The sequence below is a fragment of the Mus caroli genome, unplaced genomic scaffold, assembly GCF_978045245.1.
Source record: "Mus caroli unplaced genomic scaffold, Mus_caroli_1 scaffold_3, whole genome shotgun sequence".
Lineage (NCBI taxonomy): Eukaryota > Metazoa > Chordata > Mammalia > Rodentia > Muridae > Mus > Mus caroli.
In genome coordinates, this window is record NW_028227258.1 from 52,637,414 (window position 1) to 52,707,500 (window position 70,087).

A 70,087-nucleotide genomic window follows, 5' to 3' on the forward strand; every position below is an offset into this window, starting at 1 on the left:
ACTGTTCAATAAATCCTTTGTTAGAGACAGACACACAAGGACAGACAAAACCTTTAGGCAGGCACAGGTTCAGACACATACAACAGGCAGACAGAGGATGGAAGATACAGGGAACGTGAAGCAGTGAGTTCAAATCTGGACTCACTCTTGGTTGGACTACTCTAAGAGGAAGGGCTTTTCTTTCTTTCCTTGATGCAACACTGAAGTATTATTGATGTCTCAGAGTTAAGTGCATCGTAATCGGCACAAATGTCTACCATCTCATACATATTCTCCATAGTGTGAACTGGCTGGGTCCCATCAAGAAGTGGAGTTTCATTCCCTACCCTGCTAGATATGGACAGGACTATGACTGCTTCCCCCAAGGGAGTGCACAGAAGAGACATTGTGTGATTTCTGGGTCAAGGCCAGAAAAGCTGGGCAGCTTCTGCCTTGTGCCCTTGGAATGAGGCCAGAGGCCATGTAAGAAGTCTCAGTATCCTCAAATGACTGTGCTGAAGAGGTTCTGCACATACGATGACAGCTGGCACCAACTGACGACCATGAGTGAATATTCCACCCAGAAGAGATAACTAAAGCCCAGCCAACATCTGGCCTCAATGACACAGAAGAACTCATGTGAAGTGCCTAATAGTGTCCTTCCCAAACTCCTACTCTGCAGATAGGAAAGTTTGTTGTGTAGTAAGGGGAACAGGGTCATAAACAGGAAAGAGTAGGACCTTGCCACTGCCCTGCACAGTGACCTCCTATCCTCCATCTTCTCTAGCCCCACTCCCCCACCCCCGAGCTCCCCATCTGTCCTACCCCATTGGCTCCTACCTCCCACTTAGCTGCCAGGGGCTGTTCTTAAGCAGTTCCCAGCTAGTGTGATTCCATCACTCCCTTCTTGAAAATCTGGCTTTAAGTGGCCTTCAGAGGGCCTCAAGTTTCAGTATGTGTTATACTGTGGATGGTTTATTTTATGAGTCAACTTTACAGGACCAGAGGATATCTAGCCACCGGTCAAACTGTATTCTGGATGTAGCTGTGAAGATTTTTAAAAAGATGACATTAGCATTTGAACTAATTACCAAGTAAAACAACTGAGCATATGTAGGGGTAGGGAGGGGTCGAATGGACAACAGACCTGAGTGGAATAAAAAGGCTAAGAGGTGGGTACTCCTGCCTAAGGGCATTGGATAGGCATGAGCTTTTCCCTGCCTTCAGACTCAAGACAAAAGCATTCATTTTTGTTGGGTCTCAAGTCTAACAGCATGAACATCCTTGGCTTCTTGTGCCTCAAGCTTGCTGACTAGGTCTTGGGACCCCTCAACTACCATAACTGTGCCATCCAGGCTTTTGTTTGTTCATTTGTTTTGATTTGTTTTAGATGGAATTTGGTTACGGAGCCCAGACGGGCAGAAGTTTAACTCTTGCCTCACTCTTCTCTGTAAATGAGATTACAAGTATGTTTTACCAAATTTGCTCTGAATAAATTCCTTATAAGTAACACATATATACCACATATAATAAAAACATATATGTCATGGATATGCCATATGCATGGTATAACTAACCATATACCATGTTTTTTCATATATATATACATGGTATTTCTTTTTTAAAAAAACATTTATTTATTTATTTATTATATGTAAGTATGCCACAGACCCTCTGGGTCCCTTGTCTGCATGGAACGAGTCTCTGGAGCAGGTGGGGAAGGTGTCGGCGGGAATTGACAGACAGACTCGACACAAGGGAGTGTGGATCTGAATGCAATTTGTCAAATTGAGCATCAAACTTTTTATACAGAAGAAAATAGGGAAGATGGGTGACACACTGGCAAGGTACAAAGAGGTTACTGGATTCTTTTTTTTTTTTTTTTTTTTTCCAGACAGGGTTTCTCTGTATAGCCCCGGCTGTCCTGGAACTCACTCTGTAGACCAGGCTGGCCTCGAACTCAGAAATCCGCCTGCCTCTGCCTCCCAAGTGCTGGGATTAAAGGCATGCGCCACCAAGCCCGGCTGGTTACTGGATTCTTACACAAAACAAAGGAATACAAATATGGAAGAACTGGCAGGAACCAACTGGGGTAAAACTCAATGTTAACAACTGGGATAAAAAACAGCTCCATCTAAGGTCCACTTAATCTTAGAAGCCAGGGGCAAGGGCTTCATGCCCTTGCCATAGTTACTACTCTAGTCTATTGTATAGTGGACCTTCCCCCTAGGCCATTGTAAATACTTGTGTATGGGTGTAACTCAGCTACTCAGTTCTAAGATCTACTCTGGTTCCTCTTTAGGTCACAAACTTTTCCTTCCTAGATAATGGTGAATTCCTGTATAGGGCGGTGACTTAGCTATCCATGCCCAAGGTCAGATCAAGGACTGCCTAGAAACTAACTTAGCTATATGTCAAAATATCAATCCTTAGGAGCACTTGTAATAAAGCAATATTAAGGGAAAGCACACAGATCCATTTACCAACTAAAGCAAGGACATTGGAACATTCTTTATACAGGATGCCACGATTCCAGGAGACTAAGTTTCCGTGAACTTTTTGCCTCAGGACAGTGCCCAGGTTTTCGGTCGTGCTTGTCACTACTGGAGTGGATGTATCATAAGTACACTGTAGCTGTCTTCAGACACCAAAAGAGGGCACCTGATCTCATTACAGATGGCTGTGAGCCACCGTGTGCTTGTTGGGATTTGAACTCAGGACCTCCAGAAGAGCAGTAGGTGCTCTTAGACGCTGAGCCATCTCTCCAGCCCTACATGATATTTCTTATTGATTCTAATTTCTCTGAATCCCTGTGATTATAGGGGCCAAGGCTTAGGAATTTCTTTTTAAAAACAAGGTCCTGCTGGGCAGTGGTGGCTCACACCCAGGCACTTGTGAGGCAGAGGCAGGTGGATTTCTGAGTTTGAGGAGAGCCTGGTCTACAGAGTGAGATCCAGGACAGCCAGGGCTACACAGAGAAACCCTGTCTTGAAAAACAAAAAACAAAACAAACAAACAAACAAACAAACCAAGGTCCTAAATGATTTTGATTCTAGCACAGGTGCCAAACTTTAGTCTACCAAATCCATTATTTTATAACCCAGCAATTCATTTCCAGTTTTGTTAAATGTAAAAAACAAAAAACAAAAAACCTCACCATCAGCTTTAAGAAGACCATTGACTCTGTAATGTATATATTTATATATCAGCTTTCCTAGTTAAGTTTCTGTATCTTGTATCATGAAAATAATAATTTTATTATCATTAATTTATAAATGTATTAAATTGGATTTATAAATCGATATTGTATGTAATACAGCTTTAATATGTATTTGCACAAAACTCACAAGTGTTAGTAACAGAGTAATGCAATTTTCTGATAAACATTATCTTCGTCACCGTCCCCTTCCACTCCCAATACTTTGCCCATTGAGTTGGAAGTTGCTACTTACCCAGCAAGGTTTCCCTGATGACCCTGTTTGTGCTATTCTCTTTGCCTTGAAGGATTTGTTTCTGTAATAAATATTTATTGAAAGTTTGGCACATGCCAAGCATAATGCTTAGAATCATGTCCCCTGTAGACAAGAAATTGCTTCCTTTTCAGAGGGCCCCAGACACTGAGTTCCACCCTCTCATCACCTCACAACCCCATGATACAGTTAGCATTTCTCCCTCACCAGGAGGGGCAGTTTCTTATGCCAGAGGCTACAGCTCATTCATTTCTGTATCCTGGTCTCTGGCACGCTGCCCAAAAGCCAGTAGGAACTCAATTAATGTTGAAGAATGAGTTAATATACGAATAGTGATAGCCTGGTGTCTGGTACATCAGAGGTGGCCAATAAATACTGGTTGAAATGAAATTAAGTTCAAAGTACAGGTCAAGAAACAAGGACAAAGAGAAGCTAGGAAGAGGGTTTGTTGAAGACTGTCAAAAGACACCAAGATCAAAGGAAGTGAGCACTGGGGCGGGGCATTGGATCTGATAAAAAAGGAAGTTAATGGGGTCTGGAGAACCAGCTTAGTCATTAAGAGCACTTGTTGCTCCTGCAGAGGACCTGGATTTGTTTCTTAGTACTCACATGGTGTTCATGACCATCTACAACTCCAGTTACAAGGGCCCTGCCACCCTCCTCTGATAATATAAGTGAATCTTTTTAAAAAGGAAATTAATCTTAAAACCTAGAATGGCCATTGAAAAGTTTATCACATTTTAGTAACTATTGAAGTGTTCATGACAACTCTTAATTTTTTTAAGACTTCTTTATTTCATTTTATGTGCCTACATGTATCTACGTGCACATCTAGATATAAGTGTATTATCTGGTGCCTACAGAGGTCAGAGAGGACATTAGGTGCCTGGAAATGGAGTTACCAACAGCTGTGAGCTGCCATGTGGGTGTCAGGAACCAAATCTGGGTCCTCTGCAAAAGCATCAAGTGCCCTTAACCACTGAGTCATCCCTCCAGCCCATAAGTGTTGAAGTCTAGTTACTGGGTAGGTACTGGATGGGTGGGGGGGGGGGGGGCGCGGTGGCAAGATGGTTTATTTGGTAAATGTGTTTGCTGCTTTCCTGAAAACCTGAGTTGATCTGCAAACCTCACAGGGTAGAAGAGAACAGAATCTACAAGTTGTCCCCTCCCCTCTCCCATCCCCCAACAACACACACACTTTTTTAAAAAATGCAATAAAATCTAGTTACTAGGTAAATGCCTTTGAACGCTGTATGTGTGCTACGCTACAGTCTTTATTACCTAGTTAAAAGTGCCCATACACCAACTACTAAAGCTTAAAGGGATTAGAGACCTCATTCACACCAGGATATTAGGCTTAGCTGCACGATTTTCTTCCTATGAAAGACTTGAGACCTTTGCTACCAGCTCCTTCTGTTCATTCACTGAGCAATTATTTACTGTGCTGCCTATTCTTCAGTCGGTGCTTCAGCAACCATTTAGAAAGTTTGCTTTTAAAACTTGTTTTCTTTTGTTTTGAAGCAGATCCCTGGTTGTCCTGAAACTCACTTTGTAGGTCAGGCTAGCCTTGAATTCACAGGTATCTGCCTGTCTCTGCTTCTATTCTTTCAAGACTTTTTTTTTTTTTTTTTTGTCACAGGGCAACTTTATTGAGTGGTAGCATGGTCACACCCAGCAAACGTGTTCCCTCTCATCCTCTCTCTCTCTCTCTCTCTCTCTCTCTCTCTCTCTCTCTCTCTCTCTCTCTCTCTCACACACACACACACACACACACACACACACACACACACACAGCCCTTGCCACAGCCCAGTTCTCAGCCACAGGGAGGCTCAGGGGGAGGAAGTGGAGAGGGGGTGCAGAGAGCAGGGGTGGGATGGGTTGGGAACACCCATCAGACAGCTAATAAGAGTGAGATTCCCCGCCCTGGTGGCTTCAGCTTGGCTGCGCCCCCTTCGAAGGAGCCTTCCAAGGTGTGGCTGAACATTCAGGGGTTGGGAAGGGCAGAGTCCCACTCCGTTTTAGTCCTCTCTGCAGACTGGGGACTGGAGGGCAAGGCGGGCCGGGGCGGTTTTGGCTGCTTCAGCTCTGGGGCTCCTCCGGAGCCTCACCACCCTCTTCCCCAGCACTGTGGGCTGTCCACAGCGTCAGGTTGTCTCTCAGGAGCTGCATGATGAGGGTGCTGTCCTTGTAGGAATCCTCACTGAGGGTGTGCAGGTCGGCCATGGCCTCGTCGAAGGTGGTCTTGGCCAGTGAGATGGCCTCCTCCGGGCTGTTGGCTATCTCGTAGTAGAAGACTGAAAAGTTCAGGGCCAGGCCCAGGCGGATTGGGTTGGTGGGCGGCATCTCCTCCTTGCTGATGTCCATGGCCTCCTGGTAGGCTGACCGGGCAGAATCGATGATGCGCTTCTTATCATCACCAGTAGCCACCTTGGCTAGGTAGCGGTAGTAGTCATCCTTCATCTTCAGGTAGAAGACACGGCTCTCTGCATCTCCAGCCCCTTTGATGAGGTGCGAATCCAGCAGGCCGAGCACGGTGTCGCACACACTTCTGAGCTTGGTCTCTACCTTCTCCCGGTACTCTTTTACCTCAGGCCCTTCCCTTCTGACCCCTCCTCGTTGCTCTTCTGCTCGATGTTGGGCAGGACCCTCCATGGCCGCCCACCGCGTTCTTGTAGGCCACGGAGAGCAGGTTCCGCTCCTCGCGGGAGAGCTCCTTGCACTTTTCCACGCCGCTCTTCATGAAAGCTGCCATGTCCTCATAGCGTTCAGCCTGTTCGGCCAATTTAGCCTTCTGGATCAGACTGACTCTCTCCATGACTGCGAGGATGGACAGACAGGCGGGCGAACTGGCTGCCTTGAGAGTAACACTGGGATCTGCCCTTTCAAGACTCTTAAATCCTCTGGATTATAGTGACAAATGCCTTTAATCCCAGTCCTAGGGAGGCAGAGGCAGGAGGCCAGCCTGGTCTACAGAGTGAGATCCAGGACGACTAGGGCTACACAGAGAAACCCTGTCTCAAAAACCCAGAAGACTCTTAATCCTATATTTCCCAGGGCAGCTGAATTGGGAACCTCCTTCTAAGAGGCATTTAGAACCCTCACCACCAGTTGCTGCTTCCAGACACGCCACGCATGCAGGCATCCAGGTTATCTCCTGGGAACAGAACTGCTGCCCAGCACATGCTCCAGGGAATTCAGGTTTACACCCTGCAGCCAAATGAGCTCAGGGTTTCCTTAGTGCAGACTTTTCTGGGTTTTATATGCAAAACTGCATGGGGGGAGGGTAGATATTTGAGTGACATGGTATAAAATGCTTTCTAAACTCATTTAACTTTTTCTTGGGTTTAACTTGTGTGTGTGTGTGTGTGTATCTATATATCCTATATCATACATGTATGCATGACATACACCTGGGGGAGGGGACCTGAAGTATGAATAGGAGTTTACCTTCTGGTGAGGGTGACTGACACATGCCCTGAAATGGGAGCACTACGTAAGCCAGGAAGCAGGTCAGTGGGGTAGATGGAGAGCATTGTGAGGCTAGAGTGGTTACAGAGATCACACTACATGGGGGCTTGTGGGAAAGAGTCTTACATTGAAAATTCATGTCTTTATCTGAAGATGTATACAAGCCACTAGATTTGTGTTTAGAAAGATCATTTAAACTGCTAAATCAAGAACAGATTAGCAGAGTGCCTTAGGGCCAAATGAGCTGTTTGGAAGATTGTAGAAGTGATTCATTGAACAAAAAAAAAGGACTGTACTAGGAGAGATGCTAAAAAGAACTCTTTCGTGTGTCTAGATGAAGTCCTTTGTTGAAAAAGCAGCCAAGTCCACACAGAACTAATAGCTATGTGTTAATTCACAGATACCCACCTACTTTCCCAGAAAGCTCCCTCTGTTCCTGAAAGACTGGATAGAAAGGAAGTGATCTGCTCCCCTGTCAGTTCATCTAAACAAAGTACTGTGCAGAAACACTTGCTCCAGACCCTAGAATATCTGCCATTTTGATCCAAAGAGAGCTCAAGAACTTTCTAGCCTAATACCCCTGATTAACCATGTTTTCTGGGGCCCAGCCTTTACCCATGTGACTGCATGTTCATTTCCTGGATCTGGGAATTTCCAAGCTGGGAGGAACCATAGAGGTACTACTAACTTCATCTATATGGAAGAATTCCTTCTACTAACTTCAACTACATGGAAGAATTCCTTCTCTATACCTAAAGAGATTTGAAATAAGAGTCAACTCTATCCACAATCACAGTGATGATTAGGCCCCTGGGTATTATGTTTTCATCCTGCTCCTGAGCCTCTGAGATCTTCCAACACATCTTACAATTCACCCCTAACAATTGCTCACATTCTTATTGTGTACATACCCACACAAAAGCTTTAATTCCAGAGTTACACAGTGAAAAACTTAAGGCTAGCACCTTAAAAACAACAACAACAACAAAACCAGCATTACTTACTCAGAATTCTATTTGGTGCATTCTGCATAGACTGAACTGTTAGAATAAATATATGTAAGTCTCCTGGCTATCTAATTTGTTATGACGTTTTAATTCTCTGATCATTTACAGTGAGCTTGTTTAAATTTGTATTATTTCTAATATTTTAGAATGGGCTTAAACTTGTATATTTTAGAACCAGGTGTATTAAAATATAGTATAGTTCTATATTCTCAGCACTAGGGAGATGCTGGTAAGGTGATCATAAATCAGTGACCAGCCTAGACTAAAAAGTAAGAGATTGTCTTTTTCCAAAAAAAAAAAAAAGTTTATTTATTTAATGAGTATGAGTATATGTCATATGGTTACAGATGGTAGTGAGCCACCATGTAGCTGCTGGGAATTGAACTCGGGAACTCTGGAAGAGCAGTCAGTGCTCTTAACCACTGAGCCATCTTTCCAACCCAAGAGATTGTCTTAAGACAAACAGCAACAAAGAATTAAACTCTCAGTAATTTTAAGTATACCTGGGTTTGACCTACCAGATCAAATTCTGGATGGAGATCATGTCATATAATTTTCTCCCTATATTTTCATTGGAATAGCACATAGAACATATTAATGATTGGTTGTCTGAGATGCAAGGCTCTCTTAGCTGAAGCCTAAGCTTTTCGTAGTTTTGTTTTCCTTTTCCAGAATGTCAATGAACTTTAACTTTAATACTAACAATGATGAAAAACACATAAGAATATTTGTAAGATAAAAAATTTGATGAAGAAAATGAAATAAGCGTACAAAAAGATAGTTAGACCTATGTGCTGAAATGAAGAAAGCTTTTTAAAATGTATTATATTTTTCTAAATTAGTTCATAGAGTTAATGAAACAGCAATTATAGACAGCTGTTCATAACATTTAATGAATTCATTATAAAATTTATAGGAAAGAACAGAACTTAAGCAAATACCAGTGACAGTACTGGGGAAGTGATGAGGATTTTTAAAATAAGATATAAACTGTGGTAATTATAAAAGGTTGATACACTCAATCATGAATTAATTTATTAAATATAAATTTAATAGCCTGGGGGTGGTGGTGGCACACATCTTTAATACCAACATTCAAGAAGTAGAGGCAGGAGAATCTCTGAGTTTGAGGCCAGCCAGGTTTACAGAGTGAGTTCCAGGATAGCCAGAGCTACACAAAGAAACCCAGTCTCAAAAACAAACAAACAAACAAACAAACAATAAATAAATAAAAGTAAGCTTAAGCTAAATGAAAAGATAAGGCGGGTTGGTGAGATGGCTCAGTGGGTAAGAGCACCCGACTGCTCTTCCAAAGGTCCGAAGTTCAAATCCCAGCAACCACATGGTGGCTCACAACCATCTGTAATGAGATCTGACTCCCTCTTCTAGAGTGTCTGAAGACAGCTACAGTGTACTGTCTACACTTCAGTACTGTACAGTGTACTGTATTATATGTATTTATTACATATAATAAAAATAAATAAATCTTAAAAAAAGATAAGGCATAAATATAAAAATATATTTGCTTCACATATACCCAGCAAAGAATTAGAATCAAGAATATAGCCGGGCGTGGTGGCGCATGCCTTTAATCCCAGCACTCGGGAGGCAGAGGCAGGCGGATTTCTGAGTTCGAGGCCAGCCTGGGCTACAGAGTGAGTGCCAGGACAGCCAGGGCTACACAGAGAAACCCTGTCTCGAAAAACCAAAAAAAAAAAAAAAAAAAAGAATATATGAAAACTTCAATACATGTAAGATATAATTTAACAGATGAGCAAAAGATATGAAATGCATGAAGATGAAGAAATATATGTAGGTAAACTGAACACAGTTAAGTGAGAATAGACTGAATATCTAGTAGTAGTTAAGGAAATAAAACACCAAAACCACTGAGAGGAATAATTTTATATTCATTTGTTTGGTTAAAGCCAGAAGACCTGGGTTCAGTTCCTACACCCACATAACAGTTCACAAGTGAGAGTACCTTTTTCTGGCTACCATGGACACTGCATGCATTTGTTGCATGGGCATACATGCAGATAAAACAGCCATACACATAAAATAAAAATAAAAATTTTAAGTTATAATGCCAGTAGTGTGGAGCAATAAGATTGAGATCATTTTAAAAATCAATTCGACAGGGCTAGAGAGATGGCTCAAGGGTTAAGAGTACTGGCTGCTCTTCCAGAGGGCCTGGGTTCAATTCCCAGCACCTACATGGCAGTTCACGACAGTCTGCAACTCCTGTTCCAGGGGATCTGACACCCTCACACAGACATACATGCAGTCAAATCACCAATGAATATAGAAATACAATTTTAAAAAATCAATTTGATATTGTGTTGTGAAACTTAACATTCAGTATTCTCTATCTGACTCTTCATTCCCTCCCCTCCACACACACACACACTCCTTTTAGGCTGGAACCCCTGCACATGCCCTGAACATCCCCTGTACAAGCTGGGAAACCCCATCTGCCCTCCGGACCCAACCCCACCCACACAGAGAAAACCTCAGGCTAAATCTCATCACTCCTCATCTGAACATTTCCTGCAGCCCACCCAGGGGCTCAGTTTTTGACCATGTATAGACACAATCTTCGCCTAGTGTTGTAAAACCTCCCCCCTTTAGCCTAGGCTTGTGACTTCACTGACCTTCACCTGAGAGATTGATGAACCCACTGTAGAGCTGTTTTCTAATAAACCTGCCTTATCTACTTTTAATCTGGTCTAATCTGGCCTATATCTGCCAGAGGGAGGGGAAAAGCCTATTGCCTCAGACTCCAAGGTTTTATTATGTAGCCCAGACTAGCCTGTAACTTACTATGTAGACCAGGCTAGACTTGAACTCATATAGGTCTGCCTGATTCTCCTTAGTGAGTGCTGGGATTACAGTCATGTGCCATCACACTTGATTCAACATACCCTTTAACCCAGTAATTCCACCATGTATTCCCCATCCTTCATCTACCCAGCTCACTCTAGAGAATAAGATTATCTTCATCATTTCACTACTCATAATAGAAACCAAAACAAGATGTTTGGAAGAAGAAACCAGCTGAGCTGCCTAAAAGCTTAAGCTAACCTAGCTACCCGGAAAGAATATTCTCCAATTATTGTGTAGTGTACTGGGCTGGGCTTTTATCAGTTATCTTTGAGTCATTTCTCTTCCTATGGTTAACTCTCCACCCATTTTTTGTAAGGAATTCCAATAAAACTCACTGATTCACCAAATTAGATTTGGGTGGTATCTGTACTTTGCTTTGTAATTGGTTCCCTATCCAAGGTAAGTAGACATTTGTTCATGTCGTCCCAGTAAGTGTCACACAACATATTCATATAGCACTTACCATGTGCCAAATACTGTTTATAAGCTCTTTACATGTTCTAACCTATTTAACCTCAGTGAGAAGATTCCATTTAGATTTTTCGATAATCCCTAATTGATAGATAGTAAAGCCAAAGTCCAGAGGGATTGATAGTAACTCTGAGGCCCACAGCATAGCTGGCATTAATCCAAATTGGCTGGATGCTCTTCATCATTACCTTAGTAAGTATTTATATATAAAGGATATAATTGCAATAGAGTTTAATCATGAAAAAGTTACAGCAGTTTTTTTTTTACAACAGTAGTAAAAGAATATATATGCAAAGCTTTGTAAGTATACTAAGACTCACCGACGTTTAGATCTTATATGGGTAAGCTGTATGCCATCAATTACACATATATTTTGAGACAAGGTTTTTCTCCGTAGCCCAGCCTGAGGTGGAACTCAATATATAACCTAGGCTAGCTTCAAATTTTAACCATCCTTCTGCCCCAGCCTGCCATATAAAAATCTGTCTCTAAAACTTTCCACAAACCACAAGTAAGTTCATCACTTTATAATGAAAACTAGATCCCAACATGATTGATTGCTCAGAGATAAAATACGTACTTTTCCTGGTATCTGAGAAAACAAACCTTGCTCCCAAGAGACCACTCATTTTACTTCAGGAGATGAGACAGAAAATTTTAATCTACTATTATGGAAGGGAAAAATGTTCAGTCTCGAGTTTTAGGCCTGTTTGCATATACCAGGAAATTGAACAAAACTCAATGTCTACAATAAATTCATATTGCAACTATAATTGTGAGGGTATATACACAATAAAACCCAGGAAGAATAAAGAGGGAAAGAACATTGAAATTATAGTGATATTTTTAAAGTTGTGCATATACTTTTGCTTTTTCTTTCATAAACACTATGATTCTCCTCTCTGAGGACAGTTGCCCTCCTGGGTATGACCACTGGTCACTTGGAGACAAGAGGAAAGCTTAGATTGCTTCTCAACAATTTTATGGACAACACCCAAAGAAGAGTTTCAGGTCTTTGCCCTTTAAGCCATGGGTCACTTTTATCTTTTCTCAGCCCTCTTCAAGGAACATGTGTAAATACAAGTTGCTAAAACCTCACTTACACAGCTTAGTGCTTCAAAGAACACAAAGGAAATGAAAACAAAATAAATCACTTAATCACAGCAAGTCTTCTCAATGCTTGCTTTCTATTTCAATGAGCATTTGTTTGAAGTCAAATACAAGCAGAATATATAAATGATTATACTTTTAATGCTTAGGACCTCATTCTGTTGTCATGGACAAACATAATGTAACAAGCTTATTTTTGACCCTTGCTGTCAAAAGGTGATGGCCTTTACTGTTAGCATTAAACTTATCAGTCCTCTTGGCTCCAGGAAGCACACCAGTTCCCTTGGAAGCCTTCCTCACACTGTCTGAAGTGGCAAAAGCAGCTTCTATGAAGCTCCCCGATGCTCCCAAAAGGACAAGCCACTAAGCTGTTTGTCCTTTTTCATCTCCTTCAGTTCTTTTTTTCTCGGTTCTAGTTTCTAGTTTTCAGTTTGCTTCCCTCAAGCTCCTGCCATTAGGTCTGAGAAACTACACTGACTGGTCCTTATCTTGCCTTTGTATCAGTGAATCACCTGCGTTAATCAATTTAGGCTGAAAACAGTCACTCCAAGTTTTTCTGGATTGACTATTCCACTGAGTAATCAGGTTAAGGTTTAACTTCAATTCCTTTTTTGTAGTATTCATATAATCTTAAAATAGATGAACACACCTCTGAAAAGTTCTTTATGCTTTTTTTTAGAGATTGTGTGTACAACTATTTTATCTCCCAATATCCAAATTTTTATTTTTCAGTATCATTTTCCACTAAAGAGAACAGGAATGTTCTTGTAGGAATGATAGATTCCACATCTGAGGCAAAAATGTATCAGACATGCCTGGAACAGAATAATGGAGCATGGGAGAATGTGAATAGGATTATAGACTTAAAGAAAAATAAGACTGACATGATCTTATAATTGCTGAGACTCTGTGTTCAGGACATGAGGTGGTCTTCAGGAAATATTCTACTATGGTACATTTTTAAACTAAAATCCTACAAGGAAAATGTCTCTTGCTAATTTCTGCCCCTAAGAGCAATCTCTGTAACAATTTCAATAAAAGTGTAAGCATATATATGCAATCCACAATTTTTAAAACCACAACTGGTAGTTTATTATACACATTTTTCTCTGACTGATGGCATTTTACAGTCTTTTAAACATTATTTTTGCAGGCCTGGAGAGATGGCTCTGGCATTGAAGAGTACTTGCTGCTCTTACAGAGGCCCAGGGGCCCAGATTGGTGACTCACAACCCTGTAACTCCAGCTTCAGGGGCTCTATCACCCTCTCTGGCTTCTCTGGACATTAGAACACTAACATACATGCAGACATTCACATAAATATTTTTATGACAAAGTCTCATTATACAGTCTTGGCTGGCCTAGTATTCACTATATAGATAACTCTGGTCTTGAATTCACAGAGATCTGCCTGCTTCTGACTTTCAAGTGGTAGGATTAAAGGGGTATACCATCATGCCTTGCTAAATAAATCTTTAAAAGAAATGTTTTTTCCAGTACTAGGAATTGAACCTAGAGCTTCACATAGGTGTCCAAGAGTCCTGAGCTGTGTCTCCAGACTTTTGTGTAGGGGTGGTTTTAAGACAGCATCTCACCAAGTTATCAAGTTACTCCAGTTAATTAAGAAAGAAATTGTGATCCTAACCTCAAGAGCAGCTGGGATACAGGTGTTTCAAAAGCCACATAATAGCTACTTTTAATATACAAGTATGTCTATGCTTTATAGTATTTTGGAGTTTATAACTTACATATTGAGCTTCTTTCAAATCTTTTTGCTGTGACCAAGAGATTTTGGCCCAACTGTTCACCAATTTCAGGGTTATACACCAACAAAACAAAACGGTTGAAATAGGGCTAATCAGGTTGCTGTATCTAATCTTCAAGTAGCTTATAAATTTAGAATTCAAGTTTTGGGGAAGGGCGTTCTTATCACCTTGTAAAATGTCTTGTTTTAAAACACATTCTCTACTCAGTCTTAGAAGATGTAAATACCAAAATGTTTCTCATCTCCCCAGGTACATTTTTGGGAAGACTGCAAAAAGCCTCTTTCTCCTCACCCAGGAGGTAAACGCCAGTGGAATAGGCTACCCATCTAATCTTATGATCACCAGTATTACATAAGCTTAAGAGATTCAGATGCATGGGGTCGTCGGGGTGGGGGACGGGAGGCGTTTAGACGGGAATCACGGTTAAAGGAGTCAAAGGAAGTGGATATAGGAGGGGGCAAGGTGGCCATGTTCCTGGGCCCTAATATGGATTAATCGGAGTGCTGAGGTCCAAGAAACGAGGTAAATGTAGTGTCCGCAAAGTGAGAAGTGTGACACATTAAAGCAAAGCACAGCTATATTATATCTCACACATCTTTTATAAATGCAAACCTAACACGGATTCACAACATAAAGCAGGAAGCAAAAAAAGGTCTGCAAGTGGTCCTGCAGGTCGGACCAATAAGTGGGCTTGCAGGTCACTGCGGGCCCTAAGGCGGCCACTGAGACTGGCCAGGACTCCGTGGCGCTGTTCCCTATGTCCGCGGGCGGGCAGTGACTCGGTACCGCCCAGGGCGTCAGCGTGACCCGAGGCTCTGTGAACCCTGAACTCACCGCCCCAGCGGGCCGCACAGACCGGGGCAGGCGTTTTCTCGCGCACGGGGGTGGGGCTTTTTCAGGCTGCTAACTAAGATGGTGTCGGCTGGACTGCCCGGGACAGCTGCCTAGGCGGATCGAGCGAGGGCCAGCAGCCGGAAGGACCACCGAGCCCATTGTCCCGCCCAGACAGGACAGTGCGGAGCCCGCAAGTTCCAGACTCGAAGGACCGAAGCACAGGCAAGTACGCCGTAAGGACCTAACAAATGTTTAAGAGAACGCCGAAAGCGCGGGGAGGCGGGCCTGACTCACTGTCACCATCTCGCGACAGCAAAGTGACGTCGCACAGCAAGCGCGTGGTCTTAGTCTTTCACCTTCAGACTCCTCAGTTTATGGGCCTACTCCTTTAAGTGAGTGATGGACAGCGCTTTTATCCAATCATGTTCCTGGTCAACATCCAATCAGATTTAAACTTTCTTCAGCCGCCGGAGAAGTTGGAAGACTGGGGTCGAAAGAGAGCGAGCGAGTGAGCGAGCGAGCTCTTTGTCTCTCGCGAGATCGGAGAGAGCCAAATTCTCAGGAAAAAACGCCTGAACTGATGTCCAGACTTCCCGAGTAGTGATTTAAAAGACATGGCCACAAACCAATGAAAGGGAAGAGAAGGTGGGATCGCTGCGTTCGCCGTGCGAGAAGTACCGTTACAGGGCAGAGTTTTTGTCCAATCAACGCTTCTAGGCTTTGGGTCAGGTGACCATGAAGTGCGAGGGGCGGAGCTACAGCCTGGCGCGAGGAACCGTTAAGATAGACAACGAATATAACCAATGAGGTACTGGGATTAGGGCGTTGGGAACCCAATAACAGCGTCGGGGCGGGCGCCTTCCCGGAGCGCGGGGAGATGTAAAGACGGACAAATAGTTTTTCCAATGAGAAGGCTGAAGAGTGAATTAATTGACCAATGAGGTCTGCGGGGCGGGAGCCTTTGCCGCGGCGGAGTCCAAGATGGCGGCGTGCGAGTCCGCTGTGTGAAACGAGCGCGGGGTGGCGGGTTAGTCAGCTCCGCAGAGACGACCTCCGGCGACCCTCAACAATGAAAGGAAAGGAGCGCTCGCCGGTCAAGCCCAAGCGCTCCCGTGGCGGTGAGGACTCCAGTTCTCGTGGGGAGCGGAGCAAGAAGTTAGGGGGCTCCGGCGGCAGCAATGGGAGCAGCAGCGGGAAGACGGACAGCGGCGGGTCGCGGCGGAGCCTTCATCTGGACAAGTCCAGCAGCCGGGGCGGCAGCCGCGAGTACGAGACCGGCGGGGGCAGCTCCAGTAGCCGCTTGCACAGTTACAGCTCCCCGAGCACCAAAAATTCCTCAGGCGGGGGCGAGTCGCGCAGCAGCTCCCGGGGTGGAGGCGGGGAGTCACGTTCCTCCGGGGCCGCCTCCTCCGCGCCCGGCGGCGGGGACGGCGTGGAGTACAAGACCCTGAAGATCAGCGAGCTGGGGTCCCAGCTGAGCGACGAGGCGGTGGAGGACGGGCTGTTTCACGAGTTCAAACGCTTCGGTGATGTAAGTGTCAAAATCAGCCACCTCTCAGGTTCTGGCAGCGGGGATGAGCGGGTAGCCTTTGTGAACTTCCGGAGGCCAGAGGACGCGAGGGCGGCCAAGCATGCCAGAGGCCGCCTGGTGCTCTATGACCGGCCTCTGAAGATAGAAGCCGTGTACGTGAGCCGGCGCCGCAGCCGCTCCCCGTTAGACAAAGATGCTTACGCCCCGTCGTCCAGCGTGGTCGGGACCTCAGTCGGTAGCCACCGGCACGCCCCTGGAGGAGGGGGAGGTCAGAGGTCGCTTTCCCCTGGCGGTGCCGCTCTGGGATACAGAGACTACCGGTTGCAGCAGTTGGCCCTGGGCCGCCTGCCTCCTCCACCCCCGCCACCATTGCCCCGAGAGCTGGAAAGAGAACGAGACTATCCGTTCTACGACCGGGTGCGCCCGGCCTACAGCCTGGAGCCGAGGGTGGGAGCTGGAGCAGGTGCGGCTCCTTTCCGAGAAGTGGATGAGATATCACCTGAGGATGATCAGCGTGCCAACCGGACACTTTTCTTGGGCAACTTAGATATCACTGTGACGGAAAATGATCTCAGAAGGGCTTTTGATCGTTTTGGAGTCATCACAGAAGTGGACATTAAGAGGCCTTCTCGAGGCCAGACCAGTACCTATGGCTTTCTCAAATTTGAGAATCTAGACATGTCTCACAGGGCCAAACTTGCAATGTCTGGCAAAATTATAATTCGGAATCCAATCAAGATTGGTTATGGTAAAGCCACGCCCACTACCCGACTTTGGGTGGGTGGTCTGGGACCTTGGGTGCCTCTTGCTGCCCTGGCACGAGAATTTGACCGATTTGGCACCATTCGAACCATAGACTACCGTAAAGGTGACAGTTGGGCATATATACAGTATGAAAGTTTGGATGCCGCTCATGCTGCCTGGACCCATATGCGTGGATTCCCACTTGGTGGCCCAGATCGTCGCCTCAGGGTAGACTTTGCAGACACAGAACATCGTTACCAGCAGCAATATCTTCAACCTCTGCCCTTGACCCATTATGAACTAGTGACAGATAGTTTTGGACATCGAGCACCTGACCCTTTGAGGAGTGCTCGGGACAGGACACCACCCTTACTATACAGAGATCGCGATAGGGACCTTTATACTGATTCTGACTGGGTGCCACCCCCACCACCGGTTCGAGAACGCAGTACTCGGGCTGCAACTAGTGCTGTCACTGCTTATGAGCCACTGGATAGCTTGGATCGAAGGAGGGATGGCTGGTCACTGGACAGGGACAGAGGTGATCGGGACTTGCCCAGCAGCAGGGACCAGCCAAGGAAGCGAAGGCTGCCTGAGGAAAGTGGAGGACGGCATCTTGATAGATCACCTGAGAGTGAACGGCCTCGAAAACAGCGTCACTGCACTCCTTCTCCTGACCGAAGTCCAGAACTGAGCAGTAACAGAGATCGCTACAACAGTGACAATGATCGATCATCTCGTCTTCTACTCTTGGAAAGGTCTTCCCCAGTCAGAGATAGACGGGGCAGTTTGGAGAAGAGCCAGAGCGACAAGCGAGACCGTAAAAACTCTGCATCAGCTGAACGGGATAGGAAGCACCGGACAGCTGCTCCCACAGAGGGAAAAAACCCTCTGAAAAAGGAAGACCGATCTGATGGCAATGCACCCAGTGCCAGCACTTCTTCATCAAAGCAGAAGCCACCTTCCCAGAAACAGGATGGAGGGACAGCTCCTGTGGCAGCATCCTCTCCCAAACTCTGTTTGGCTTGGCAGGGCATGCTTCTACTGAAGAACAGCAACTTCCCTTCCAACATGCATCTATTGCAGGGTGACCTCCAAGTTGCTAGCAGTCTACTTGTGGAGGGCTCAACTGGAGGCAAAGTAGCCCAACTCAAGATCACTCAGCGGCTCCGTTTGGACCAACCCAAGTTGGATGAAGTAACTCGACGCATCAAAGTGGCAGGGCCTAATGGTTATGCCATTCTCCTGGCTGTACCTGGAAGTTCTGACAGCCGATCTTCCTCTTCCTCAGCCACATCAGACACTGCCGCCTCTACTCAGAGGCCACTTAGGAACCTTGTGTCCTATTTAAAGCAAAAGCAGGCAGCTGGGGTGATCAGCCTCCCTGTGGGAGGCAATAAAGACAAGGAAAACACCGGGGTTCTTCATGCCTTCCCACCTTGTGAGTTCTCTCAGCAGTTCCTGGATTCCCCTGCCAAGGCACTGGCCAAATCTGAAGAAGATTACCTGGTCATGATCATTGTCCGTGGTGCGTCCTAAAGTCCATGTGTAACTTGTATTTACTACTTGACATGGTTCCTTGTTTTGTGATGTGTAATGGGATATAGCATCAGATGAAAATTTCTTTCAATTAGTTTAGTTGATTTTTTTTTATATATATATTTTTGTAAACCTCCTTAAAATAGATATGGGGCAGTTTAGTTACTAAGTGAAAGGGATGCCCTGAGGTAGTGGGAAGATAGGTTGCTTTAATTAGGAGTTCTTACCCTCATAATTTTTCTTTTTCTTTAGGTTTTTTTTTTTTCTTTTTCAATTTTGAGGGTTTTTTCTTTCTTTTTAAAAAATCCTCAAAATGATAAAACCCATGATTTTTAAAATCATAATTTGGAGAAAAGTACCTTCTGATAATATTTACTCTGTACTGAAAATGATTTGATTGGTGCATAGAAAATTTAAACTAGAAGCATTGTGTGACGAAAATTTGATCAGGTGTTGCAAAGTCCAATTATTTTAATCAGGTGTTTGAGTATTTTTTTAAATATACAGTTTATTCCCAGAAAGTTTGCTTTAACATATTAGTTTTTGAGTTTTGTATCCCATGTTTGTAGCAGTAACTGGTAAAAGTTGAGGCTTGTGTTATAAACCATTTACATCTTAAACTGGTATGCAAGAAATGAGTAAATGCTTTTAAAATGAGAATTTGTTGGTAAGTTAGGTGCACAATAGTGTTCTTACTGACTGAGAGGTGTAGCTAATACAGTTCTAGTGTGCATACTTCAAAACCAAAAATGAAGTTTTCTGTATCTACTTAAGAAATTTCTGGTTTCAGTAAGAGTTGTCTGCAGGCTTATAAGTAACCCTTTTATTTCCCCTAGTAGACATTAATCAGACATCTGAATTACAGAAGTTTTTAAACGGTGATTGTAAAATGCTCTCAGTATATTTGAAGAAAATGCCTTCAGGGTTTTTTTGTTTTTGTTTTTTATGTTTAAACAAGAGTAGTGGCATTACATTGGTGACAGTGTTTTGAATATCTTTGAAATTTAATGTTTGATATTTTTGACTGTTGCCTGGATGTAGAGGTTTGAGATTTCAGTGTTAGAAAACTTTTTTAATTTTGATTTTTCATGTATCTGTAATTAATTTACCTGCACAGGTCCACTCCCCGCCCCCCAAGCCCTCTCCCCACAAAATAAAGAGCTGAGGATTTGGCATCTGGTTTTTAATAAGGGCTTTTGTTATTTTATAATAACGGGTTTTTTTTTTGTTTTGTTTTGTTTTATGTGCTCTTCTGCTACCACTTGTGATTTCTAAGGCCTTTATTAAATATGATTTTCTTCCTCAATTTAAGTACTGAGGACTTCAACAGGGCCCAATATTTAGTTACCTTTAGGAACTTGAGTTTTTGGATCATGGTCATTTTTCTATTCTGTGAATGTGACTTACTCAAAGCCTTGCAGAGCCCAACTGTTTTCTGTTATCAAAGCTCGTTTGAAATAGCATCAGTAATAACCCAGAAAAAGTCACATAATTTTAGTTTTTCATTAGGACTGTATATAAAGCATGTCAGTATGAAAACCTTATCACTACATCATACTTTTTGTTTTTCACTATGTATTTATGATTTTTATTTTTGGAATTTTTTGAGAAAAAGAATGTATAGGTTTCTGAGCACAAAGGTGTACAATACTGAAATCCTCCAACTATGACTTTGGGTGTCTTTTGCCTCCGAAAATGCAACATTTGGCTTGAACTAAGACATCTATTTAGAAACTGATGCAAGTGTAGTCTGTGTACATGGAGTTTTAAGTACAGTTTTTAGTTATCTAGGTAGATTTTTCCAGTTTAAATAATTTCACTAGCCATTACTTTTTAGTATTTTTTTTTTTATAAGATAGTTGGGCAAATGATTTTGCTGTTAGAGAATGGTCTGTGAAATCTAATTTTACTGTTAATCAAATGTGTTGTGATGGTTTGCTCCATGTTTATTTGAACCCTTATCTGACACTGCTACATTTTATTAGATCTGATCAATTAGTGCTCAGTATTTTTGAAACAGTGGCTTGATGCCATTCCCAAATGTATGTATTATGTAAATTAGTTTGGTGCTTAGCCACAAAGTGCCATCTTAATTTGTGTTGCCTACGCTTGTGCAGGTTCATAATATTTGTCAGTTAGCCACTTAAACCTTCAGAATTTGATTGACGGCAAAGTCTAAATGTTTCTAATCTTATTAGCCATCAGAATCCCACATTGGATATTCTTTTAAAATTGTTAAAATTTTATTTTATGCATATGGGTGTTTTGCCTGCATGTATGTCTGCATACAACATGCTGGCTGCTCTCCAGAGGACCCAGGTTTGGTTCCCAGCACCTAGTCCCTTGGGATCCAAAATCCTCTGCTGGCCTCCCTGAATGTTCATTTTAACAGCCCCCCCCCTTTTTTTTTTCTTTTTAATTTAGTACTTCAGTGTAACTGCTTTTTATCTTTTCAGAAACTCAATTAAAATGAATAGAAAGAAAATTTCTTAAGTATGCTATTTATGTGTTAAATATACTGGTAAAAATAAGATTAAAACATGATCACAGCTTCAAAGTTTATTGAAAGTTAAGCAAATCATTTAGCTTCTAGAAAATGGTTCTACTTAATTGTGGACTAGTGTTTCCTGTAAAGAATTTTTCATACAGAAACCTAAATTTTTAATGTGTACTTGTACACCATCAAACTGAAGGTAGTTTTCCTTTCAGAATTAACCTATTAAATTGTACATCCTCTGGCTTCTCTAAGCTTTTGTTATATCTTGAAGGAGGTAACCTTTTTGTGACTGACTGACTGACTTAGATCATTTGATACATAGCAGTAAAAGGTGGTTTCAGAGTCAGAGTGTATTTAAAAATTATGTTATGGGCAGATGTTCACTGACTTTTTCTTTAGTCTTTTTTTTTTTAAATTAAGTTAGCTTTTTTTTTTAGCTGATAAAATTGCTCATTTTGCAGGCACAGCTTGAACTGCAGTTTGTATCCACATAAGAACCATTTATCAAAACTTGTGTAGAAACGGAATTATGTGATCTTCTATTGAAGAGGGCCTTAATGACTTAAGTGAAAAAAAATGGAGACAATTTCTGAACTTTTTCACCCTCCTGTCTTTGTTACAAAGTCTGGTTTTGAAATAGAAGTAAGGTATGAGAACAAGAACCAGAGTTAGCCTTGTTAACTTTCTGGTTAGAGTGATGTCCTTCATAGTGGGAAATGATTTCAGGCAACTACAGTAAATGGTTAAGCTTAATGAAGAGTTCTTATGTGTATACCTTGAACAAAATTGAAAAGTATGAGTCCTGAAGTATTTTCTGACTGTTTAGCAAATTGTGTGTTTTCTTAACAGAAAGTAACACCTGCTGTCTTTGGTAACATAGGTAAAGGTGGTTTGTAAATGGCTTTGTAGTTTTAACCCCTGTCTACCTAGTAATGGAGTAGTCTTTATTACTCCATATAAATAACAAAAATAAGTGTAGAGGGGTTAAAAGTTTGTCTAAACTCCATCTTTCTGTTCCACTTTTTTAGTTATATTTAGAAGATATTAATTATAAATCTGCATTTTCCTGAACATTTGGCCATGCATTAGTCAGTTGGTTTTTTTTTTGTTTTTTTTTTTTGAGGATAAACAATATTTTCAGTCCTCTAATCCTTGATAACAGTCTTTTAAAAAGTCAAACCCTATTGTTTTGTTATTTGTGTGTTCATATAGTAAATTTATTTCAAGGTTTGTGCCAGTGGATATTATTGGTGCTTTTTGAAGTTAAAGTGGACTATCCAGGAAGGTCTTGTTAATACTATGTTCATCTATAATGGCATAGGGGAAATATATATATTTTTAATACTGTAAACGTTTGTACTGAATAACCTTTTTTTCCCCCTCCCGCAAGCAAAACTGGTGAACAGCGGATGAAGATACGGAATTCAAAGCTCTAATGGACCTTTTTGAAGAGAAGTGGCTTATGTGGAGTTTACATGGGCCTCTGATGGAAGAAAGCTAATCTGTTTAGTATTTTGTGCATTTTACTAAAATGGCAGCTTAACATTGTGTATCTGCTATTGTGATGCCAATGCCGGTGTTTTAAGTGGAAAAATGACCTCTTTGCTTTGTGCTGTGTACACAAGATTTCTGGAAAAGTAAAGAAAAACCCTTTTTATGGCTCACACAGCTTAAAAGTAGCTGTCACTCAAACATGGGCTCACAGTTGAGCTGCTTTTGTTTTATTCTAAATAAATTGTTTCTTTTGAGGAAAATGTTTTTCTGCCTGGAAGTGAATTGACGGCAAACCTTGACCCCTTTGTTTGCAGCGGAGGGGGTACTTGCTGCTGCTCAGATTTTGTATGTCTTGAGCAAGAAGCAGGGAGATCTTCAGTTTGCTTTTGACTATCACGGTGTGTCAATGCTGAAGGATCATAGTGTTACAGTGACCCCCTTTGTTTGCAGTGAAGGGGATCCTTTGCTTCTCGGTCCTCAACACGATGAGGGTGCTGTTTGCTGGCATGCAAGAAGCCGGGGCAAGCACTCTAAGCCTCAACACAGTGCACGAGTCGGGGGCTTTGCTGGTTTGAAGAGCCGGAGTTCCTGAAATTTAAGTTTTGATTTATTTTGTTCACCCATCACGTTTGGCTTTAGTTTCATTTTTTAATTTGAAGAAAAGTTTGAAATTGCATTATCTTGCACTTTTAACATTTGCACCAAATTGCCAAAAGAAAGAGAAATGCTCCGGTTGCCTTTTAAATGTTAATGATGATGTTAATAAAGCCTTTCCTGACACATTTGAGGAGCTCCTCCGTCTCCAGGGGCTTCTTACCAGAGTTATGCAGTGATGGGTTTAGTTCTGAATGGATGAAGAGTTCCTGAGAGCTAGCGTTTGTAATTAGAACCGTTACTTGGTATCTGTGCCTTATTTGACCTGTGGTTCCACATGCCTTGGATGTGCATGCACCGTGACGGTTTCATAGGTTCGAACGCACACTCAGGCCCAGTCACTTCGGTTGGTAGTACAGATTGTGAGGAAAAAAATGGAGGCATCCTTAAGGAGGATTTTGTTTGCCTTTAGTTCCTGCATTATCCTGTACAGGGGCTCTTGAGCTTTGGAAGCCTGTTCCCAGTACAGGAGAAAAACTCCCCTGTTTGCAGCAGGATACTTCGGTGCACAGTGACAACGCTGGAGTTCAAGAGGAAGCCAGCAATTCTGCACCTTTGGCTTCAGACACCATGGTTGTTTGCCAGTTTTAAAACTAATAGTTGCAGACGAAGACCACCTTGACATGCAGGCTTGTTGGGCTTGTTTTGAATTTTAACCTCGGATGGAAGAGCCCTAGTGCTGTCTTGTCTCCATGCGGGATGATGATAGGCAACAGGTGATTATCAACCAAGGATGCCATGGTTATACTCTACAAGGTGGTGTTCCAGTGGTAAACAGCTGTTTAAACTTGTAAACAGGTAAGAGGGTTTTTTAGAGGTCAAAAATATAATTACTAGGGTGAGGGCACGTAATGCTTTCGTTATGTTTCTCTTCTTGGAAGTCTGTGGACATTGCTGGTGTTAAGCTCCCTCCCCTCACTTAGGTATTTACAAAATTCTGCAGCTTTGTTCTTGGTAATTCTGTGCTTTATTTTAAAGAGTATATTTTGTTACCTGAAAAAAATAGTTTAATGTGGGAGCCAAAGTGTGTCAGCATTTGATTATAGACTTGAGCCTTGCTGTCTTATTTAAGTTTTTGACATTTGTCAGAAACCTCAGTGTTCACCTTTCGTGGTGAATTAATGGTGCTAGAGGACTTATGGCTATCAAAACACAGGTTTTTTTTCCTTTATTATTGGAAATGATAAATATTTTATCTTAAATGGCCTTACATTTATCTTGCTGTCCCTCAAAGAGATTAACTGTGAAATTTAGGCAACTACAACTTGAGGGAAATGAATGGGCAGTGTTTTCTGACTTTTGTCTTACCGATTTTGTTTGTTCAGTTATCCTAATAGCCTGAGCATCCTTCCTGCACATTAATCAAGTAAGCAAGTACAGCTTTCTTTGTGTATCATACAACTTCCTCACTTTGTTTTAAATGGGTTTGGATATTTTAGAACTGTTTATCACTTCCATAAGAGTTAGGGAATCTGGTGACTATAGCCGCTAGTCTGTACTGGCTACTTTCCCCCATAGGTTTGTTTGGGCCCCTTGGATGATTTAGCCTCATAGCTTATTATGTGTCACTGATAAGTGAGAGGGACAAAATGAGAAAACAAGAACTTTTCAGGTTCTTGGTGTGTTTTTTAAAGATGTATTTATTTTATGTATGTGAGTACAGTGTTGCTATCTTCTGACATACCAGAAGAGGGCATTGGATCCCATTACAGATGGTTGTGAGCCACCCATGTGGTTGCTGGGATTTGAACTCCGGACCTTCGGAAGAGCAGTCGGGTGCTCTTACCCACTGAGCCATCTCACCAGCCCCCCTCCAAGCAGTTCTTACTTGTTGGTAATTTCATTATATTTTCTCTCTTGCTAGTCAAGTAATTTACCAATTAGTAGGCAAATATTTTTTAATATATTTATTTTATGTATATGAGTATACATACATTTATTTTATGTATATGAGTAAGCTTTGCTGAAACATCTGAAGAGGGCATAAATCCCATTACAGATGGTTGTGAGCCAGCATGTGGTTGCTGGGAATTGAATTCAGGACCTCTAGAAAAGCAGTGGTGCTCTTAACTGCTGAGCCATCTCCAACCCAGTAGGCAAATATTTTACCTGGAGAATTATGTTGTGCTGCTTAACTTTCTGAGGTCTCAGGCTTCATCTCAAGAATGAGGGAAAACTTTAAAATCAGCATTTTTTTTTTTTTTTAATTTTTTATTTTTTGGTTTTTTGAGACAGGGTTTCTCTGTATAGCCCTGGCTGTCCTGGAACTCACTTTGTAGACCAGGCTGGCCTCGAACTCAGAAATCCGCCTGCCTCTGCCTCCCAAGTGCTGGGATTAAAGGCGTGCGCCACCACGCCCGGCTTTAAAATCAGCATTTTAAAAATGTATTATATAAAACCATATGCCAAATGAGAAGGTTCACAGTATAACAACTGTTCTGAAACTGGTATTCATGAAATTTAGTGTTCTTAGCTGCATTGAAGGATAATTAACTGGTGGAATGTTCTGATTTTAAAATGTGGAGGCTACCCTTTGAATATATTTGTATGGTTTCCCAGTGTCTTTAGTATAATCTAGATGTAGCATACTCTTCCTGGAGACCTCTGAATTGAATTCATTTTTAAAAGCTTAGCAGTGGTTAAAATTGAAAAGAAGTATTTACCTTAAGTAAAACAACCTAGATTTTGTAAGTTGCTATGAAATAGCTTAAGTAAGTTGGTTACAAGCCTTTTTGAGTTTGCTTCAAACTCAAGATCTTCCTGCCTCTGCTTCTCTGAGTGATGAGTTTATTATAGCATGTGACACATCAGGCTTTACAGCACCTTAATACTAACTTGGACTTTTTGAATGGCCAAGTCTTGGGGGAAAAAAGTTCTGAGCTTAAAGACTTAAAGTATTTACTATGCTTCAATTCAGTTGATTGTAATATTCATCTTCCATGAGTTTTTAACAGTTTGAATATTGACTATGTATTAGGAACCAAGATTCTGAGAGTAGGAAATAGAAGTATCAGGTAGTTTCTACCACTGTATAACAATGGTATACACTACTTAAGAGCTATACACTACTTAAGGAACTGGATATAATGAGGTAAATAACCACTAGGGAAAAGTTTAGCAGTTTAAGGTAATAGGAGAGATGTAACAGATTGGTTGCTAATGCTTTATTTTTCTTTCATAGATAAACAATGGATTTGGCTATATGAATAGGTTTCTCAAGTTGGGATGGATAAGAAAGGCTTAACAAAAGTTTATTAGCAGAGGATAAGGAATGGTGGAGGGAATTTGATGGAAACATTAGACAAACACATGAATAATAAATAATATAGCAACTTAGTGAATGGAAAAGATGCACAGACTATGTCCTGGAAAAGGTGATTGATTGGGTCAACCAAAATAGGAAATTCCAAAGGGCAAGCAAATTTGAGGAGATGGGAGTGGAGATAGATCATTGATAGCAACCATTTACTAATTACTAAATGCCAAGCATCCTGCAAATTCTACACATTGTCTTATTTAACTTTTCTACATTCTAATCTGACACTGTGGACCAAGGATTCTAACCAAGCCTTTGTCCTGGCTCGATGGCTCTCATGCTCATTAATTTTGCCTCACTGCTTGGTTGGTTTGTTTGTGTTGAAAGCCATAGATAGGATTAAAGCTGTAAACTTGAGAAAATGTGTGGGTGTTTAATTGCAAATGATATTGTATTAACATTTGCAGTATTTAAGAAGTAGGCTCTTTGTTCCTCCATTCTAGCTACTTTGAAATTTGTTAAGGACCAGCATAGTCTGGGAGTTTGTTCCTTTACAAGCTTCTCAGATAACTGCTGTGTTCTGTGGTTGTTGGCTATTAGTTAAATAACACTGACCTGAGAGCATAGCATGCAGAGGTATAAACCAAGGGTCATATGTTTGAGGAATGAGAAAAGAAAGTGACTTGAATTGACATATAGGTAGGAGATCAAAAAGGTTATGTTTCAGGACTGAGAAGCGGAGATCCCCAGAAGTTAAGCTCAAAATTGTTGAAGCAAACTGAACAAAACTGTAAATATTCTCATTTAAAGTTGCTACCTAAGTGCTGCATGCTGTGACGCATGTATGCCTGCTGTCTCAACACTTGGGAGGCAGAATAAAGTTCAAGGCCAGTCTGCAGTATTACATGGCAGAATCCAGTCTCAAAATGAAACAGGAAAGATTTGTCATTTAAGTAGCAGTTTTATATTCTGTTATTTCTTCAAGGTACTAATTCTTGCTTAGTATTTAATTTGCCTTAACAACAAAGAAGGACCACTATTTAATTGAAGAATTACCCAATTCTGGGTATGTAGTCCAGTGTCTGAGCACTTTCCATAGGGTGCATAAGGCCCTGGTTTGATCCCCAGGCACTACACACACACACACACACACACACACAGGTGTAAGAGAAAAAAATTGCTAACTCGACACCAGAAGAGTTGCATGTTTTGACTAAGTGAAACATGACAAGGAACTTAGAGAGGTATCCTTGAGATATCAGGTGTTATTATGAATAATATGGCTGGCCTATCTTGAAAGCATTTGTGTGTGTGTGCGTCCCCCCCCCCCCTTTTGTGCCTGCAAGTGCACACACATGCATGCCTTAATGGGCCAAGGGAAATTAGTGTTTCTATAAAGATCATGAATATATTCTTTTTGGGTTTACTTTTTCTTTTTTTTTTTTTTAATTGGAGCTGAAGAGAAGGCTCAGAAGTTAAAAGCACTGGTTGCTCTTCCAGAGGACCCAGCTTTATTCCCAGTACCCTCATGGTAGCTCACAGCTATCTATAACTCCAGTTACAGGACATCTGATGCCCTATTCTGTCATCAGGCACCAGGCATGTGGTTCACAAACGTACACACAGACATCCATACATATTAAAAATTATGTGGTATGTGTATGTAGGTACATATGAAGGTTGGATGACTTTATGGAGTTGTTTTTTCTTGTCTACCTTCATGTGGAATCAATCCTGTGGCTCAACTTAGGTCTCCAGTCTACAGCAAGTATCCTTACCCACTGAGCCATCGAGATGCTCTTCTGCAGTGTGTTTTAACGTTTATTTTGTAGATACAGGAACAGGCTTCCGGCATGCTTTAGTATGTGTTGTACGGTTGAAGTTTCATTAGTGTTTTTTTGTAGTTATTCAGGTTTTATTTCTTTAGGCTTTTAATTGTTGACCACCTTGAGCTTTCAGAATGGTCTTCCTTCTGGTATGTCATCTTCTGCTTCATAGTATTTGTGTTTTATTAAATTAATATAGCAATTTCCATTATATTCACACATAGTTTCTGAAATATGCTTTTTGTATTTCATAAATTTTTTTTCTAGTGGTGTCAAACTAAATGTTTATCCTAGAATTTAAAGGGTCTAGTTGCTCGTGGTAGCACATGCCTTTATTGTCCTTGCACTCCAGAGGCGGAGGTAGAGGCAGAGGCAGGTAGATGAATGCCTGAGTTTGAAGGTAGTTTGCTCTATGTAGCAAGTTCCAGGCCATCCAAGATATGAAAATGAGACTGTCTTTAAAAGCAAAGACTTTCCATTAAATGGTTATTATCTATGCAAACCAGATTTTTAAAAATTGTATAAATTGTTTACGTTTATTGTGTGAATTTTCAGGTGACTAGTGGATTACTTTTTTACCCAGGAAAAGGACTTAATAACATTTTTTTAATATTGAGCCTGTTAGTGCACTTATGTCAACAGTAGAACTGTCATCAAAATTTAATACTGAGGTGCTATGTATTTTTATAACATTTTAATGAATATTAAAAAATCAATATTCCATATAATTATATTTTAGTATATAGAAATTGAATATTAATAGTTTTACTTGTCTCCCAAGATGAGTAGTGTCTTATAGTTTATTATACACTTTTTGTTGGTTTTTAGGCAAAGTGTCTTGTAGTCCAGATAGGCCTAGAACTCTCCATATAGCTAAAAGGTGACCTGGAACTTCTGTCTTTGTGTCAAATGCTTGGGATATGCCATCATATCTTTGTTTATAGAAACACATCACTAAACTGTACTCCTTAATTGGGGTTTTTCTGCATTCTGTAGCAGTGGTCTCAACCCTGACACCTCGAGGAACTTTGGGTATTTTAATTCTAATAGTTAAGGTTGTTCTTCAGATTGATTTGAAGTGCGATGGATGAAGTGACTCTGCAAAGCCTCAGGAATTGTTTTTCCTTTGTATAAGTGCCCAAGTAATTCTACTGTGCTGCCAGTGTTGAGAGCCACTGCTCTAGAGACAAAAGTTTATGCATACTCAGAAATATACAACCTTTTAAGAATTGTTAGAAAACAAAAACAATGACAATAAAACCAGTACAATTTTGATTTTATACAATATGTATATTGCTGAACATATTGGATCCCTGTTGCTAAAAACATGGTCCCAGCTGAATAGCATCACATTAGTATCACTTGAAAGGTGTTAGGAATGCAGAATTGTAGAGCTTCATCTCGGATCTGGTGGATGTGGTGGCAGTCTTCAGATAATTAATATGTACATTAAGGTTTGGCAGATGCTTGCCTGGGTTTTTGAGCCATTGGGCTTGAACTCATGTACATACACAAAAACACTTAAGAAACTGTTTTTGAAGCTGGGCGTGGTGGCGCATGCCTTTAATCCCAGCACTCGGGAGGCAGAGGCAGGCAGATTTCTAAGTTTGAGGTCGGCCTGGTCTACAAAGTGAGTTCCAGGACAGCCAGGGCTATACAGAGAAACCCTGTCTCGAAAAACCAAAAAAAAGAAAGAAAGAAAGAAACTGCTTTTGATCTAGATACAGTGTTCTGTGTGATAAAATTAATAATTATAATCTTACTTCTTGTGTATAAGTTCCAAAGTTGCACTGGTAAAAATTAACTGAAGCATTTATTGTTTTGCTTTGTTTCAGGAAAACAACAAAACTAGGGCAAAACCAACACACACACACACACACACACACACACGTTAGCCTGTAATTTAGTGTTTTGGGTTTCATTTTGTGGTTTCTTTTTTCTTTTTGTTCTGGGCGAACCTAAGGCCTACATGGGCAGCATGAGCATTTCTCCCACCTAGAAGTTTGGGAAGGTGCATATGGGCATGACTGAGGAGTGGTTCCTAATTACATTGTCTTTATATACTTCACAGGCTAATTTTTTTCACATAGGAACTAGATTCAGTCTATAGTGCCAAATCACACAATGAGAAAACAAATATTAATATTCATGTGTATGGCCAAGTATAATATTCAGAGGATAATCTTAATTTACATTATACCAGTTTAGGTGCAAGAATGGTATTTTTTTTGGTTTTTTGAGACAGGGTTTCTCTGTGTAGCCCTGGCTGTCCTGGAACTCACTCTGTAGACCAGGCTAGCCTCGAACTCAGAAATCCGCCTGCCTCTGCCTCCCAAGTGCTGGGATTAAAGGCGTGTGCCACCATGCCCGGCTAAGAATGGTATTTTTAATGTATAGATTCGTAATGATAAAGGGTTCTGACGTATATTTGCCAAGTAGTCACGTTGATATCCAATGAAAAATTACAATCAGATTATTTTCATAGTCTATTATTTTTTACTTTTAAATTTGTTGTGTGTGATTTAAGGGAATTTTCATCAACCTCAGCAGCGTCAGCATCTCTGGGAACCTCGCAAAGATTCATTTATGATATCATAGGCTGATTTATCCTCAGAAACGAGAGACTTGTTTTCAGTGGAGAATATAGAACAGGGCTTTTGTTTTGTTTTTGTTTGGTTTGGTTCTTGGGACACCTTGTTTTGCTTACTTTCCTTTATGGATGACTAAACTGAATGTGTGTGTGTGTACATCTGTATATATTTACAGAGAGAAAGAATATTGAATCCCTTTCCCTACTGTTTGAATTGCCTGGTTTAAAGGTAGCCTTCTAAGTACAGTAATTAGTTAAACATCTTTTTTCTTCCTGGGTTTCTTTTTAGGGACTACTGACAAAACCTATAGCTGACTTTTGGATATGGCTTTATTACTCAGCAACTAAAAGATGAGTTCTAAGTGCCAGACTTCTGGCACTGGCCTTGCTCTCCTGTTTCTATAGAAACTGGGTTGGAAGTCAGAGCTGCACAGAGGGAAAGGGTAAGTTTCTTTTAATTCCATATTATAAACCCATATCTTACTAATTATGGCCTGGTATCAGTTTCCACATAAGAGTGAGTAGTAAAGTGTTCTCAAAAAGAAACTACTAATTTTCACTTGAGAGAAACTGACATCAAGTCATTAAACACAATGAGGGTTTAAATATGGATTTAGTTTTCTAGTGACTCTGACTTCATATTTCTTAAAAGAATGAACTAGGTCGAATGGTCACTTTCAGTTTATTTTTTTTTATTCAAGGGAGTCTCAGTATTGACTTTTACCCTATTGTGTTGTACCTTTCTTATAAGTGAAAAGTGGCATATAAAATATGTGTAGGGGCTTTGTAAAAGCCTATATGGATTGTGCCTCTTTGTATAGGTTCAGTTCTTTTTTTCCATTGCAAAACAAATTCTGCTCTACTGACAAGTTCTTAGCCTCCTCTCTCTTAGCTAAGTAGGATGAGTGCCTCTTGGGACATGTGCATTTGTTCTCTACTAGGCAGAGCCTGTTATTTGTATATTTTAAGATACCTGCCAATTGGTAAGTTGTCATTCCTATGGTTGGCTCCAGAGGGCTTTGCTAGACAGCTGTAGAATTTAGACATGATGTTGGTTTACTTGATAGTACAAACTCCTATGATTTACAGGTTGGTGCATCTAAATAACATTAAAATCTGACTAGCTCTGAGATAAAGAGGACATTCTGAACTCTCACTTTTAAAAAATGATATACTATTAAAGGACTAAAATTATCTTTTTCTCACTAAAAGAATGTAAAAGTTATGCAGACCAAAGCAGTCCTTGACTTTATTTCCATCTAGATATGTCACTTGTAGAAATAGTGTATGCTGTAAAAGTTGATCAAGCATGGTACACATGTCGGTAATCCCAAGAGTTGGAGGATAAGGTTGGGGGACTGTGAGACTGAGGCCATCTTATACTACATAATGAAATCCTATCTGGAACAAAGTTGGAAGTTTGTCAGTGGGAAAAGTAAACTCATTTTAAAAGATTTTACAGGTCTTTAGTTCATGCCTGAAAGTGAACTATTAAAATTTTTTATGATTTTCACCAATTTTTGTTATGCTAGCTGGGGCTTGTATAAGGTAGAAACAATTGAATTTGTGATTTTTAGGGGGAAGCAAGAGTTTGGAATCTAGAAAGTTTGGTGTACTGTTTGCTGTCAAGCATCCAGACACATATATTTCTTAGGAATAGTCAGTTTGCCCTGGTTTTAAAATGAAAAATCTAGGATCTCAGCAGACTAGATGTAGTTAAGAGCATTGGCTGTTCTTCCAGAGGATCTAGGCTCCATTCCTAGTATCCACCGTAGCAGCTCACACCATTGTAATTCTAGTCTTAAGGATCAGATGCCCTCTTTGGCCTCCATGGGCATTGTATGAATATGGTAAGCAAACATATCACAGAACATTCATAGATGCAAAATAAATAAATCTTTAAAAATCTAGGGAATCCCCTCACTTCTGATCAGCCCAGTCACCCTGATTCTACTTCACTCTCTGCATTCCTTAAAAGTCCTCACTAAAGTTGAGGGTTTTGTACTGTAGTCCTTGGGTTTTGTTTTGTTTTCTAGACAAGATCTTGCTTGTAAAATCTAGGCTAGTCTCAAGTTGTTGACAGTTCTGCCTCACCCTTCTGAATGCTGAGGTTGTGGGCAACAAGTGTATCACCACACTACTACTAAGATGTCACTGCTCATTGTTCTCTGCTTGAAACATTCATAGTGTAATGGCATTTGCTGGAGTGGTTCAATGTGTTGGAGCCTCATTGTGTAGTACTCAGGCTGGGCTGGGACTCAAAGATCCTCCTGTGTCAAAGTACAGAGATTTCAGGGAACACCATAGATTTGCTTTTCTGTTTTGTTTTTAATTTGTTTTTCTGTGTATGAGTGTCTGTCCTTCTGTCTGTCTGCCTGTCTGCATGTATTTCTGTGTACCACACTGTGCCTGGTGCCAGAAGAGGGGCCAGCTTCTCTGAGACTGGAGTTACAGATGATTGTAAACTTCCTTGTGGGTTCTGGGAATTGAACTTAAGTCCTTAAGTTCTCTGGAAGAGCAGCTAATGCTCCAGCCCTAAAGCGTCATCTTAAATAATTTACTTGTCCTGTATTTCTTAGTGATTCCTGGCAATGCTTAGTTGTCCCTGACACCCGCTCTCTCCCCACATGCTTAATAAAACTTTCATTTTAAACTGTTCTAAAAGCTGATTGCACATAACTTGGTTATCTTGATTATTTTGTTATTGTTGTTTTTGTGTCTATATTAAGAACAGGTGCTAAATGTGAGGCAACCTGGGTGAAATCTTGTGGAAGCTGTATTGCTGATACACTGTAGCAGACAATCTCAGTAAAGGCTGTGGTTTTATTCTGAGGAGTGGGTTCATTCTAGTATAATTTTAGGTTAGCTTTGAGCCAAAACGAACCTATTGCTGTTTCAATGAAGTTAATTTTCATAGTTTGTTGGTACCAAGAAGGAAAGAATAATTTAAAGGAATGGGTGGTTTTTATGTTATTTGAGCTGTGACTTCTACTTTCTTAATATTGTATTTCTTTGGTTTTCAATATTCATTTGGAAAATGGGCACTGTAGACAGTGCTTTTGAAGGTTGTATGAAGATAAAGATTAGGCTAGGCTGCTTGCTGGGCAGTGGTGTTTCACACCTTTAATCCCAGCACTGGAGGCAGAGGCAGGTGGATCTCTGTGCGTTCAAGGCCAGCCTGCTCTACAGAATAATTTCAAGGCCAGCCAGGGTTACATTGAGAAACCCCACCAAGCTTGGTAGCACATACTTGTAGTCCCAGTGCCAAGAGGGTAGAGGTAGGAGGTTCTGAAGTCCAGGGGTTTGAGGGCCGTGTTACTACTTGGTAGGAAGACAAATTTTAGTGTATGAGATTGATGAAGCCTGTCTGAGTTAAGTCAATGTGGAATTCTTTTTATATAGAGAGATTTGTTTATTTACATGTTATATGTTATATATATGAGTACACTGGAGCTGACACCACAGAAGATCCCATTATAGTTGCTTGTGATCCCCTAGTTGGTTGTGCGCCACTAGGTGGTTGCTGAGAATTGAACTTAGGACCTTTGGAAAAGCAGTCAAGTGCTCTTAACTACTGGGCCATCTCTCCTGCCCAGTGAGGAATTCTTTATGTGGTCTTACTTAATAGACAGTTTTGAAGTTTGGAAAGAGTCTAGATTGAGCCGGGCGTGGTGGTGCACGCCTTTAATCCCAGCACTCGGGAGGCAGAGGCAGGTGGATTTCTGAGTTCGAGGCCAGCCTGGTCTACAAAGTGAGTTCCAGGACAGCCGGGGCTACACAGAGAAACCCTGTCTCGAAAAACCAAAAAAAAAAAAAAAAAAAAAAGAGTCTAGATTGTTGAAGCCTTTTGAAAATAATTGCTGCTTCAAATGGAAGGGGAAATTCAGGCCGGTTCCTATTGGCTTATCTTTTTAACATAGAAGGCAGCAGAAAAGAAAGTAGTGATTACTGTTTATGAAGGATATTTTGCTTGCAAAGTTTATTTTCATCTAATCCTCACACTATAATCCATAGGTAGGTAGGTAGGTAGGGGTATCCTCATTTTGCAGAGGAGAAAGTTAGGGCTCAGATATGTTGAACAACTTAAGGAGATCACATGGTAGAAAATAGTAGAGCTGAGATTTATTACTATTCCCTGCTTGTAAAAGTGGGGGGAGGTGTCATATTTTTGTTTCAGACTATTTTTATTTTATGTGCATGGGTGTTTTTTCTGCATGTGTCTGTGTATCTTGTGCATGCCTGGTGCCCATACAGGCTGGAAAAAGGCATAGGATCCCTACGTTTGGAGCTACAGATTGTATGTGAGAGCATGTAAGTGGGTGCCTGCCAGAATCTGGGTCCTCTCATCTCTCTATGATATGCCCCATATTCTTATTTTTATTTATGTTTTGGCATGTGTTAAATTTAAAAAAAGAATATTAGACATTTTTTCTTAAATGTAAAAACCTGTGGCTGGTTGTGATGGTATACACCTATAATTTTATGATATTGAAGCAGGATTGTGAATTTGAGGTCACCCTGGTGTGTGTGTGTGTTTGTGTTATACCTTATTTAACATAGGTAAAAAAAATTTTTAAATGTAAAAACTGCCTTTTAAATAAGAGCAACTTACTGTCTTTGAGATAGGTGAGATTTAAGACTCATTTGGTTACTGAGTTTATAGCAGGCCTTGGACACATCATCTTGTATCAACAAGACCAGTAGAGAAAATTGTTGAGCTCAATTTGTGCCCAGTTTAGCATTAGGCAGGGAGCTGGGGATGTAGTTTAGTGATAGTGTGCTTGCCTGTGGTGATAATGGTTCAGTCTCCAGCACTGTAAATAAAGGACATTAGATGAGATTCCACATGTTGGGCATGATGTTCATTTGAGTACTGTATGGGTTGCGTTGGATTGTACTGGTATGTAGGCATGTGCCAGGTCAAAGAAGACCAGCTTCAGGAATTGCAGCAGATAGTAAAGTTTGCACAAAGGCTTACTTGGAAAGTATCAAATATGGTGCATCTTGGAAACAATTTCAAGCTTTCAGTTTAGGGTTTTTCTTTATTAAGGAACCAATAGATGTTTTAAGTACAGAAGGGTAAGAGTGCAATAATAAGGTGCTGGAGAGATGGCTCAGCGGTTAAGAGCATTGACTGCTCTTTCGAAGATCCTGAGTTCAATTCCCAGCAACCACATGGTGGCTCACAACCATCTGTAACGAGATCTGGCGCCCTCTTCTGGAGTGTCTGAAGGCAGCTACAGTGTACTTACATATAATAAATAAATAAATCTTAAAAAAGAAGAGTGCAATAATAATAGTTGGAATATTCTGAAAGAGATTAAAGGAGGTTGTGTTGCAAAAAATGGTTTTCATTTTGGATGTAGTTTATCCTGTGTAGGCCACACTGTACTCAAACTCAAGATGTTCATGCATCAAGCCAGTCTTCTGACTGCTGGGATTTCTGGTATATGCTACCATGTCCTGCTCAGAAAACCCTTTTTTATCCCCTTAAACAGCCAAGAGTTCACTAGTCACATGTAAATACTTAGAGCAAGAACCATTATTAATTAGCCATAAATGGCAGACCTCTTTTTATTTAAATGTATTTCCTCCAAAACCACCTCTTCAACTACCATATGAAACTTATAGCTCTGAAGAGTTGTGTAGATGCTTAATGTAAATATTTTAGATAATTTAATGTACTGGAAAGATAATACTGTTTAGATGGACAGTAATACCATTCAAACGATCAAATAAAGATTATTTTAGCAAATTTTATTTTTATTAGATAGCAGTACACTATAGAAATCTAAAAGACAAAGTAATAAGAAAACAAGATTACTTATAATGAATAAACAACAATAAACTTTTTTGGAGGGGGTATTTCATTCTTGTCACTAAGTAAGACTATTCAGATTCCAAAGCTTTAGTTAACCAATGACTATATTTAAATAAAAGAAAAAAATAGTTTATAATTGTCACATATTTTGGTGACAGAATTACCATAGCACAAATAAAAAACTGGGTTGGTTTATTATAGTACGTTCTGATTTTCATTTAGTAGTAAAGTAGCTGCTTCAATGGATTCAGTTTGTAGCCTGTTCGATTACATTTAAGTTGTTGCTCCTTTATTACTCAGTTATTACTCCTTCCACCAGTTGGACATTCCTGGTAGTGCTAAGAAAGTAGGAAGGAATCTTAAAAACTCTATGGCTTGCTTTCTTAACAAAGACTTTTCTTCTGAGCTTTTGCTTCCTTCCAGTAGCTTGTTTAGATTTTAGTTTGTTAGGCTCTTACTTGATTGTAGTCCTCAGAAGGTCAGACTGTTTGCGTTTCCATCTTTCAGCCAGTGGTACAAAAAAAAGGGAAACTGAAGAGAGGATATAGCAGGTGCCAGAGAAATAGAAAGAGCCTGTGTAAGTCTGTGTGTAATCATATATCCAGCCTGCAAGGTAGGAATGATTTCTGTTAATGAAGTGACCCTTACTTTTGTTACTCAAACAAATCTTAAGACTTTGAAGGAAAATGCCTCCTGTTCTCAGTCTATACTGTGAGCCACTGGACTTAAATAGATAGAGGTTCTCACCTGTCTTGAAACTGGATCATTTTATCTGAATAGAAACTTATATTATTAAATACAAAAATTGTGGTCTCCAAAAACATGTCTTAGGGTAGAAACTGGAGAAAGTTAGGGACACAGCACTTCCCTTTATGGTGATCGCTACAGTCTGCTGTTCCTTCTTATCAGGAAAGTAACCATCAATAAGTTGTTTTGTTTCAAAGAAAAAAGGAGACTGAACCTTTACTGAGCCCTCATAAAGTTTATAGTTTTAGTGGAAAGTAGATATTAACCACTTAAAATATATATTTGATAAATTCTATAAAGGAGTGGGGGCTGTGATCACATGAGAAAGAACTGCTTGATAAATGTGCTGAACCAAAAAGCAAAGGAGTTCTTCCTGAAAAACTGCCTCTGAGCTATATTCCTAACTGGATGCTCTTTAAAATAAGAACAAGAGAAGCCTTGAAATCTTTTGGTCAATGGCACCTATTAGAACTTAAGTAAAACATCTTAAAAGTGTTTGTTTCACTGTGCGATAGCAAGAAATCAACATTTAAATGTCCAGATATAAAGTCTATACTCGCCAGGCGCGGTAGTGCACGCCTTTAATCCCAGCAGGACAGCCAGGGCTATACAGAGAAACCCTGTCTCGGAAAAACAAACAAACAAACAAACAAAAAGTCTGTACTCTGAAAACATCTTAGTGTTATAAAGATAATGATATGTATGCTTGTTTGGTTCTGGGATTGCAGATGATATTACTGGTGAAGAGAGGGGTGGAAATACTCTCTGCTTACAGGGTTTTTTTGTTTGGTTATGTTGTTGTTATTGTTTTTTTGTTTTTGTTTTTTTCCCCACCCCCAACTCCCATTTAGTGTAATTGTTTATTGCCATTTCTTCATTTTCTTGTTTAGCTCTGACTTCCAGGGTTTGAAGTTTTGTTTTTGTTTTTAAGTTTTAATTTATGTATTAGTTATATGAGTACACTGTTGCTGTCTTCAGACACACCAGAAGTGGGCATCAGATCACATTACAGATGGTTGTGATCTACCATGTGGATGCTAGGAATTGAACTCAGGATTCTGGAAGAGCAGTCAGTGCTCTTAACTGCTGAGCCATCTCTCCAGCCCCATGATGTTTTTATTAGTTGGCTCTGGGTATTGAACCCAGGGCTTCATGTACAGACATGGCAAACCTATGCTTTACTACTAAGCTATACTCCAGCCCCTTTTTATGGTGGTCTTATGTTTCCTATATTTTATGTAATACATGAATTGGCATGTAAATTATAGCCCTTTAAATTCAGCTAACTTTAGGAATTTGTTTACTGATTCTTGATTAGTGACCTCTGAATTAAGTTTCTTGGGGACTAGTTGAAGGAGTGGAGTGAGGTCAGCTAGGATGATGAGTCTTGGTGTTCTATGAACATGAATGACCTATAACTCCCTAAGAAGCAGGTGACTAATCTGAGCTAGGGAATTTTCTAGAAAGGAGGGAAGATGGAGCAGCACTACCTCCTCTGTGTATGTGTATATGTCCTGTGACTTTCTGATGGTTATCAAATGTTAGCATTATAGGAAAGAACTAGGGGTTCTTGCTAGTGATGTTGATAGTGCTAGTAGACAGGAGCACAGATATCAGTTGATTCAGAGCAAATCATTTCTAAGCTTTTCTTTTACACACACCTTTTAAAGAGAATGTTATGTCTGAAACATTAGGGCTTAAAATATTTTAATATTTTTATCAGAAAAGGGAGTTATTTGACATATTTCAAGTTGGATGAAATAATTTGCTTTGAATATTCTACCTATTTATACTTGTTAATTGAGACGCCAATATCTTTGAAATTCTAATTGAGATCCAGAGCCAAATCTTTAATTTTTAATGGTAGACAAAGGTTCACTACTCCAAGTTTTAATACTATTCAAGCTTGAATTTTTGCCTAAGTGGCTAGGGGCCACTTAAATCTGAGCTTGATTGTTATGGCTAAGAAGGGTTATCGAAGATACCGAGTATTTCAAGTATTTTGTGTTTAACACATGCTGATGAGGTACCTTAGGAATGGGACCCAAGTCTGAACAGAAAATTCATTTATGTTTTGTGTACCTTATATACACAGCCTAAAGATAATTTTTTAAAATGTGTTCATCTTTTTATGTTTGTATATTTTGCCTGTGTGTGTACACGTGTGCATGCATGCATGCAGGTGTAAAATGTGTGTATGTATGTACACCACATACATGCTTGGTGCCTCAGAGATCAGAAAAGGGTATTGGACCTGTGGACTGGAGTTACAGATGGTTGTGAAGCACTGTATGGATTCTGAGAACTGATCTTGACCTTCTGCAAGGGCTATATACAAATGCTCTTAACTGCCGAGCCATCATCTCTCTATCTCACTAAAGATAATTTTATATAATATTTTTAATATTTTTGTGCATGAATCAAACTTATGGTAGGAAAATTTGCCATTACAACATCATATCTCTCCCCCACCAAAGATTTATTATTTTGGATTTTAAGATAGTCAACCAATAAACTTTGCATAAGATTTTATGAGTTAAGTCGTGGAAAAGGAATTTAATATGCTCAGAAGTCTTCATTACCATGTGTTTCAGAATTTGTTTAAGCTAAGAATTCTTTTAGGGGGCTGATGAGATGGCTTCACAGGTAGGCTCTTGCTACAAAGCCTAGCAGCCTGAACTTTATCCCTGGGACTTGTGATGGAAGAAGAGAACTGACTCCCCATAGGCTGCTCTCTGTTCACCACACGTGTGCTGCAGCATGGCATGTTCACACACATATACTCACAAAGTAAAGAAACAAATGTAAAGAAAGAAGAAAAAAGGAATCCTGTTAGGCTTGCTGTTAGGTTTCCATTTATCAACATGTTACAACTTGAAATATACCCAGGAAGTCCTTATCCCAAAGCTCCTTGGTACTTCAACTATGAAACTGAAAATTCTGAAACTGGACTGTTTAATGAGAGCTTCCTCTGTTGGGTAGGAGGCATAGTGGCAAACTCCCAAGGTGTATGGACACAGTGATTTTATTTCTTTATTTTGAGATGTGGGTTTCACCAGATAGACCCAATTGGTGGCCTAGAACTAGCTGTCTAGACCAGGGTGACCTCAGTCTCACAGAGATCTATTGGCTCTGCCTATCAAGTACTGGAATTAAAGGTGTATACCACTATGCCTGGTAAGACACTCATCTTTTTGTCTCTCAGGGCCACTGGTTGGTTATAGCAGTTTTATCTCTTGGTTGAGTTGTAAAATATTTATGTGTTCTGTATATGCCATTAAATGAATAAATCTTGGGAAATGTGTGTTAGCAAATTAAAATCTTGGGGCCTTTTTAAGATAGGAACTCACTGAAGGCCCCAAGATAGAAATTTATAGTAAGATTTAGTAGGGCCACTTAAGCATTGGCTTTGTGCTTTGTCTTATTAGAAGATTAGCATTTTGACACTCTAGTCTTGGCTTTTGCAAACCTTTTAAACCACAATAGAGCCATTTGAAATTTATTTTTGATGTTTTCATAGATATTTATCAATCTTAGGAATGCTGAGTCAGAGTGAAGCTGGCTGGGTGGTGTGGTTGGAGGGAAATTAACCACCTGAAATGAACAGTTTATAAATTCTCCAGCGTTAGTGTATTCCCTTTTATTTGTCCAGACAGAGAACTTTGCTCTGCCATCTCACTTGTCTTCCATTCCTTCTAGTCTCCTCACTGGAACTATAACAGACCAGAAGCTTGAGTTATCTTTTCTCCTAAGAAATTCTGTAAGTCAGCATAACTGGTAAAACTTTTGAGGTTAATTTGGTAAATGGTAGAGCAAGGGTCAGAAGTTTTGTTCAGTATTGTATTTGAACTGAAGCTAGACTGGAAATAGGAATAGCCTGCCAGTTTATAACATAGCTTTCCTGTTAAAGGGACAGAAACCTCTCCTTGGTTGGATTTCTTTTTCTATAATACACAGAGCTAGTAAAAGATTACCAGTTTCTCTGTCATCTTTGACTTATAAAGTAACACATGCCTATTATAATCTTAGCACTTAAAAAGTAGGAGAATCTTGTGTCAGGGTCACTCTGTACTACATAGCAAGTTCTAGGCAGCCTGCACTATACAGTGAGACCTTGTCTTAGAAAACCAAAAAGAATTTAAAGGTTTTCTTAGAGTTTGTCCAAAATGGTTTGTTTTATGAAATAACTGACTAACATTTGAATTGTTCCATACCCATTTCAAGTTAAGGAAATAGATGAGTTAGGGTTATATCTATTTCATCAGATGTTCAGTATTGGATGGAAAAGAAGGCAGATTCCAGAGTTTACTAGAGATATAGCAAGGTTTCAAATAATAATTCTTATTTCTCCACAGCCTTTCAAAGCTAAAATCTTGGTGCTAAGGTGGAATTCTGGATATTATCTACCAGCATAAACCTAGCAGGTTTGAATGCACTGTGACTTTTAACCTACTCTTAGTCTGCTAAACACCCTCAGCTAGGAAGCTGGGTCTGATTTGAGCCATATTATTAAATAAAATTGGATTTCATACTAGTTATAGAGAAGGATAGAAAGAATCTGGTTGGAGAGGAAAAAGGTAATGCTCTGTGGAGGAGTACATGTGGGGAATGGGAGGCTTTTGGCTTCTTGTCCTTTGAATTCTTGCCTTAAGGAATTTTGTTGCTGCTATATTTCTTGTCATATTCATAATGATAAATTATATAATTATATTGCCCATGTGATCGCTATAGATTTTTTTTAATTGTGTAGTTTTGTTAAAAATTACATGGTTTCTATGGTTTTCCTATGCTTTTTCTCTTTCCCAGAATTATTAAAATGTTGTAAAGAACTAACTTTTCTTTTCTTTTTCATTCCCATACAGGAAAGAAAAGTATATTGCTTATTTACTCATTGGTACCATTTTAAACAAACATTTTGACTGAGGATTTACTGTTTGCCAGATTCCTACTTAAATATGCCTATATTCTTTTATAGGAATTTCAGCTTTTCATTTGTTAATAGATGTGGGTAAGTAAAAATGAGAATCTCTTACAGCTTTGAAGATTACCAATACACATTTAGATTTAAAGGTAAAAATCGTCACATAGTTTCCCATACCTCTTAATAATCAAGTTACCTGTTTTTAGTTTAGGTTTTCAAGGGCTTCATGTGCATTAGGCAAGTGGTCCACCCATGAGTTACATCTGCATTCCAAAGAACTGAGTTAATCTGAAAGCCAACATTTGTAGTATTTCTTTGGTAGGTGCTGCTAAAGTCAGAACTTGGAAAGAGATCTAATGGTCTTTATAAAGTTGTCTTTATCATTTCATAGAGGAACGATTTAGAGAAATCAGAGCCTCCCCGAAACCTCTGCCTTTAACTAGATGCTTAGCCATATAACACCACTCTTGGTGAGATATCTGTCATTGCGTATTATGATTATCTTACTTGGGATACTGTGAACAACAACTCCTAGATTAAAAATCAGTGAAGGCCTTTAATACTAGCCTAACCACTACCTTTGACTTGTTAGAAAATGTGTGGCTGTCCAAGTAAATTCTTAGGATTGGTGGGTACAGGAGCTCCATTTATCCTTACATATAGTTCTAAGTATTCTAGACTTTGGGTAAGAAAAATCTACAAAGATTTTTTTTTTTCTGATTTATCGAAAACAAATTTATAATGCATTAGGTGTGTACATGAAAGTATCACAATAAAATGATTCTGTTTTCTAATTTGCTCTGTTGTAGTCTGTTCTTTTTCAATTTGCTCTGTTGTAGTGTGTTCTTTTTTATTTAGAAAAACAAAAGGAAAGGAAAGGAAATAGAAATCAAGAATGGTGGCGCATGCCTGTAGTTCCAGCACTTGGGAGACAGATACAGGAGGATTAAGAGTTCAAGCCTGCCGGACGTGGTGGTGCACGCCTTTAATCCCAGCACTCGGGAGGCAGAGGCAGGCGGATTTCTGAGTTCGAGGCCAGCCTGGTCTACAAAGTGAGTTCCAGGACAGCCAGGACTACACAGAGAAACCCTGTCTCGGAAAAACAAAACAAAAACAAACAAAAGAGTTCAAGCCAGCATCTTCTAGGGTAGTGAGTTTAAGGCTGGTTTAGGCTACATGAGACCTTGCCTCAAAAACAAATAAGAATACAAACTTACCATCACTATACATTTGTTTTTTTAAACGATAGGGCAAAATCACTGTTTTCAATTATGGTCTGAAGGGAGCAAAAGCGCTGCTGGCCTCAGTTGGAGATTGTTTGTCTAGCATGAGTGCCCTGCGTTTGATTTGCTTCCCCACCCCTGCGTATACCAGGTAATGACCTCACACGTGTAGTCTCAGGTGGGGACAGAAGAGTCAGGAAGTTCCTAAGGTTCCTTGGGTGAATAGGAGGAAGTTTGAAGCCTACTTGGGCAAATGAGACCTTGTTTCAAAAACAGAATAAATGGTTTAAATATATAAAAGTTAATTTTAAGATGAGTTCCTTGTGGATGGTGGAAACACTATAGCAGTCAGTAAGGTCAATAGATGAGAACTCGGGTCTGTGAGAATCTTAACATTTAAGCCTTTACCAGTGAATAATTTTTTTCTGTGCAGGTCGTAAAATTTTTAACTAAATCAGCAAGCAAAAAATACCATTTAGGTAAAACTGGTTATTTCCAGTAAAGTAAAGCATATTTATAGAATTAACTTCATATTTTCCTGTATGGTGATCAGGGTAGAGCAAACATGGTGAAGGCAAATTTAGCATTTAAACCTGCACTGTTGCCATCGATCCTAGATTTCTAATTTCTTCATTGAAATTTGCTCAGAGAGTGACTTAGTTGTTACCTGCTATTGGTGGTCCAGAAAGGACAGCTATCCCAGCAAAGAAACTGGCATATCCCAAAAACTTGTGTACTCTAGAATTCTTAGATAGGTCAACCTGTAGGGAATGAGAATTTAGTGTTAGCCATTTTAAGGTTGAACTTCTCCAGTGTCTTATGTTTACAAAGCGGTGACAAATATCATTCAAACCAAAACAAAAAACCCACACTCAAACTGAACAGTTTGACTCCTGGGGTGATTTAGTTGGCTTTTCATCCCCAGTGTTAGGGAAGGGAATAGATGTCAACTAGGGAGCTAGGGTTGGCAAGGCAGAGTAAGTGTTTTCAGTTTATTAGTGGGGGACATTGGTGTTTGGGCTGGATAGATTAACCTTTTATATAGTTCAAGAGTGTTTTTACCTCCCAAACCTTAATGATCTTCCTTCTCAATTAGGAAATAGTATTTTGCAATCTGTGCTTATATTAATGTTGAATCTGCCTGTGGCTTATTACCAACCATGGGTTTATAAGAAATCTGGTAACACAGGAACTGATTTCATCTTTGGGGACCTGGGATTTTGCCTAAGCCTCATGCACTTTCCTACACAACTTAAAAACCATTTTAATCCCATTTGAGTTCAGGATTTAAGTTTGAAGTTAATATAGAGAACTTGTTAAAACAATGTCCTTAAAGTACATAGGATTCAAGGCAGCACACAGATGCAATCCTTATTAGCAGACTTATATACTTGTACCCTAGCAAGACCTAGAGACCCCTGGAGCCTAATGGAGAGGAGTAAACACAAGGAGAGTTGGAATCTTACTGGTCTCTGTGTTCCTCTTTATCCTGTTCTGTGTGGTTAGTCCTCTTAGCTTCTGTTCCTCACATGGTTAAGTGAATAATGACAGGATATAACTGCAAGATTTCTGAAGTCTTGTTTTTAAATCATAAAGTTAATATAAAATTTGAATTCTTAGGGAGGCTGTTACTCATACTGAGTCATTTATTACTAAGGAATGAGTCTACTCACCAATACTGGCAGTATTAGTGCCAGGTAGCCACCAGCAAAAATAGCAAAAAGGATGGTATAGGCCATAAGGAGTGGGAATGTGGTGGCTAAAGGAGCAAGCAGGTTAGTCACACCACACAGAATGAGGTAAGACTTGTGGTATTGATACTTCTTGATCCAATTTTGATCAGCAATCCATCCAGAAATGAGCTGACTGATTGTCTCAGTGATACCTGGAACAGTGAGTACAAAGTCACTCAATCTGTTTCCTAAACCCTTTTGGAAGCATGTCAGTGTCTAAGTGTATCTTTGCCGAAGGAGTAGGATGCCATCCTGAGGCCAGAGGATAGGAGGGAAAAATGGTTTCATAGTGAAATAGGATTATGTACCTTACTTTTTAAAACATCTCAGTGATACCTAGAACAGTGAATACAAAGTCACTCAATCTGTTTCCTAAACCCTTTTGGAAGCATGTCAGTGTCTAAGTGTATCTTTGCCCAAGGAGTAGGATGCCATCCTGAGGCCAGAGGATAGGAGGGAAAAATGGTTTCATAGTGAAATAGGATTATGTACCTTACTTTTTAAAACATCTAGTAAAATACCAGGATGCTGCTTCCAGCTGAATATGAAACCATTAAGTTGTCATGTATGTTCTCTAATTGTATGTGGAATCCCTGTTGACAAGACCATGGTCTGAAGAGGTCTTACAGTTTCTTCAAAGGTCCAGCAAGTGAGGCTATGAAACTTCAGTGTCCTGAGGAGTCATATGGTGAAACGAGAGAAATCAAATCAAATCTTATATTAAAAATATAGACACTGGGACTCTTTTATGAAACTTTGGAATTTAAGATCTCCAATATTTGTTAAAGTTAATTTGAAAATACATAAGTCGTTTATATATGTCATTTGATATGGTGTAGTGAGTAAAGTTTAAGAAGCACTTTTTTTTTTCCCATTCAGCATTGTTACTGTTTACCCTATTCTAAGACATAATACCAGTTAAAAATACCAAAAGTCAAGAATATCATGAAGCCAGGGGTGGTGAGTGCCTTTAATTCCAACACTTGGGAGGCATAGGTATTCACAAATATCTTGTGAATTTCATCCAGGCCACCCCGGTCTTCATGGTAAGTTCTAAGACAGATTGAGCTACATGATGAGACTAAATCTCAAAAACAGAACCATGAGTAATGCTGGGGAGAGAAGGCTTAGTGGTCCAGTACTTCCTTCACAGGCATGAAGTATGAGAAAACCAGTATGATCTCAAGTTGATTTGAATTTTAGGGGTTCAAACAAATGCTCCATTAGTCTCCTAGGATGTGCACTGAGACTGTATTACACTATTTGGCCTAATTTGTATAGCCTTAATCTGATCCAAATGGATTCTATCAGACAGTAAAAAAGTGGTTAACCAAAGCTACTCTTATGAAACAGCAGTTTTTGACTGAAGCATTTCTTCAGTGAGAACCTTTGAAACTAGGTGTCTTCAGCTTTGTAAGGGCTTTCTCCCAAGAAATCTGTAGAAGAAAAGTTAAGTTGAGTGTTGAGAATTGTCCAGTTGGAGCAAAACAATCTCATTCTTTGTTTCAGACTTCCTGTCTTGTCAGTGGAGAGAATCTTCAACTTAAGTATTTTACCATCCAACATTTTGTGATTACATAGAATAATTGTTTTTGTGTTTTTAACATACGTTCTGTTTTAAACACAAGCCTGTGGATTAGTGACTAACTCAACAGTCATTTGTCTCTTACAATTATTTCAACAGGAAAATTGCTTAGCATTAAGTACCAGTAGATCATTATGCTAGCCTGGCACTACACTAAATTACATATACATTACATTCATAATCTGACATTTGGGAGGGAAAGCAGTGTATTATGCCTATCCTATGGGAAAAGGAAATCCTGACCTGGAGGAGAATGCCTTGCCCAAGGCCACACAGCCAAAACAAAAAACAAACAGCAAGAGCCTGGCCTGGGAAGTTAAGCTTCAGAATCCATCCTTCAAGTTCTTACACACCATGTTTTCTAGCTGAGACTTTTCTTCCCAGGTTAGCTGTTGACACCTAGCACCAGCTTTTGAAATTAAGTTTCTTCCCAGTGAACAATTGATATCTACTGTGAGACACCTGAAGGTGGGTAAGGTGAGTTAGGGTCCTCTAGAACCTGAAAGACGGCAGTTGCCAAATCTGCGAGAGAAAATGCACACTACTCTGTTTAACCCCAGAACACTTGCTTTCCTAGCCTTCCACGCAGTCACTCTCGCTTTCCCCCTTTCCCTTGCTTCTGCTTTAAAATAAAATTTAGTAAACCAATATCAAGCTAAGTTCATTTTTCTTACCAGCTACAGACACAAGGTAGGAGGCATCCATTACGTCAATCCCAAGTGTTTTTGCTCTGGCTACTAGGTGGAAAGTAGGAATGAAATATGCTAATTGGCTCAGGAGAAAAGACCAGGTAAAAATGTAGAAGAAAGGATTTCTAAAGAGAGAAATATCTAAAAGTTTTTGTTTGCAGTTCCATGAAACAAACTTTTTCTTGTGACTTTTGTCATTGCTCATGAGTAACAGCCTGTTCCTATGAGGCCTATTGCTGAACTCTTCGCTTTGATTTCCTAAGACAGTTAAAGTTTTGGTAGGTTGTCCAGATTTCTTCATAGTACTGTCTTTGATGAAAGACTCCTGTGTGTCATTGCAGTTCGATGTTTCTGTCTTGTATGATGCCTCTGGTTCAGTTGCAGACAAAATGCTACCTTTGTTTTCAATGTCAGAATTGTTGTTTGATTGGCTGTGGATGGGTCTTAAGAGCATGCTGGAAGGCACCAAATTCAATGTAATTGCTCCAAATAAAATAAGAGCACCTAAATGGAAGAGAGAATTTAGAACATAAGAATAGTCTTTCAGCTCATGCTACTGTCTATTCATAGGCTGGGAGGAGTCCAATCTCCATAGTCCAATAATTCTTTAAAATAAAACTTTGCCTCCCATGCTACTTAAAAAACATTTGTGTGTGTGTTTTGGGGGAGTGGGGGAGGTCCACTGAAGCCAGAAGAGAATCACATCTCCTGAGTTGGGATTGCAGGCAGTTGTGAAATGTCTGATTAGGATTCTGGGAATGGAATTCTAGTCATCTGGAAGAACAGCAAAATTCCTTTAACTGCTTAGCCATCTCTCCTTCCCTGCCTCCCAAATTTAACTGAAACCACTTACGTCTATTGACAATATACATGATGCAAAAATGTAATACTTTAGATATTGGAAAACCAGGAAATTGAAAAGAAGTTATTTTTGCTAAAGGACAAGATAGGGGATTGGGAAGTGGGTAATAATCTGATGGCACAAATTTACATTTTTTTTTTTTTTTTTTGGTTTTTCGAGACAGGGTTTCTCTGTGTAGCCCTGGCTGTCCTGGAACTCACTTTGTAGACCAGGCTGGCCTCGAACTCAGAAATCTGCCTGCCTCTGCCTCCCGAGTGCTGGGATTAAAGGCGTGCGCCACCACGCCCGGCACAAATTTACATTTTAAGTAGGTATTTTAAATATATTTTGACTGGATTTTGGTGTAGAGAATATAGAATTAGCTGTCAGGAATCATGGGGGAAAACATGTTAGAAAAAGCCTTTTTTCCCCCTTGAAGACATGCTAGTCTTGCCTTTGATGTGAGTACTTGGTTGGTTTCAGGATGTCCTGAACAAAGCCATGACTTAGTGTTTCTGGAGAGAACAAGCTTGTCTAGGCTTTTCTAGAGGCGTATCAGCTGGAGGTTCCCATTTACCGTGGAACTACTGAATAGTCCTCTACATAGGGAAGAGTAGTCAAAAATACTATAAAGATAGAAATAGACACAAATACATTTCACTAGAATACTTTTAAGATAGAAAATTATGAAATGGCTTTGTGAAAATTCCTAGTTGATAATATATATAAAGATTGTCTGGTAGGAACATAATCTTTTTACAAATACTCCATTAACTCTTAGATTTGTTTTTAAATGCAGAGTTTTGGTTTTTTGTTTTGTTTTCTTTGGATGCTTTAGTGAAAAGATTGGAAAAAAAAAAAGAAAACATTGTTTTCCTAAGGCTTTTACTGCACAGCATTTCTAGTTGCACCTCATGCATGGAATTCTGAAAAGAGAATTCTTGAGTTGGCTGGCCAATAGGAAGATTTCTTACTTATATTATCTAAGGAAGGGGGTGTGCTCCCATTAAATATGTTTTATTTCCCCCCTCTCATCTTCAGTGCTACGTGTTGCCTGGTGGCCTGTAATCCCAGCATTGCCACGAGTTCTGGACCTGCTAGTGTGTCATAGTGACCTTGGATCTAGGAAGGAATTATTAAAGCTTCACTTCTAGTATTCAAAAGGGGGGCTAAACATTACATTTTTAGTGTTGAAAGTTTAGAAATGTAGACTGACTCACCTGTCCAGTCATAAAGATCTATCAGGAATTTTGTAAAGGGTGCCAACAAAAATGTCAGTCCCATTCCAGAACGGGCAATTGCTGTAGAAAGGCCCAATCGTTTTTTGAAATATTTGGTAATTACCACAGCAGCTACTTGATACAAGAAAGCAGATCCCAAACCTTTAAAAAAACGTTTGAAATTAGATCATTAGTTATCAGATCAGATGACGTAGATGAGATAATATATTTAAGATCTATGGGCAGCAGGACAGTTTCCTGTTTCTTCCTTTATGGACTTTTGATTGTGGACTCACCAGGTAACAGCCCCATGGTCACACAAAGAAAGGGAAGGCCTGTGGCCCAGCTGCTGAGGAGAGAGCCACCAGAAACCAGGAAGGTCCCAAGAATGGAGGTAGTTCTTTCTCCAAGTATGTCACAGATAATAGCAGCCAGGGGACCTTAAGAAGAGAAAGGCAAAGTGCTAAGTTAATATCCTCAGACATCCCTTAGGCCCTGTCTGTTATTTGACTGAGTGATTAGAGGAAAGCAAGACAATTGGTATAAGATATTGTATATTCAAAATTGAAATAAAATCATGTTTGTACTAGTGGCCTCTGTTTAGTACAAATTTGCATCGCTAATCTCCATATTGCACCAACTAGAACTAAAGGAGAAATTGGTTTAATGTTTGTTTTGAATATGATCACATAGTTAGAGCTGAATTGTTTCACTTGCAGGTTAAAGTCTTGGCTCTCTAGGTTTAAAGCCTTACCAGACATAAAACAGAAAACCACAAGGCATGAAAAAACATCAATCATTAATTAAATACTTGGACTCTTAATTCCTTTTTTTCTTTCCCTGTCTTTTTTCAAGATGGGTGTTTTTTCTGTATAGCCTTGGCATTCTGGAACTTGCTCTATAGGTCAGGTTGGCCTCCAACTCAGAGATCCACCGTCTGCCTCCCAAGTGCTGGGATTAAAGACGAACACCACCAATACCTGGCCTTAATTCCTTTTTAACCTTAATTTTCCCAACTTAATTACCAAGTTAAATAGAGCGTAAACACTGATGTCTCTTTCAATATTACATATTGATATTAATGCATATTAATAGGTGAACTTGAATGTACATTACTTCAGCCCTAAAGGAGTGACGTGTTGTCATGGACCTTTGTGGTCATTCTCCATAGACAGCAAGCTTATTGCCTGCTCCATACCTGCAGAGAAACGGAGTGATGACATAATGGATCCAATCCAACCAATTTGCTCTGAAGTGCCTTCAAACTCTTCTTGAAAGACCACAAAGAAAATTGCAAATGTCTTGGTCATTCCCATCACAAACACGTTTACCTAAATCAAAACATACAGAGTCCTTGTTGGGTGCCAAGTGGGCTCGAGCTGTTACCAGAGGTTCTATTGCTCCAGCATCTCAGTACTTACTCATTTGTCTTATTGTGGTTTCTGGGTATATAATAGGGGGTGGGAGAAGCAGTGCATTCCTCTTTAAAGTGTCAGGACAGATTCATGGAAATAATCTCATTTAGTCCCCATTTCAAGCTTATGAAAAGGATATGTCACTATTGTTTTATAGTGAGAGTTGAAGTTGAAGAGAAAAGTTGCCAGTGGTGGTACGGGCACTGAGACTTAGATCCTAGGCTGACTTGACTCCCCATTACTATTTTTTTACATATTGTCTCTGGCAGTTATTACAGGTGCCTTTGGGGGTGAGGGGGGACCTGTTTATATATAACCATTCCTTTGGGGGTGGGGGGGACCTGTTTATATATAACCATTCCTCAACTCCTAATTGTAAAGGATTGTAGCCACTCCTACCCTGCTTTAATCATCATTTCTAGTCTTATTTCAGAATAGCATTTCCTATCTGGAGGCAAGAGGTCGAGAATTGGCAACTGCCTAGGAGGCTTTCTAAGAAAGAGTCCTAAACATTTTTCTCATTCTCACTTGAAAGCAAGTACAAAGTGAAACTTGGGGCTGGAAAGATAGCGTAGCAGTTACAAGCACTTGTTGCACTTCCAGAATACCCAGGTTCAGTTCCTAGCACCCACAATATAACTTTCTTTAAAAAAAAAAATCAATTGTACCATTAAATGTAACTACCAAATGTTCTAGACTTATTTCAGGTCAAAATACAGTGTACCTTCTTGTGAACAAGAAGCACTAATATAAGGGTCATTCTGTAAGCCTTTAGCCTGTGCGTGAGCTATGTATGTAGTGATGGGTGGTAGCCACAGAATGCTTATGCTTTTACAATCTGTCTTTGAAGCCCTAGAACTCACTGTGTAGACCAGGGATGGCCTTGAAGTCACAGAGATCTTCCTGTGTCTGCCTCCCAAGTACTGGGATTAAAGACACATGCCACACTTCCAGTGTACCTCTATTGTTAATCTTTTGAATTTGGCTGGCTGTTGGTCTCCAATTGGAACTTTTCCTTATTCTCTTCCTGATGTCTGTCTCTGAGAGCTGTGAAATGGGTGTGACCTGCTCAATATAACAGGTTTTGTTGTCTGTTCACTGAGTATCAGGAACACAAAGGCAGAGCTCTAGCATCTGTCCAGCCAGCTCTCTAATTTTTAACTTCCTAATTAACTTCTATTTCTACCTTAAAAAGATATTAAAGACCTTTCCCAATATCTGTATTTTCCCTTAGTTAACCAGGCAGACTACATAAGTCTTGATCCCAATGCCTTGGATTAAGGTTGGTAGGACTCAGTCCTGCTTCATCAGACATTGTAATTGCCTAAACTCCAAATCAAACAAAAACCTAGGAATAGTCCAACCCCTAATTTCCAGCTTAAAAGCATTTAGTTTTTTGTTGCTTTGGGTTTTTTTGTTTTTCAAGACAGTTTCTCTGTATAGTCATGTCTGTCCTTGAACTAAACCCTCCCCCTGCCCCCCTGCTCCCAATCTCCTGTGTCCGTGTGGTGTGTATATGTTTAGACCAGGCTGGCTTCAAACTCAGAGATCCACCTGCCTCTTCTTCCCGAGTGCCCCTGGAATTAAAGGCATGGCCCACAACCCCTGGCAAAGCAGTTCATTTTCTTGGACCCATAAGAGGATAAAGTGGACTGCCTTCCCCCACCCCCACACTCTGTGGTGTGTGTGTGTGTGAGAGAGAGATCTAGATCAGCCACGACACTCATTTTGAAGTCAGAGTGCCTATTGTCAAGGTTAATTTTATTTAATAACAGCTCTTTTTATTTCTAATCCTTCTGTAAGGTTATCTTAGCTTATTAGCTTATCCTGACCTTCATAGATAAGTTTCTTCAAAGTCTGTTCTGTCTTCTTCCTCTAATTGAAGTATTCCACTGAAAACCTAAGTGCTCTGACCAAAATTCTCAAAGACTTCCTTGTTGCTAAGTCAGATTGTTGCCATTTCTATCATGTGGCCTCAGCATTGGCCATACATCATTGTTCCTGATAATTCCTAGACATCTGCCTACTCCTCTGCTCTTGTTTCCTCTGTGGATGATTCCATTTGTCCCTACAATGATCTCCCCCAATTTTGTCCTATCCCTTTAGCTTTAAAGTTAAACTGTGTATATTGGAGACACAGGTTGCTATATACTTCAGGTGCACAAAGACTATAGCAAACACATTCTTGGTTGCAAGTTCCTTAGACTTTGTCCAAGATTACGCCATTCAAACTGTTCAGAGTTTTTCCGTCTGTTCCTTTAACTCTAGTGACCATCATTCAAAACTTACCAAAGTACATAAACTAATGACTCTGGACTCTGATTCCCTGCTCTCAGATTCCTCTCCACACCTTAGTGGTCTGTCCTCCCAAAATGCTCAGATCTGCATTTTCAGTTACTTCTGGATACTGGGTTAAATCTAGGGCCTGTTTTTTTGCCCGTATTGCAGCTTGTCCAATGGATACCCAGTGTCCAGGTTCCATCTGAAGTACCTTTCCAATTACCTTGCCTCACTAAAACTACATAACTTCAAAACAACCAATTGTCTTAATCTATCTGTTGTTTTTCTGAGATTATTTCACAGTGCAGCCCCAACTGACTTTGAACTCGAGTTCCTCCTGCCATCACCTCCCAGTCGCTGCAATTACAGGTGGATCACACGTAACTGTGCCAGCACATGTGGTTCTTAACATGTTTTCAGTAGCCTCTCTCCACCTCTGACTTCATCCATCTTCTTGGCTGCTTATAAATGTATCTATAAATTAGTCCTCCCCACCCCCGTCAAAAAAAGAAGGTATTTAATGAGTGGCTACACTGTCTCAGGCTGTGTATTCAGAGTAGGCATACAATAGTGAACGTAACACTGATGAACAGTATAAATGTGGTTCCCTAACAGCACTGAACAGTTTGGTAAGATACACTGTGATGGTTTGAATATTCATGGCCCAGGGAATGGGGGTGTGGCCTTGTTGGAGTAGGTGTGGGTTGTTTAAGGAAGTGTGTCATTATGGGTGTGGGCTTTAAGACCCTCATCCTTAGCTCCCTGGATGCCAGTCTTTTCCTAGCAGCCTTCAGATGAAGATGTAGAACTCTCAGCCCTTCCTGCACCATACCTGCCTGGACACTTCTATGTTCCTGCCTTGAAGATACTGGAGTGAACCTCTGAACCTGTAAGCCAGCCCCAATTAAATGTTGTCCTTACAGCAGTTGCCTTGATTATAATGTCTGTTCTCAGCCATACAACCCTAACTAAGACACAGACTAAACCCAGAAGCAGTTATATATGTAAAGTAGGTGAGTTACAGTGTGACTGCTTCTGTGGTGAGCTCACAAAGCATACTGAGAATTTCACTTTTGAGGGAGCTTAAATCTTATAGAAAAGCACACTTGTAATTTACATGGAAATAAATGCCTTGCCCTGTTAGGATGTGTATTATCCCTATGAGCAGTGAGCTGAGCTCATTGCTAACAGTTTGGTATATTTATGTGCTCCAGTAACCATCATCATGTTGCCTGAGTAACATTAGTAACCTGATCATTAGCTACTTTTAACTAGCAGTAACTAATCAAATAGCTTGTTATCCATTGAGAATAATGCATAAAAGGGTGGGAGAACCAGATGCCAACACCAACAGCATACACCATTTGAGAGGAGGCCCAACCAGCAGGGCTCTCGGGCTTACGGCATCTTTAGCTTCCCCATTATTAATGTTTCTATGGAAGGGGAGAAGAAACTCTCTCCTTCAGTAATGGAGCCAGAATTCAACAAATTGTGCTTTATTTGGTAAGTTTTATAATACACAGGTCTAGCTTAGGACCTCTACCCTCCGTCCCTCTTTTCTATCATTAGGAGTAAAGCATTATGTTTTCTCACCTTCAGTTTCATACTGATGTCTGTCACTCATCTGGACTTGTGTTCCTATCATGTGAGCTGCTTACTGTAAATCCAAGCAGGGCAGGAATGTCAAGAAGAAAGAAGTGACTTTGTGAGTGTGTCTCAAAGTTAAGAAAATGATCTAGGGGTGCTTAAGAATTATAGGGCTGGGACCACTGTGCACAGGGTTATTTGTGGCACAGCTATGATGGGATCCACCAGTGTTCCAGAGCAGACATGCAGATAATGGACATCACCGCTTTTTTACATAGCAACTCCAACAGTGTCTTGGAGGCGAGGGTAAGAAGTCTTTCCTTACAATACATGTCAGATATAGAGTATAGTTCGAGTTTAAGTCATGGGGGTGGGGGAGTGTGGGCAGCAGACTGAACTATCTTCAGCCCCTGTTAATGAAGGGGCTGCCATGCTGGCTTTCTATTGCTATGATGAAATACTTGGGAAGGAAAGGGTTCCTTTCAGCTTCCAGGTTATAGACCATAACGAAGTCAGAGCAAGATCTGAAGCAGAAGCTATGGAGGAATACTGCTTACTGGCTTGTCTTCCCTGACTTGCTCAGTTTGTTTTCCTAAACAACACAGGACCACCTGTCCTGGGGTGCCAGTGAACTAGGCTCTCCAAATCTATCATTAACCAAGAAAATGTCCTCACAAACTTGCCTACAGGCCAGTCCGATGGAAGCAGTTTCTCAGTTGACATTCCCACTTTCCAGATACATACAGGTTTGTGTCAAGTAGATAAAAACAGCATGAGTAGCCTGAAGTATTGTGTACATGTTAGGCTGAGTGGGTGGGCACTTAGTTTTGAGATAAAATCTTAACATGTATGACTGGATGGTCTCGAACTATCAGCAATCATCTTGCCTCCCTTGCATCCCTCCAACCCTGCCCAGTGCTGGAATTCTAAGCATCTCCCATACCTGGCAGAGCTGAGTACTTTCTAGGAATGACCTGTGCTAGCTCTTACTTAGTCAAAAATATGATATCCCCAAATCCCAGTTGCCATTCTGCCAAAGTAGACCTGCCAGCCATTCCTGGAGCATTCTCTGATTGGGAGATGTGAAGAGGCAGTGGGGAGGCCTGGATGGGAATGCTTCTCCTTTCTCTCAAGGGGAACAGCTCAGCTCCTGGGTTCAGCCAAGGTGGCCTCTGGTCTTAGCAGTTTGGGCAAGTTCCTGGCTTCCTGTCTACTCAAATCTCTTGATTCCTTCAGCGACTGCTTTGAGCTTTTCTTCGTACAGTTCAGCACTTGGAAAGGGGAAAGAAACACTTACCAGGAAAAAATGAAACACGACCATCCACCCCCATCCTCCATCCAGGGGTTTGGTGTAAGGGGAGGGCGTTTCTTCCCTCTTTACCATGATGCTTCCTGTAGGCTACTTGCGGAGATCACTGGAACAGATGCAAAACAGTTTATTCAATAGTCAAGAAAGTAACCTAAATGTAAGTGGGATATTTTGTTTTTCTTTTTGGTTCGTTTTAAGACCTGCTATGTGGCTCCACCTGGCCTAGAACTTGTGGCTGTCCTTCCTTTACTTCCTGAAGGCTGCAATTATAGGTGTGCATGTTAAACTATTAAATTTGATTTTGTTCCATGGTTATGAAACCAACTGTTCTTTGATTTTACTTTTTCGTTCCCCCTTAGTTACATGTGAAGTCTGCCTGATGTTAATAACCTCACGTCCCTGATGGGAATGGCCACTCTACTTGTGCTCAGGATCTCCATCAGCTGTAAGCCAGTTTTAGAGGAAGCCATGTGTTACCCATCCAGTCCTGTGAACCAGCCCTTGAATCTAAAGAAAAGTTAAATGGGAGGGGGCTCTTGGGTTTAGACAGCCCCTTTTTATGGAGCTTAGGTATTTTAAAGAACTAGATAGCCCAACAGAGTAACTTATCTCTTAAGAGAATACTAGATCAGAAAAATAAATTGGGACGCCCACTTAGGAAATATGAGTGATTTGAAATAGAGGGTACTAAATTGGTTAAATATTTTGGTTGTGGTGGTGAACTTATGATTCTGCAGGAGACTAGTCTCCACCTTAGGAGAGAGATGCTAAGCATTCAAGATTAGAATGTCATAGTGTGCTAACTTCAGACAGAGTTGAGTAAATAAATACCCACATATTGAGAAAGAATGTGTTCTGAGGAATGGATGTTATCCTCATCTGTCCTTGTGAAAGCAGCCAGGTGTGTATGCGACGCATGTGTGTGTGTTTAGTGTCTAAAAAAGTAAGGTCTGTTAGATTAGACAGAAAGATTCCAGTTGTGAGGTGTGTGTGTGTGTGTGTGTGGGGTGTCTATTAGATGATTCTAGACAGAGAGATTCTAGTCATTCCAGGTCCCTGAGAAGACCAACCCATCACCCAATTCCAGTTCCACTTCACCTTACCTTTAAGCAAATGAATCCTCTGGAGACAAGGAAATTTCAGGTGAAAAATTAGTTATTTTCCCTAAAACGTCACTCTCTAAGGCGTTTCCTTCCCATTCCACTGCTTGGTGGAAACAACCAGGCTCTGTAATCAAGCTGGGCAGCGCTGAGGTTCAGCAGCTCCTGCCTGTGGACTTTACTTCCTGAGGGAGGAGGAGGAAAGGCTGTAACTTGAGAACAACTCAGGCCAGCCTTCCAGCCTGCCCACAAGGTAGACTTTTTTCACCTCCGGCCAAAAGCCATTGGGTAAACCAAGGAGAAAATCTTCTCAAGTCTGGGGTGGGGGATGGGACTCCAGATTTTTGAAAGTTGTCCAAAGTTCCTCAGGGAGGCTGAGACTAGTTTATAAAAGAAGCATAAAAGTCTTCCAGAGACGGGGGAGCGCTTTCTGGACCACAAATGGCAGTGCTGGAGCTGAAGATAGTGCTCCACCATAGAGTGCCTGCTTAACGCGGGTACCAGGGTTTAGTCCATATTAGCAAACGCACTGCAGTCCGTAGTAAGTTCAGCCTGCTCTGTGCTCCTTTGTGCCCACTGACTCAGTGGTATGATTACTAATTTGGGGTTTCAGGCCCCATTTTAATTGCTTTTTTGAACCCGATTACTTTAACTTTCCATGAAGATATATACTTACAGTAATTTTAATGAAACTTTTTCTTACTGAATTTTGGAAATGATTAAGGCTGAGTCCTAGAAAATTACCTGAATAATTCAACGTTCCAGTCCAATTTCCTTCCTTTGCTCCACCTTCCACATTAAAAAAAAAAAGTCAACAAAAAAGTGCCTTTGATCTCCTACACCAACATTCCAGGTTTTAATCCAGAGTGTATTTTAACTCTTTGTTTGATCTGGAGATCTGCACCTTTGTTCTGTTTTTTAAACATGGGCTTCTCATCCTCTTAAAGCCCATCTCTAATTTTTCTTATTAAAATTCTTAAAGAAGGATGGCTTAGTTTGGGAGAACGCTCCGTGAACGCAACCATGGACACATGATGCAGATAAGGGTGTTGGTGGGAAAGATCAAAGAAACAGACAGCGGAAGGCAAAACACAGAGGAAGAGATAATTATATACTCCAGAAATGCTTTTATTGACCCTCCATGGGACTGTTTTCAAGGTCTTTGGTGGCAGGATTGATACCCTTGAAACTGTTGAGGGCTAGTGAGTAATGCTGGTTTGGATAGAAGCTCGACGTTGCATTTTAAGTCTTGAAATCCTGAACAAGCTAACCTCTTTGAATTTGTTTCAAAAGCTATAAACTGTTATTAATACTATTTTACAAGATTGTTTAGGGTCAAGAATATTTCTTACTGCAGTGTATGGTAGCTTGCACTTACAATCTCAGCACACCGTAGATGCAGAAGAAAGGAGGATTGCTGAGTTTGAGCAAATTGGGGTTAAAGTCAGACTCTGCCAGGCCGGGTGTGGTGGCACACGCCTTTGATCCCAGCATTCGGGAGGCAGAAGCAGAGGCAGGTGGATTTCTGAGTTCGAGGCCAGCCTGGTCTACAGAGTAAGTTCCAGGACAGCCAAGGCTACACAGAGAAACCCTGTATCGAAAAACCAAAAAAAAAAAAAAAAAAAAAAAACCCAAAAAAGTCAGACCCTGCCCCCACTCCCACTCCCTCCCCCCAAAAAAGAAAAAAATGAATTAGTCTTGTTAATGAGAGGAAAGACTTGTTAAACTATCTGGGATATTAGTTAATATTTCAGCATCTGTAACCACTGATTCAATGTTGCATTTACGGGGTCTTTAAACTTATGAATATCTCAGCCTATAACCTTTTTTAGCTTCTGTCCTTAAAGCTATTTGGTAAGAATTTACTGTTATTTCTTTTTAAAAAAAAGATATTTATTTTTATTTATGTGAGTACACTGTAGCTGTCTTCAGACACACCAGAAGAGGGCATCGGATCTCATTACGGATGGTTGTGAGCTCCATGTGGTTGCTGGGATTTGAACTCAGGACCTCTGGAAGAGCAGTCAGTGCTCTCACCTGCTGAGCCAGCTCTCCAGCCCCTCCCCCCCATAACTTCTTACTACCATTGTTATGCTGTCTGATAACTTATGAACACTCTTCCGCCCTTGGGACTCAGAGTTTAGCACAACACTGCTAGGTTAGGAAAGTCACCCAGTTGAACCTTTCCTTGTCCTTGTTCAGTCCTTAGTTGTAAAAAGTTGGCTCCCAGCTGGGCAGCACACAGGAAGCAGAGGCAGGTGGATCTTTGAGTTTGAGGCCAGCCTGGAGTACACAGTGAGTTCCAGGATACCCAGGGCTACACAGAGAAACACTGTCTCTAAAAACTAACAAACAAAAGGTTGGCTCACAAAGCTGGGCATAGGGGCACATGCCATTGATTCCAGCACTCAGGAGTCAAAGGTAGGCAGATCTCTGCATTCAAGGCCAGCCTGGTCTACAGAGTGACTTCCAGGACAGCCAAGTTTATGCAGAGAAAACCCTGTTTCAACCCCTACTCCCACTTCCTAAATAAATAAATAAATGACACAACATAGCATAACATAACAAAAGTTGGCTTACAGAATTGGCCTCTGGCTAGCATTTGGGAACTTAGCCTTCAGGGGAATGTCTACCATCACTGTTCCTACAGGGAGCAAACAATCTGACTTGTGCTAAACACTCCCTTCTGGGAACCTGGAACTTTGACATTTGCTAGTAGAAAATGCTCATGTGATTAGTCTCCTCTGGGCACTAAGTGTATAATGACTTCTGCAGCTGAAGATATTTCATAAATGTTATCACAGCTCCGTGCTGGAGAAATTCAGTACATTCTATGGGACTTGACTGAAGGAGAGTTCTTGGAACTTTTTGCCCTGCTGCTTTTCTCGTTTTGTCCCAAACACCATTTCTCTTTGTCAGTTCTCCTTTTACTATAATAAACATGATTACAGGGAAATGTTGCATCTTCCGAGTCCCAGTGGATCATCAGACCTAAGTATCTTAGTTAGGGAAACACTATGACCAAAAAGCAAGTTGGGGTAAATACCTAATAAAAGAAATTGGAGGGGAAAAAAAAGCAAGTTGGGGAGGAAAGGGTTTATTTGGCTTACACTTTCATTCCTATTCATCTTTGAAGGAAGTCAGGACAGGAACTCAAACAGGGCAGGAACTTGGAGGAAGGAGCTAATGCGGAAGCCACGGAGGGATACTGCTTACTGGCTTGCTTAGCCTGCTTTCTTATAGAACCCTAGACCACCTCAGGGATGGCACCACCCACAATGAGCTGGACCCTCCCTATCACTAATCAAGAAAATGCTCTACAGGTCTGCCTACAGTCATATCTTATTGGAGGCATTTTCTTTCTTTCCTTCCTTCCTCTCTCTCTCTCTCTCTCTCCCCCCTGTCCCCCTCCCTCCCTCCCTTCCTCCCTTCTCTCTCTTTTTCTTTCTTTCTTTCTTTCTTTCTTTCTTTCTTTCTTTCTTTCTTTCTTTCTTTCTTTCTTTCTCTCTCTCTCTCTCTCTCTCTCTTTCTCTCTTTGTCTGTCTGTCTCTTTTTCTTTTCCTTTTTTCTTTCTCTCTTTTAAAAAGCTTACTCACTTTACATCCCCCTCACTGCCCCCTCCTAGTCACTCCCCACACACAATCCTAACCCCATCCCCTCTCCCCTTCTCCTCTGATTGGGTCCCTCCTTCCAGTATCTCTCCACCATGACATTTCAAGTCTCTCTGAGGCTAGGTGCTTCCTCCCCCACTGAGGTCAGACAAGGCAGTCCATCTAGAAGAACATATCCCACATACAGGCAACAGCTTTTGTGATAGCCCCTGCTCCAGTTATTTGGGACTCACATGATGACCAAGCTGCACATCTGCTACATATGTGCAGGGAAGCCTGGGTCCAGTCCATAGATGTTCTTTGTTTGGTGGTTCAGTCTCTGAGAGCCCCAGGGGTCCATGTTTGTTGACTCTGTTGGTCTTCCTATGGGGTTCCTATCCCCTTAGGGGCTGCAATTCTTCCTCTTATTCTTCCATAAGAGTCCCCAAGCTCCATCCACTGTTTGGCTGTGGGTGTTTGCATCTGTTTGAGTCAGCTGGTGGATGGAGCCTCTCAGAGGACAGCCATGCTAGACTTCTGTCTGCAAGCATAACAGAATATCATTAATAGTGTCAGGGATTGTTGCTTGTCCATAGAATGGGTCTCAAGTTGGGCTGGTTATTGGTTGGCCATTCCCTCAGTCTCTGCTCCACCCCCAATCCCTGCACTTCTTGTAGACAGGATAATTTTTGGCTAGAAAGATTTGTGGGTGGGTTGGTGTCCCTGTGGATCCACTGGGGTTCCTGCCTGGCCACAGTCTCTCCCAAGTGGAGGCATTTTCTTAATTGCGGTTCCCTCTTTTCAGATGATCTCAGCTTGTGTCAAGTTGACCTAAAACTATCCAGTACATTGAGGAGTTTTCCTGGCTTCCTCAAGAAATAATGTTCCCCAGAGCCAGAAACAATTGGCAGTAGATGTGGCAACAGTAAGGTTTACTATAAGTATCTGATTTGTATAATTATAGAAACTAAGAAGACCAACATCTGCAGTAAACAAACTGCAGACTGGGAGTCGATGGTAGGGTTCCATTCAAATGAGGTCACCAAAACTGAGGTGTAAGTTTCAGTCAATCTAGGAATGGAGGGCCAGAACCCCAGAGCAAAGAATCAAACAAATGGGGTGAAAGGACAGAAAGTTTTTAGTCTACTCAGGGGCTCAGTGAGTTACAGGAAGCTCACAAAGATACTGATTCAAATGGCCTTGGCCAGACACATCCAGAAATGGCCTAACTCAAGTATCTTGGCATCTCATAGTCCAGTCAAGTTAATATATCAAATCAGGGCAGGGTTTGGGAAACCCCATGCAACCACACTTCAGCTTTAGTTCTGTGCAGACTAGAAAATTACCTGTCTCTAGTGTGTGGTTTGACAGAGAATGTCCTGCCAGACTCAGAAGCTTGACTCCTTGGCTCCCAGTTGGCAGAGCTGATTGCAAAGGATCAGGAGATGTAGCAGGGTGCTTGAAGGGATGTGTGCTGGGTGTAGGCTTTAAGGTTTCCAAAGACTCCTGGCATTCCCAGTGTGTCTTTCTCTGCTTCCTGCTTTTGGATCAAGATATGATCTCTGAGCTGTCCCTGACCACCATCATGAACTCTAACCCTCTGAAACTGTAAATCCAATTAAAGGCTTCCTTTTCTAAGTTCCCCTGGCCATAGGTGTTTTGTCACAGTAATAGAACAATCACAAGACACCTAGCCTTTCAGTCTTCCCAGTACAAGTCTTGTTCTATTAATAAATTGGTATACTTTTTCCTACTTCAAATGGTTACTGTGAGTAGATAAGAAAATGCTTGCTTCACTGCTAAAGAGAGGGGTTCTGAGATAAGCAGATATAGCATGGCATGTGGCACAAGCAGGGGACCAGAGCTGGATCTCTCAGGTCATGGAAAGAACTTTAAATTTTGTTCACAATGCAAGGGGAGGTACCTGAAAGTTTGAAACTAAGCCTGGTGCACAGTGAGCACTTACACCATGTTACTGAGCATGATCATCAACAGGATGCCCTGTCAAGTTCAATTTATCTGAAATTGAAATCAGTCACTCTCTTTCCGGTCTATGACAGACTAGAAAATGCAATTCTTGTCCCTATTCTCCTGTTTGCTGTTGCTTTTTGTATTTTATAGAACCCATTCTTTTCTAAACTGATCCCAGTTTAATATACAGAGGGTTAAGTGAACCAAACACATATAAATTGCTCAGTATATCTCTAGCATACAAAAACCTCACTAAAGATTGAATTGTAAAAGCCAGGCATGGTGGCTTGGGGGCTGGAGAACTGGCCTGCCCCCTGCCACCACTATTGGGCTGTTCTCAGCTGATGGCTGAGTAGGTACACCACCACTACCCAGCTGGGTCTAGTATTCACATTTCCAGCTATTTTCACCTCCTGCCTCACAGACCAAAGCGCTTGCTGTTATGCACATATTCTTTCTGGTTTGCCCTGTCTTTGCTTTCCTCTTGCTAGAAACCCTTACTCACTGCTCCATTCTATTCTTGGAGGCCCAGTTTATACCACAAACCCCTTCCTTATAATTGTGTATTCAGTAAGTGCTTAGTTAATGCCTTCTGTGAATGAGGAACTATGTGCTTGGGATGTAAGACAAAGTCATGCTCTCAGAACAGGTTTGACAGTGGTGCAGATATTATATATATATATATATATATATATATATATATATATATATATATATATATAGTATGCCTAAAGTAGGACATTATATAACACCCTTCTTAGGTACCAGCTTAAGGCCTTCAAGTGTCTTACTGGAAATTCTTTTTCTGTAAGCAGCACCTTTCTCTAATATTCAAGACTTTTTTTTAAAAATAGGGAAATATTAAAATGCCAAAGAGCAGTAGAATAAATAGACAAACTGAGCCACTGGGATGGCTCAGTGGATAAAAGTGCTTGCTGTATAAGCTTAACAACCTGAGCTGGGTCCCCAGAACCCCTGGTCGGGGAAAATAAACTTCCACAAGCTGTCTTCTGATCTCAACACACACACTGTGAATTCACACACAGCACACACACAGTCCTTGTCACCTGCTGTGCAGTATCTGTTGAGAATCACTGAATTCACACACAGCACACAGTCCTTGTCACCTGCTGTGCAGTATCTGTTGAGAATCACTGAATTCACACACAGCACACAGTCCTTGTCACCTGCTGTGCAGTATCTGTTGAGAATCACTGAATTCACACACAGCACACACACAGTCCTTGTCCCCCGCTTCGCAGCATCTGTTGAGAATCACTGAATTCACACACAGCACAAACACAGTCCTTGTCACCTGCTGCGCAGCATCTGTTGAGAATCACTAAAGGCTGAAGACTACTTTTACTCTCAAATGGTAAAAAAAATTTTATCCAACATGCCTATTTCTTCGACGGTCTGGGTGATGGTAAAAATGTAGTCCGTCCATGTCGGGTAGTGGTGGCGCACATCTTTATTCCTAGCACTTGGGAGGCAGAGACAGGCAGATCTCTGAGTTTGAGGCTGACCTGGTCTACCAAATTCCAGGACAGCCAGGGCTACACAGAGAAACCCTGTCTCAGAAAAATCAACCAACCAACCAACCAAAGCAAAGCACACACGCCTTCTGTCAGTTAAGTTCCGACGGTGACCATGCTAGCCCCTAGGCTTTGGTTACACACAACAACCAGGAGTAGCTAACCTATTTTATAATGAGAAGTAAGTTTCTGGTCATACTAAGGACTCAATGATATGTCCTTTGCCACTTAGGTTGAGGGAAATATTTGGTCCATATTCCCTTGCATAAGAACACACACATTTTAAGACACTGAAAGAGAAACAAGTAGTTTGGGATAGAGATCTTTTAGAGAAAAAAAACTGAAAAAAGAAAAATGAGCATTAAGTAGGAATTTTAAAAGACCAGAAATGAACCAAACTTTCCTCAGAACAGGTTTATTGACCATAATGAAGTTCTATATACAAAGTGACCTAAACCTTAGTGACAAATGCTCTAATTCCAGGATGTAGGTGTTTAAAGCAGGAAGACCATAAATTTGAAGTCAGCCTGGGCTACATAGTTCTAGGCCATGATGGGCTGTGATCCTGGATTACGTGACTGTCACCAAAGAGCAGAGTGACAAAAGCCCAAACAATGCTCCTCTCTAACTGATGTCTTGGTGACTGGCTGTCATATAAATAAGGGAGTCCACATTGGACATTAAGTGAATGGCCTGTTTCTGGAACTTTAATAGTTTTACAAGTGAGCTGAGACAGGCATGACTGAATCCCGGTGAGAGGCCACTGGAGAGCTGGCATCAGATGTCAAGAGGCCATTTTGTGCACAGCCACTGTGATGCCATCGTGTTTCTGGATCATAATGTTCCTGAAAAGCAAAAAAGAAAATATTCAGCAAACTCTTAATGCATGTGACTTAGTGTAAGATTAAATTTATTTAGTTTAAATATATTTATGTTTAGATAACAGCATATTTATCTATATTCACATACAAAAACAAATATGAACAGTCCCTGTTGACAAGTGTCCGTCACCAACCCCTACTGCCATAACCTCTCCATACTTCCCACCCATAAAGGGGACTACATTCTCAAACCAAGAGCCAAGTCTTCCTCTAAGAAACATGAATAAATAAATAGCATAGATGGGCATGAGACAGTTGAGGATTGTGGGCAAATCTAATTATAACATAGAAAGAAATTAATCCTTTTAATTAAAAAAAATTTTTTTTTAAAGTAATCCTTAACCCTACTACTCAACATGATTCTGATTTTTTTTTCCTGGAGGTTTTGGTGGTATTGTTGGAGTTAGAATCTAGAGCCTTGCACATGCTATCACGAGCCTAGCCTTCCTCCTGGTCCTAAGTTTTGGATTAGATTTTTAAAAAATATATGTATGTGTCTGTCCGTGTGTGTCATTATACACACTGGTGCCTGAGAAGGCCAGAGAGTGGTGTTGGTTCCTCTACAGTTGGAGTTATAAGCGGTTGTGAACTTCCAAATGTAGGTGCTGGGAACTGACTCAGGTCCTCTGGAAGAGTGCCATGTGCTTTCAACCACTGAGCCGCCTCCCCAGCTCTTAATTCTTATTTATGTTACTTATTTTGGGGGTCTGTATGTGTGCCACGGCTTGCATGACAACGTCAGGGTGTTTATCTCCTCAGTCATGTGGGTTCCAGGTATGGAGTTCCAGTCATCAGACTTGGCGGCAAGCACGTCTATTTGCTTAGCCATCTTGCTGGCTCCTGGTTCTAATTTTAATTTGTATATATTTATACATATACTAATATTAATATCTTCATTTTGCCATGCCCCAAACTGACCATAGTATGCATTTTTAAAGGTCCACATACTCTATCTCTGTGCAGGTGTGCACATACAAGTGTGTGCATGTACACACACCTATGTACAGGCACGGAGGTCAGAAGGTGCTGGGTGTCCTCTATTACTGTGCAACTATCCTTGGATGTGTGGTCTTATCCCTGAGCCTGAGCCTCATTTTCTCTGCTACACTGGAGGACAGCCAGCTCCAGCAATCCTCCCATCTCTGCCCACCCCCTCGCCCCTGACTGAGGGCTGAGGTTACAGGTGTTTGTTGTGTGGGTGCTGGGGTACTAGTAGATAAGCTCCTTCCTCAGGACTGTGACTCACACACTCATCTTAAGCACTGGCATTTCTCCAGCCCCACAGTTTTGTTTTTTTCCTTTTATCACTTAGCATCTGAATAAAGATCTTTATCTAGGAATATCTTTAAGATGTTACTTTAGGGAATTCTATGCAGCTAATCATTTTTTGTGTTTTTACTGTTTTTCCTTTATTGGGGTGGCAAACTGATAGTTCTTCTCATTTTAATGAAGTTCTGTCATGAGGCCTGGATGTCCAATGGCTCTGTGGTACATTGACTAATGAACTACCACTGAATGCAGGGGAAAGCCCAATCAAGTTTTTCAGAACAAAAAGAAAGGGGTGTGCTGGTATGTACTCACCCATTATCTGATTCTAAACATACCACAGGGATGTCGGTGGGGTCAGAGGTTAGCTTAGCTGCCTGCTGGGCTAGAACAGATATCACTCCAGCATGCTCATCGGACAGGGTACCACGGCCTAGAGAATAGTGAGAAGTGTCTAAAAGTTAATATAAACCTAGAGGTTAGTATCTCCTCCGGAATTATTTGTGAAAAAGAAACTCAGCTCCCGGCCTTTGTGCCTTTAGGTTAAGTACGGACAAGAAAGGAGCTCTTTCACCTGGCACTCAGCTGATTCCATTAGTGAGAAAGTCTGGCAATTGTTCTTAAATCAGCAAAGTCGTAAATGACATGCAGTTTTCAGTTATTCCCCTCACTGTACTATCTCTAAACACCTTCTCAAGCATATCAGGAAGCTGTAATTCAAGTCATCTGATGGTAGTAACTATTTTATAGGAACCTTGCTGAAACCAAGAAATTCAAAGGCGAGAGTGACAAAAAGCATTCAGTATGGATAAGGGGCTTGTTGATGCTAATTAATTCCTTATGGGAAATCTGAGTTTCTCTTCCTATGCTCAGTCTCAAAGAAGAAGCCATTACTCAGAAGTTCAGTTGCAAGATCACCTTGCCAGCATATGTGAAGACCTGTGAGCAACTATTTCTGCTAGCAGAAGCTAGCTGGGCTCCTTTCAAATGTCCCCCACTTCTTTACTATTACTTTGGCTTGTATTAACTAAATCAGGCTCTAGGCACAAAAGGTAACCACCAAGCTTATTATAGATCCCTGAAATAAAGGGGTTTGCTTACACCTAAAACTAAGGCAGTAGACAATATACCCTGGCAGAAATTCTGGATTGACTATTACTACATAAAAAAATCCGAAGGCCAAAGTGCAGCCTGGAAGTCTACTGGAAATAGCAACTTCACACCTTGAGGGTTGTACTTAGTTTTTGTTGTTTTTTTTTTTTTTCTCCACATGTGCATTTAAAGAGTTTTCATTAGTGACTTGCCAAATGCTTCAAAAAATTTTACCTTTGTTCCAAATGGCTGCTTTTTGTATAAGACATAACTGTATTATTTTTGTCAGGTATCATACCAGCAAAAGATCAGAGCTCTAAAAACCTGCATCAATTATAAGGATTCTTGGGTTTACTAGTTTCTGACATTAATTAACTTTAGCTATTTACCTTTCTGGACTTAGTTCCTTATCTGTAATTGCTACAATTTATTGAACATCACACAAACACATCTTGGTTCTGTACTGGGTTTTTTAAGCTTTGGAGCCAGCTTTAAAAACATCCTATCTCAACCATTCATTAGGTGTTTGACCCTGGGCAAGGTACTTAAGCTTGCTAAATTTCTTGACCATAAAGGGCTTTGGTGGGGGGGGGGCAGGAAGGAGGGTTATGTATGTTTTATAATGAAAAACACTAAGAATGGTGCCTGGCTGGGCGTGGTGGTGCACACCTTTATTCCCAGCATTCAAGGGATAGAGGCAGGCAGATCTCTGTGAGTTACAGGCCAGCATGGTCTACAAAGTTTGTTCCAAGGACAGCAAGGGCCACGTAGAATAAGTTTAAAAAAAAAATGTTGTCTGGTAATTAAGACCCCAACACACACATAATGTATGTATGAAATAAAATAACCCAATGAAGAAACTGAAGCCCCAAGAGGCTCCTTCTGTTCGGCACTCATGCTGCTAGCAGACGGCATCGGAGAATGGGGTTGAAGTCAGACCTGTCTAACTATGAAATCCTTATTTTTACTGACAATAACTTACTGGTGGGAGTGGCTGGATTAACAGCCAGCATCATCCATTTTCAGGGTTATTGAGGCAATTAAGGAAATAGTGTAGCCTGACTGTGCCTGCACAGGGAATGCATTCAGTAAAGACGTCCTTATCTAAAGCCCTTTTCTAGACCACTTAAAATTTATTCAAAACCATTTGAGTAGGAACAGTTGTAGAACTGGGAAGAACGTTTCTGCCTTTAAAATGCAACTGGAAGGCTTCTTGGAGATAGTCTCTATGCCCCAAAGGTAACAGGAATACAAGCTAGAAAATAGTAGCAGAGTAAGTTAAGGCTCTCAGAACTTCAAAGGGAGGCTGGTAGGAGACACTTACAGCCCAGATTAAGTCCTTGTGAATCTGTGCATAGGACTCCAACAATGGATGGATTCTTCATTCTAATTTTGGGAGCACAAGAAAGATGAACCAGATGATGTGAAGAAAATATTTCAAATTATTGTAGTAAAACAGATTTTCTATGCACCGAGTATTAAGCACTTCAAATCAGCCCTTAAGTTTTTTTCGCCCCCTTTCAGAGGAAAAACTGTGAGTTGTTTAAATAAACAAAACAAAACCCAAACCATTTTCTCAGGTACCTCTGCTTCACAAAGCCACAAAGAAGGCAGTTATCTTTAGGGCTCTGTCCTTGGTATAGAAGCATGCTCTAGGACTGCAACTCCTGAACTGTTAAATCTCAGTAACGGGAATTGCTCCTGGAGGGGATTAAGAAGCTCAAGGAGGAGGTGTCTTCTTGTAAGCCACTTTACACCTCCCAGTTTTAAATTTTACAGAGATAGCTGAAAAACTTTACGGATATATTTACTTCACAAGCGCCGAGCAACTGACAGGCCACAAACGCGGGAAGATGTGCGTGAATGTGCTTTGGCACTGCGGGGTCTCGATTTAGCACACCCGGGGCATCCTTCCCCAAACTTAATCCGTTTCCCAAACTTCTCAAGAGCTACTCGACTCTGCGGACGACGCCAACAAGACAGATGATTGGGCCTCTCTTGCTTGGGCCCGCAAGACTCTATAGGATGCTCACAGAGCCTAGCGAAACTTTACTACCCAGTCTCGAGCGGCCCGGCCGTAGGCAGAAGTCAACCGTTCGCCGCCCCGAGTGCCCCAAACGCTTCCGCAGACACTCGTGGTCCATGCGGCTGTCCCGCT

General features: G+C 40.8%; 3 protein-coding genes and 1 pseudogene across 5 annotated transcripts in view; 1 reads left to right on the plus strand and 3 right to left on the minus strand.

The window, feature by feature from the left end:
• Positions 1-5,529: 5,529 nt before the first annotated feature.
• On the minus strand, positions 5,530-6,265 carry LOC110291556 (14-3-3 protein sigma-like; annotated as a pseudogene).
• An 8,778-nt stretch (positions 6,266-15,043) lies between these two features.
• Rbm15 (RNA binding motif protein 15) lies at positions 15,044-23,057 on the plus strand. The gene is made up of 2 exons (XM_021158226.3): positions 15,044-18,795; positions 22,694-23,057. Exons 1-2 carry the CDS (start codon positions 15,930-15,932, stop codon positions 22,714-22,716), a joined length of 2,889 nt encoding a protein of 962 aa, XP_021013885.1. The 5' UTR covers positions 15,044-15,929; the 3' UTR covers positions 22,717-23,057.
• A 13,838-nt stretch (positions 23,058-36,895) lies between these two features.
• Slc16a4 (solute carrier family 16 member 4) lies at positions 36,896-57,781 on the minus strand. Of its 3 annotated transcripts, XM_029475266.2 has the most exons (10): positions 57,598-57,781; positions 56,483-56,600; positions 51,102-51,234; positions 50,200-50,343; positions 49,904-50,065; positions 47,828-48,346; positions 45,509-45,720; positions 44,503-44,596; positions 42,809-42,875; positions 37,467-37,550 (listed from the first exon to the last, which is right to left on the minus strand). In XM_029475266.2, exons 2-9 carry the CDS (start codon positions 56,567-56,569, stop codon positions 42,820-42,822), a joined length of 1,407 nt encoding a protein of 468 aa, XP_029331126.1. In that variant the 5' UTR covers positions 56,570-56,600; positions 57,598-57,781; the 3' UTR covers positions 37,467-37,550; positions 42,809-42,819. The 3 variants fall into 3 exon arrangements, with proteins under 3 accessions (XP_029331125.1, XP_021014191.1, XP_029331126.1); XM_029475265.2 differs by lacking the exon at positions 42,809-42,875 and having other exon boundaries at positions 36,896-37,475; XM_021158532.3 differs by lacking the exon at positions 42,809-42,875 and having other exon boundaries at positions 36,896-37,550.
• Positions 57,782-65,089: 7,308 nt separating this feature from the next.
• Positions 65,090-70,087, minus strand: part of Lamtor5 (late endosomal/lysosomal adaptor, MAPK and MTOR activator 5) — a 5,341-nt gene continuing 343 nt past the window's right edge. The window contains exons 2-4 of the mRNA XM_021158531.3: positions 69,254-69,315; positions 67,153-67,270; positions 65,090-65,535 (exon numbers count right to left, since the gene is read on the minus strand). Of these exons, the coding sequence (XP_021014190.1) occupies positions 65,475-65,535; positions 67,153-67,270; positions 69,254-69,315 (241 nt within the window). The 3' untranslated portion in view covers positions 65,090-65,474. The remainder of the gene's footprint in view (positions 65,536-67,152; positions 67,271-69,253; positions 69,316-70,087) is intronic.

Excerpts from the sequence above, each read along its gene's own strand:
- Slc16a4 (XM_021158532.3), bottom strand. The coding sequence starts at position 56,569 with ATGGTAAAGAGGGAAGAAACGCCCTCCCCTTACACCAAACCCCTGGAT. Across the intron at positions 48,347-49,903 it reads AGATCTTTATGACTGGACAG|GTGCTCTTATTTTATTTGGA; the intron begins GTGAGTCAGTCT and ends TCTTCCATTTAG. Across the intron at positions 45,721-47,827 it reads CTACCTTGTGTCTGTAGCTG|GTATCACTGAGACAATCAGT; the intron begins GTAAGAAAAATG and ends TCACTGTTCCAG.
- Rbm15 (XM_021158226.3), top strand. The coding sequence starts at position 15,930 with ATGAGGTCTGCGGGGCGGGAGCCTTTGCCGCGGCGGAGTCCAAGATGG. Across the intron at positions 18,796-22,693 it reads GGTCATGATCATTGTCCGTG|CAAAACTGGTGAACAGCGGA; the intron begins GTGCGTCCTAAA and ends CCCTCCCGCAAG.